The sequence below is a fragment of the Nicotiana tomentosiformis genome, chromosome 2 (genome assembly GCF_000390325.3).
Source record: "Nicotiana tomentosiformis chromosome 2, ASM39032v3, whole genome shotgun sequence".
Lineage (NCBI taxonomy): Eukaryota > Viridiplantae > Streptophyta > Magnoliopsida > Solanales > Solanaceae > Nicotiana > Nicotiana tomentosiformis.
Genome location: NC_090813.1, coordinates 126619980 through 126691157, shown reverse-complemented (window position 1 = coordinate 126691157; position 71178 = coordinate 126619980). Strand labels below are relative to the sequence as shown.

The window sequence follows — 71178 nt, the reverse complement described above, 5'->3', positions numbered from 1 at the left end:
TCCAAATTGCGGATTGAAATGTTGTGGGAGGCTAATTAAGCATCGGAGCCTGCATTTTTCTCCATCATTTGTTTGAACATATTTTTAATCCGTCCCATCTCATTGTTAGAAGAGCTCGGGCCTTGAGAAGGATAAGGAGGTGGATTGCTCGGTTTTTGGAACATCGGGGGTCTTTGAAAACCCGACCCCCGGTTGTTGTTGTTATTCCGCCCTCATTGATTACCTCCCCAATTACTTTGATTGTTGCCACCCCAATTGCCTTGGTTTCTTTGATTATTCCAATTGCCTTGATTATTGTTATTTCTCTAATTGCCTTGATTGTTGTTGCCACCACTCCAATTGCCTTGGTGGCCTTGGTTGTTCCAATTTCCTTGTGATCTCCATTGTTGTTGATTTTGAGCATTGTTTCTTTGACCTTAATAATTGTTGACGTATTGCACTTCTTCTTCTTGATTATTATACGAATCACCTTGGTCATACCCACTATCATCTTGCATGAATTGTTCCGGACGGCTTTGCCCTTGTTGACCTTTTTGTCGTCTATCGTTCATCATCATATTTACGCTTTCCATCGCATTCACTTATTTTGGCCTTTGAACTTGTTGCAGCTGAGCTTTTGCCAATAGGTTCGTTGTGGTTGTTAACTCTGCGATAGCTTACCCATGATCATGGAGTTCTTTGTGTAGGTGAATGACATTGGGGTTACCTTGCGGAACATTGGCCTTACTTTGCCATGCCGATGAGGTATCCGCCATCTCATCCATAATTTTACAAGCTTCGGCATAAGGTGTGTTCATGAAGTTCCCGCCGGTGAGTTGATTTACCACACATTGATTTGTTGTGTTGATCCCCCTGTAGAAGGTTTGTTGGATCATGGCCTCGGTCATATCATTATTCGGGTACTCTTTAACCATGGTACGATATCTTTCCCAAATCTCGTGCAATGGCTCATTGAGCTCTTGCTTGAACGCTAGAATTTCATCCCGTAGTGTAGCCATGTGCCCCGGAGAGAAGAATTTGGCAATGAATATTTCGGCCAACTCATCCCATGTATGGATGGAATGATTGGGCAATCTCTCTAGCCAGTCCAAACCCTTGAGATGCATGTAAGTATTTTGATTTGGAGCCCCGGTGAAGAATCCCCGTTTCTCAAGTAGTGTAAGCATCACGTTGGTGATTTGGAAATTGCCCTCCCTAATGTGGGGTGAGACTATAGCACTTGCATAACTCTCGTTCGGCAACACCCGGTGCGCTGCCGCTCTTGGTGGGGGTCAGAGAGGGACGGGAACATTATCTTGAGGCGGTCGGCCTCGCCTATTTGCTTGAGGCTCGGGAAGAACCTCATCTCCTTGATCATCGTCCACTTCCTTCCCCAATGGCAAATTACCAATGGGCTCATTGTTGAGAGCCATTCTCGTACCTATAAGTAATTCAAAAGAAAAATTAATGACTCGGAAGGAAAAGAAGACAAATCACACAAAAACCTAGATATATAGCTAAATCCGTTTAACTCCCCGACAATGGTGCCAAAAATTGGTGTTGCCCAAACTCACACCACAAATATAGGTAGTGAGGCGGTCGAAGCAATAATAAAACCCAACGCAAGTCGGGGTCGAATCCTCAGGAAGTTAGAATTGGGATTAGGTATATATTTAGTATAATTGGACTATATGCCTTAGATTACGCTTCCATATTCTTGTTTGTTATTTCTACTTCTAATTTAAACTATTGATTGTAATTAAAAAACTAGAAGACAATATTTTTGGTTTTGGTTGTTTTCCAAATGATAAAAGATCTAGGGTTGTGACCTCCACCTAGGTGGTTACCTAATGGGTTGTAAACTCTAGGGCAAGTTTGATTGGTCGGGGTTGTAATATAGCAATCACACGCAATTATCCACTCTATACCTCTCGGTAGTTTGAGTGATTTTGCCCAATTTAGCTTTCTCAAGTCCAAATGGGTATTGTACAAATCACGTGATAAATGCTCAAGTCGGGTCTTACTATCTCTAGATTCAGCCCCTTTAATTGGGGCTATCAATTTATTGAGTTCACCCTAATTTCTTGTTAGCCAAGTTTTTCTAGACTTAGTCTCTCTTTATCAAGTAGAGACTAAGTCAATTAGGCATGAATCAATGATTGCAACCATTAATTCTTGTATTCAAGCATGAACTCGGCTAAATATCACTAACCCAATCACAAACTAATCCTAAATCAAACACCTATTAAGTACCCACACTAGGGTTGGGCCACAACCCTAGCTAGAAATTTAACTACGCATGAAAAATGAAGAAATACAAGAAGAAATTAAGATAGAATGCATAATAATTGATTAGGGAAAGAAAATATAATCTTTAGAAGCTAATCTAGTACAATATTACTCAAAACATTAAAGAAAAATAGTTTAGGTGCTCTCCCAAAACAAAACTTACCCTAAAAATAACAAAACGTTCTATTTATACTAAGCTAAAAATATCTGACAAAAATGCCCATGCGGAGGTTGTGTGGCCGCATAATTCTGGTCAACTGGGCCTTCTACGGTCGAATAAAAATGGGATGCGGCCGCACTTCGTCTAATTGTGTGGACCGCACATTTCTGAGTGCGGACCACACATTTCTAAGTGCGGTCGCACACTTGACTTGGGCTGGGACTTGGACCTTCTTCTGCGGACTGCATACTTTTGAATCCGGTCGCACCTTTGAATCCCACAACCGCACAATAATAGTGTCATCCGCATAGCTTCAATCAAGGCTCTCTGATTCTGGTCATTTGCGGGCCGCATAATAGTGAGTGCGACCGCACTTGGCATCCTGCGGCCGCATAATAATGGTGCAGTCCACATTTCTTCAGCTTTCCAAAAATTCCAACTCTCTGAATCTCTCTTCTGCGACCGCACCAAAATTATGCGGTCTGCATACTATGAAGCTAATCTGACAGGGCTTCTTTATTATTTGCAGCCGCACACAGTATTGTGCGGTCCGCACTGTAAGCAGTTTTGCCTTGTTTTGGTCTTTGTCCAATTTTGACTCCTTTTTGAGTTGATTTTCACTTCCTCGGCTCGTTTCCCTTTATTCCTGCAAGAAAGCTCATTTCACTAGTTCTTGGGAATATCTTTAAGCATTTTGAGCTAAAACGCAAGTAAAAGAGAGAAAATAAGCGGTCAAAATCCCTACTTTTTAGCGTGCGGCTTTGGCGCACAATGCTCTCGATGTTTTGGAGTCTTCGGTCAACTTTCCATGCTCGAGGTAATTAATTATCTCGGTCAACTTTCCATGCTCGAGGTAATTAATTATCTCATTTCTCTAGTCCTAGACCAGACTAGTCGAATTTACCTCGTAATAGCCATCCGTGTCCAAAGCTCAGTTCATCAGTTGTACAATTGTGCCCGATTCCGGTCCTTGGATTTCTGTTGATGAGCCCAAATTTGCTAATGCATCCGCTTTCACGTTTTCTTCCCTCGGGATGTGGGTTATTGACTACTCCTGGAATCTTGTCAATAAAGCCTGAACCCTTACTACGTATTGTTGCATACGCTCTTCTTTGGTGTCAAAAATTTCGTAGACCTGATTTACCACTAACTGTGAATCACATTTCACTTTGATGGCTTCGGAGTCAAGTCCCTGGGTTAATTCGAGTCCTGTAATCAAAGCTTCATACTCTGCCTCATTGTTAGTTAGAGGGATAGTTCTGATGGCTTGCCTTAAGGTTTCCCCCGAAAGCATGACCAAGACTATTCCAAGTCCAGACCCTTTCACGTTTGAAGCTTCATCCGTGAATAAGGTCCAGACTCCCGGTGCCGGCTCTGACACCATTGTTTCCTCTTTGGCAGCTAGAGGCAATAGTCCAGGGCTAAAATCAGCCACGAAGTCAGCCAGGACTTGTGATTTAATCGCTATCCTCGGTTTATACTCTATGTAAAACTCGCTCATTTGAATGACCCATTTGGCCAATCTGCCAGAGAGTTCGGGTCTATGGAGTATATTCCTCAAAGGAAAAGCAGTCACCACGGTTATCAGGTGGCATTGGAAGTAGGGCCTTAGCTTCCGGGCAGCTACCACGAGAGCTAAGGCTAGCTTTTCCAGATGTGGGTAGCGTGTTTCTGCTCCCGTTAAAATTTTGCTAATGTAATATATGGGGAATTGTGTACTTTTTTCCTCCTGAACTAAAACTACGCTTACCGCAACTTCTGAGACCGCCAGGTAGACCAGCAATGATTCTCCTTCTTTAGGTTTCAAGAGCAAAAGAGGGCTTGACAAGTATTTCTTCAATTCCTTCAAGGCTTGCCGACACTGGCGTCCACTCGAAGTTGCTTTTCTTTTTGAGTAGTGCGAAGAAGCGATGACACTTCTCCGATGATCGGGAGATGAACCTGCTCAAAGTCGCTATTTTGCCTGTGAGTCTCTGTACTTCCTTTACGTTGAATAGTTGATCCGGGATATCCTCTATCGCCTTGATTTTGTCGGGATTCACCTCAATTCCTCTTTGTGAGACTAGGAACCCTAAGAATTTATATGATCCGACCCCGAACGCACACTTCTCGGGGTTAAGCTTGATATTGTGCACCCTTAGTGTGTAAAATATTTCTTGCAGATGTCTCAGGTGGCTACCTGTATGTAGAGACTTAACGAGCATATCGTCTATATATACTTTCATAGTTTTTCCTATTTGTTTTTCGAACATCTATTTACGAGCCATTGGTAAGTGGCTCCGGCGTTTTTTTAGTCCGAAGGGCATTACGTTGTAATAATATGTGCCAAAACTTGTTATAAACGAAGTTTTTTCCCGATCTTCTGGGTTCATATTGATCTGATTGTACACAAAATAGGCATCGAGGAAACTCATTAACTCGTGCCCGGCCATGGCGTCGATCATTTGATCGATATTTGGCAATGGAAACGAGTCATTCGGGCATGCCTTATTAAGATCTTTATAATCTATGCACATGCGAAATTTATTGTTCTTCTTGGGAACTACTACCTCATTAGCTAACCAGTCCGGATATCTTACCTCTCGGATTGAACCAATCTTAAGTAGATGGGTTACCTCTTCTCTAATGAATGTATTCCTTGCTTCGGCAATATGGCACTTCTTTTGCCTTACTGGAGGTATGCTCGGGCCCAAACTTAACTTGTGCACAGCTATTTCTGTTGGTATTCCTATCATATCCTTGGGCGACCATGCAAAACAATCAACGTTAATTTTAAGGAATTCAATAAAATCTTACCTGAGCGCTGGGTGTAGTCCTGTTCCCAAATGGAATTTCCTTTCTGGGAATTTTTCAAATAGTGCAACCTGCTCTAGTTCTTCTGCCGTGTATTTCGTTGCATCTATTTCTTCTGGTACTTGAAAATACCTTGGTATATGGTATTTATCTAACTTTCCTACCCCCGGGGAAACTTCCTCTGGTTCGGGGTAGGAAGCTGGTTCCGATAACTACTATGTCGTATGTTCCTTTCCCTTGCTATGAGAGACTGAGATCGCATTCATATCTATCGCTACCGGTTGATCACCTCTTATCCGCTTGATCCCCTCGGGTGTCGGGAATTTCAGCAATTGGTGGTACGTTGAAGGCACATCTTTCATCTCGTACAGCCATGGCCTTCCCAGGATGATATTATAACCATGTCCCCATCTACTACTTCGAAAAGAGCTATCTTTGTTATGCCCTCGGCATCCGTCAGCAGTAAAATTTCCCCTCGAGTTGTCACGCTTGCGAGGTTGACTACGGCAAGGAGCTATGTTGTTGGGACGATGTTCCTGGTGAGTTTAGCTTGATCCAGAACTCTCCATTGTATGATATTGGTGGAACTTCATGGATCCACTAAAACACATTTAATTTTAAAATTTAACACATTTAAATAAATTACTAGTGCATCATTTTGCAGTAGTAGCAATCCGTCAGTGTCTTCATCCATGAACGTGATATCATCCTCTCGGAATCTCTTACTATAGGTTGTCGATACTTTATTCTTCTTTGCGGCCGAGCAAGTGACCCCATTAATCTCGTCCCCTCCGAATATCATGTAGATCATTTGACGTGGAAGTTCTTCCCCTACCTTCGAGGTTTGCGTGGCACCCCTGTCCCGGCCATAATTATTTTTGGCTTGGTCACCTAATAGTTCTCTGAGGTGACCATTCATCAATAGCATTGCCACTTCTTCCCGGAGGTGCCGGAAGTCCCCAGTCCGATGGCCATTAGTGTCGTGGTATTCACACTATAGATTTGGGTAACTCTGGCTGGGATCAGACCTCATAGGTCTCGGGAATCGTGCCACTTTGATATTTCTCATGGCCGACACTAACTCCACCACGCTAACATTGAAATTATATTCTGATAACTTTGGATAAGAAGAACCTCGTGGTCCCGAGATTTCTCTATACTGCAGCGATCTGTTGTTCTGCTCACGATCGGTCCTCGTGTCAATAGTGAACTTGTACAATGTTCGGAAACTCCTGCCACGACCTTCCATCCGCTCGTAGGGCAGAAACTGGCCCTTGAAACTTGTCTTTGTGAGTTGACATCGTCCTTTATTTTTTCTTTGTTATTCTCTCGTCCCTTTGCTGATGATGGGAAGTTAACTTGATCATCTTCGATCCTTATCTTTGACTCATACCGGTTGTGGCATCCGCCCAAGTTGTTGCTTGAAACTCAAGCAGACGTTCCTTCAACTTCCGGGAAGCATTTGAACTCCTAGGGTTCGAACCCTTAGTGAACGCTTCAACTTCCCATTCGTCCGAGATGGCCTATAACAACATCCTTTCCTTCTCGAACTGGCTAACGAACCTACGTAATAGCTTAGATTCTCCCTATGCAATCCTAAATATATCGGCCTTTCGGTCTTTTACCTTTCTGGCGCCGGCATGGCCCTTGATAAATGAATCCATGAGCATTTCGAAAGAATCTATGGAGTGCTTAGGCAATAATGCGTACCATGTCAAGGCTCCTCTCATGAGAGTCTCACCAAATTTCTTCAATAACACAGACTCGATTTCGTGAGGAACCAGATCATTTCCTTTCACCGTCATTGTGTAGGTGGTGATGTGTTCCTGTGGATCTTAGGTCCCATCGTATTTTGGCACTTCAGGCATTCTGAATTGCTTTGGGATTAATTCCGGGGCCGCACTCGGTTTCTATAGTAATTGGATGTACTTCTTCGAGCTCGGGCCTTTTAATACCAGGGGTTCTCCCGTGATTTTGATCCATGCGGGCGTTTACTTCCTTCATAAACTGAGAGAGTTCCTCTTTGAACGGATCGTTATCGCTGTTGAGTCTAGATCTGCTCCCCCCAGCCCCGTCGGAGCCAACTTCACCCCTTGGAGTGTTGTTGTCAACTCTCTGCGTTGTTTGGTTCGTAGGAACAATGGAAGGAACTAGATCTCGCCTATTTGCATTATTTGAAGCGCCCGATAATGCTTGTTTTAACTCTGTCATGACCTGATCCTGCCGCGTGAGGTGGCCTAAGATGATTGCCTATTGCTCTTGCAGGATCCTTACCACCTCTGCTATGTGCCCCTGGTCAGCATCATCTGGAGTCGCTTCCCGTACTCGTCTGGGGTACCGCCCGTCATACACCGGCGTGGCATCTTCCCCCTCATTGCGAGTGTCGCTATTTGAGTCCTCAAAATGGGGGTGTTCCCCTTGAACCTCAGGATTGTGAGTGTTGTTAATGGTATTGATTCCCATTCTTTGTGATTTTGCTAGACAAGAACGATCAAAGCTTGTTAGTAAAGGAGGTAAGGATCAACTGAACAACACGACTGCATAGGCCCCACGGTGGGCGCCAAACTGCTTGCCCGTAAAACGGTATAGTTCAATTTGTTCGTGGTTTCTAGAAAGATGAATCAATTTGATCCCAAACAATAATGAATTAATCAATTCTCGTACAAGATACTTAGCTCAAATATAAATAAAACGATAGATTTGGAGAGCCTTAAAACAGGGTTTCCGGGCACGGTAATGATAAGAACAACAAGCTAGGGAAAGAAATAGTATTGAGATGATGTATTAGAATATGTTCTTTGATGCCCAGAAAAGATGTCTTACAATGATAGTCAAGCCTATTATTTATAGCTCAGTGGGTGTAATGGTCGGGCCCACCACTAATGACAATTATTAAAGTGTGATAATGGAAACCTAATGGTAAACATAAATGCTCAGATTTCTTTAATGAGTCGTTACTCTTTAATGTTGTGAAATATTCTTCATTAAATGTCATCGGGCGCAGCATGCTTAATGCCCTTACGAACTTGCCTTTCTCGGTGACACACGAGATAGTTGTTCCCGGTTTTCCATCCTTCCGGTTTTGATTCCACGTGTCCCCTTCTTAGGTGGCCATGTAGCATAACGTATTTTACCCAGTATAATAATGCCAGAATGAATCAACAATGCATAAGACTCCTGTTTGCTCATTTGAAAATTACTCGACTACCATAACATGTCCTAGAGAAAATTCATGCGATAATATTAATATTGTAAATTAAAAATAAAGTATGGAATAATTTAGGTTTGAGGCACGTTAAAAATTATTTACCCGAAAAACGGATATAGTTAAATTTGTACGTAGTTCTAAGGATATATGATATAGCTTGATACAAATTGTAAGGACAAATAGAAATATCGAATATGGATTACAAAGAATGCAAAATAAGCAAGGTTGGAAAGAAGATGATTGTTTAGACTAAGCGAAATGAATCAATTAATAAAGTCTCAAAGAATAGTCCTTGAATATAGGAGAATATGGTGCTTGAATTACAACGTAAGAAAATGACTGCCCTCAATAGGAATGTAACCATCCCCTTTATAGTGGAGGATCTTTCTTTAGATATAATTAAAAATATGTAGTGGAGAACCCATGATAAATCAGCTTTTCCCTAATTTCCGCCGAGATTCTCTCCCTTAGTATGTTTACAACGGCTCTTGTCTGTGAGCTCGAGCTCGATCGTCCACGGTGTTGGTCGGTAGTGCTTCTAGTGCTAGATGCGGACTCGGGATTAGGTGGTGATTCGGGCTCGGTCCCAGTTGGCCTCTGCCCCTTAAGCTAGAAATCATCTCATTATAGTTCGATTTGAACCCGAGCTCGATGATGACTTCGAACTCGATGTTTGACCTATACCTGGAATCCGAAGCTTGTTTGTACCCTCTTTGGAACCCATCTTGATATTACGAAGTCTTTATTCGATCCATTATGTTACAACCTCGATCAATCGTACGAATGCCGAAATCTATTTCGACTGTATACAGATAGTCGCCTTGTTTCTCGGGAAGGATGTGGTGAGAAACGATATGATTTCTCAATGGCTCGATTGGATTATAAGCTGACGTTTACATTAGGCTCGATCACGACGCACATGATAGCTGTCCCATCAATTTAGTTTTTCAAGGCATTTAATGCAAGTCAGACGGTGGTCGGCCACCACTGATACTGAACCGCCATTGCTTTAATCTATAAATAGCCCTTCTTTTTACCATTTACCACTTTTACATCTTCAATCTTCCAAATTTCCTAATGCAAATATGTGATTGCTCCTTGCAAAAGCCCTTCTTCAAAATTACCAAATCTTTTTTATTACTTCTATGTTCAACCTTTAAATTCAAAAATGGCAAAAACATCACAAACTATTGCTCAGAAAGAGAAAGTTTCATCTTCACAGTGTGCCACCGATGAAACAGCGGTAGAGCCACGGCCTGAGGAGTGCGTTCCTGGGGTGTGTATTCTTACCTCTGATTTTAAGGTCAATAAGGGCTCATCGGTTCCCAGCCGATGCGAGCCAGTATCGAGGTACATGTGTTCGATAACCGAGAGGCACCTCAAATAGTTACAAAAAGATTACAATTGGGAGACTAAAGAAATAATAATCCCTTCTTCTAACGAAGATATCAGCACTTACGTGAAAGGGTTTTTAAGTGTGTCTATTTACCCTTTCACATTGGGCCCCCTCGACTCTGTTATTATCGACTTCTGCCGTCAATATCAAATACCCTAGGCCAGGTCCATCCGTCGTTTTGGCGGATCGTTATTTTGATTCGATACTTTGTGAACAAAATCGAGGGGATGCCTTTCACCCTACCATATCATCTGATTGTACCGTACTCGCCTTTTTCGAGGAGGGTTAATAAAACTTTAGCGTCGGGCTACCAAGGCTATGTTCTCGAGCATTGACGAGGACAGGGATCGAGGCTGGATGGGAAGGTTCGTTCGAGTAAGGACTTAGGATCTGATTCCACTTGAAAAGATGCCTTTTTCTGAGGAGTGGAATATGAATCGTAAGTGTAGTTCTGCTGTTACTTCTTTCTATTTTGCCCTTTCATTTCTTTTCTCACCGATATTCTTTTTTCTGTGATGCAGCGGTCCTCTGGATGCCCGGAGCAGTACCCGATCTCAAGAACTGGGTACGAGCTCTGGCTTCAACCTCCACATACGCCGAGCTCTCATGGCGTGATTTGTCAAAGGGTCGATGGGAGGCCAAAAATCACGGTAAGCCCCTTTCTCGTACCTTTTGGTAGTTCGAACGAGACGCTTTCCATATACTTTAATAAAATTTCTCATATGTAGGAGTGGAAAAAGATGCAGTTTTGAGGCCCTCATAGGTCGCGGAAGAGGCTTCGGGCTCTATCCCAAAGCCGGTAAAAGATAATAAGAGGAAAAGAGCCCACATCCTTGAAGACCAAAAATTGAAGAAGAGGACGGCTCGTAAGCCGAACAAGAATATCATTCCTTTGACCGCAGAATCAGTTCTGCGTCTGAGGGAAGAAGAAGAAGAAGAAGAAGAAGAAGAAGAAGAAGAAGAAGAAGAGAACGATGGGTCCGCGCTGGAGGCCGGAACGAAGAAGACCACCGATGTTCCACAGGCAGCTGGATCGATGGTGGTTCATAAGGCTCTACCTCAAACTGAAGATATATCGGAGAAAGATTCGGGCAGAGTCCCCGAGTTGTTGGAGATCGGAGATGCTCCCTATCGAAGCCAACTGATGCAGGATATGTCTGAAGGGGCTCTCCCCGAATCTCTTTGAACCGAAGAGAATGCTCTAGGTGATCCACTTGGGGAAATAGCAATCGAAAACTCGCCCACCTTCCCTGCATTTTCTGCAGGGGCGATTCGGGAAGCCCAAGCTTTGGGGGCCCTCGAATTAGACAGGCCTTATGATGGAGAGGATCATTTTCATGACATGTTTATCGGTGTCGAGGACACTACCGGTACAAGTGACGCATCAGATCTTTTTCACGGAGTTCAGCAGGATTTGAATCGGGTAAGCCTTAAATTATATGGCATTACCTTTATGTTTGCTTTTCTTTTCTAACTTCGTTTATTCTTTCTTTACAGTCCGCGGTAGTTCATTGAGAATCATGTTCTCGGTCCCGAACCGAGCTGTGTCGATATGAGGCTGATCTCTAACGGGTTACGGAGGAGAGGAACTCCCTTAAGCTCCTCTTAGGGCAAATGGGAGAGGAAATAAAAGATCTCCGAGCTGAGTTGGCCAAGGCTTACCAAGATCATACCGATCTGTCCGAGCAGGTAATGATACTTTTAAAAACCTATGGGCTTGATACCGGAACGATGGCTAATTTTTCGGTCACACAGCTGCAGCAAAAAATTGAGATGATCGGGAAACTTAGTGAGGAGGTTGATGAGATGAAAGTGGAGTCTTTGAAGTGGAAAGAAGGAATGGACCGCTTTACTGCAGAGAAAGAAGCTGCTCGAGCCCAATTATCATCGGCCAAAAACCAGCTTCAAAAAATGAAGGAGAAAGGCTCGGTCCAAGCAAGAAGAATAAAGGAGCTCGAGGCTCGGTTGGCCTCTGAACTTGCCAAGGCCGAATCTGACGCCGAAAAGGTAAAGGACGATGCGGATGCACTCGTGGCCATCTATCGGGCCGATGCTGAAGCTACCCAAGTCCAAGTAAGAGAGGCAGCCGAGACCGCCAATAATCGAGCATATTGGGTCGCTGAACTTGCTAAGTGCCGATCTCGGAGGGAGACCCTCGAGGAGATCCATGCTCGAGATTTCGATCTCATTGAAGAGATAAAATGAGCTAAAGAACTCGAAGGCGATGCTGAAGCCTTAGTTTTCGATGATGACGATGATGATAATGATGACGATGATGATAATGATGACGATGATGAGAGTACGTGCGGGTCCGAGAACGGGGGGAACCCGATAGAGAAGAGACCGCTTCCGGGGATAACCAAAAGGCTTAGCCCTTATTTTCTATGTTGTAATCAGTCATGTAAACAATCTTGTATAAAAACTATCCTTTTCTTTGCCGACTTGCTTCTATTTTGTTTTCTGTCTTGTGAAGATTTTATTCATGCCTTATGAATATTTTCACAAGGATTTAGGCAATTTGATCAAATTTGGACTTCGTAGCCTTCATAACCGAGTGAGCTCTTACTCAAACTTGAAATAAGGTAGCTCATAGGCATAATGATTGAGTGAGTGCTTGCTCGAACTCGAAATAAATATAGCCTGTAGGCTTAGTAGTCGAGTGAATGATTCGAACTCAAAGTAATGTAGCCTGTTTGCATAATTGTCGAGTGAGTACTTGCTCGAACTCGAAATAAAAGTAGCCCGTAGGTTTAGTAGTCAAGTGAATGATTCGAACTCGAAGCAATGTATCCAGTAGGCATAATGGTTGAGTGAGTGCTTGCTCGAACTCAAAATAAAAGTAGCCTGTAGGCTTAGTAGTCGAGTGAATGATTCGAACTCGAAGTAATGTAGCCCGTAGGCGTAATGGTCGAGTGAGTTCTTGCTCGAACTCGAAATAAAAGTAGCCCGTAGGCTTAATAGTCGAGTGAATGATTGGAACTCGAAGTAGTGTAGCCCGTATGCATAATGGTTGAGTGAGTGCTTGCTCGAACTCGAAATAAAAGTAGCATGTAGGCTTAGTAGTCGAGTGAATGATTCGAACTCGAGGTAATGTAGCCCGTAGGCGTAATGGTTGAGTGAGTGCTTGCTCAAACTCGAAATAAAAGTAGCCCGTAGGCTTAGTAGTCGAGTGAATGATTCGAACTCGAAGTAATGTAGCCTGTTTGCATAATAAGTCTCGAAATAGAGGAATATTTCTTGGATATAAGATATCGGTAAAGAAGAGAACTTTCTTTGCAAGTCATTATACATGTGTTCATGTTTTGCGTCAGGGCTCGGGCCAACTAAATGAGCATGGTTTGTTTTGACCATTTGGCTCTTATAACTTTTCCTATTGGAACCCTGTTGTTACGAAATAACTTTCTTGCATCAGAATCTTGATATATTTGAGGGCTAATGCCCCCCAGTATTCGAGGTCGATTGTAAAGAGACCTCGGATACTGTCAAATTATTTCTAAGTGTAGCATGATCATTGGTTGCCTCATTAAAAACCTTGCCGAAAAACCCATTTGGGATAAAACCGGTCTAAGGGAAAAAGAGTGCAACGCGTGCTTTCATACCTAGGGCTTCGTATTGAAGGATCCATCCTAGCTCCTGATCAGACTCCTACAGGGGTTAGTTTCGAAATGTAAACGAATATGGGAGGGTCGTACCTTAGCAGAAGTATCATTTTATGTGCGATACGTTCCAATTGCTTTATAGTTGTTTGCCATTTATAATACCGAGCTTTTTTCAACGTTCTCGAGAACCTAATATGGTCTTTCCCAATTCGGTCCTAGTTTTCCTTCGTTTGGATTTTGGGTATTGAGGGTGACTTTCATTAGCACTAAGTCCCCGGGTTTAAAATGGCGAAGCTTGGTTCTTCGATTATAGTATCTTTCGATTCGCTGCTTTTGGGCGGCCAATTGGATGAGAGCAGCTTCTCGTTTCTCATCCGATAATTCGAGGCTAGTGTTCATAGCCTCGTTATTTAAATCTTCTGTTGTATATCGAAACCTGGTACTGGGTTCCTCGACTTCTACTGGAATCAAGGCATCAGAGCTATATACTAAGGAGAACAGGGTTGCTCCCGTACCGGATTTTGATGTTGTTCGATATGCCCAAAGGACTTCGGGTAGGATTTCTCTCCATTTTCCTTTAGCATCGTTCAACCTCTTCTTTAGGTTTTGAATGATAGTTTTATTCGTTGATTCGGCCTGTCCGTTCCCACTGGGGTGATACGGTGTTGATAATATCCTCTTTACTTTGTGGTTTTCGAGGAATTTCGTCACTTTGCTGCCGACAAACTGTTTCCCGTTATCACACACTATCTCGGTGGGTATCCCGAATCGACATACGATATGATCCCAGATAAAGTCTATAATCTCTTTCTCTCTTACTTTCACGAATGCCTGTGCTTCAACCCATTTAGAGAAATAGTCAGTCATAAATAAAATGAACTTAGCTTTACCTGGGGCCGATGGCAGAGGGCCGACGATATCCATTCCCCATTTCATGAATGGCCATGGGGATAGGACTGAGTGGAGTTGCTCTCCGGGCTGATGGATCATTGGTGCAAACCTTTGACATTTGTCACATTTTCGAACAAACACCTTTGCGTCTTTGCCCATATCAATCCAATAATACCTTGTCCTGATTATTTTTCGGACTAATGAATCGGCACCGGAATGATTCCCATAAGTGCCCTCGTGCACCTCACGTATGATGTAATTGGTGTCTCCTGGACCTAAGCCTACCGCCAATGGTCCATTGAATGTCCTTCGATATAGCGTTCCATCTACAGTCAATGTGAATCGAGCAGCTTTGGTTCGTAGGGCCCTCGAATTTTTAGGGTCCGATGGGAGCTTTCCACTCTTTAAGTATTCAATATATTTATTCCTCCAATCCCAAGTTAAGCTCGTAGAATTTATCTCGGCATGACCTTCTTTGATCACGGATCTCGAGAGTTGAACGATAATCCCCGAGCTTATCTTGCCTTCCTCGACCGATGATCCCAAATTTGCAAGTGCATCAGCCTCACTGTTTTGCTCTAGTGGAACATGCTGTAAAGTCCATTCTTTGAAATGGTGCAAAGTGACCTGCAGTTTGTCCAAATACCATTGCATTCTATCTTCGATGACTTCTGCTCTCAAGCTTTTAGCTAGCTCGATACCTGCAATCATGGCCTCATACTCGGCCTCGTTGTTAGTCAACCTAGTAGTTTTGATAGATTGCCTAATAGTGTTACCCGTGGGTGACTTTAAAATGATGCCTAGCCCAGACCCTTTCACGTTCGAAGCCCCATCCGTAAAAAGGGTCCATAGTCCCGATGACATACCCAATTTCAATAAGAGTTCTTTTTCGACTTCGGGTACGAGGGTAGACGTGAAATCGGCCACGAAGTCTGCTAAAATTTGAGACTTGATGGTCGTATGGGGTTGATATTCGATATCGTACCCACTGAGTTTGACGGCCCATTTGGCCAGTCGGCCTGATAGTTCGGGCTTATGCAAAATATTATGAAGCGGGTAAGTGGTTAATACGCATATGGGGTGACATTGAAAGTACGGTCTTAACTTTCTAGAGGCGCTTATCAGTGCAAGTGCCAATTTTTCTAGGTGCGGGTACCTAGTTTCTGCTTCTCCTAAGGTTCGACTTATATAATAAACTGGAAATTTCGTACCTTGATCCTCTCGAACTAGGACACCGCTTACCGCTATTTCCGATACTGCCAAGTACAAGTAAAGTTTTTTCATCTGTTTTTGGAGTATGAAGCAGTGGTGGGCTCGATATATATCGTTTTAATTCCTCTAATGATTGTTGGCATTCCGGGGTCCAAGCAAAATTGTTCTTCTTTTTGAGTAGATAGAAAAATTTGTAACTTCGATCTGACGACCTAGAAATGAATCGGCCTAAGGCTGCAATCCGCCTCGTTAACCTTTGTACGTCTTTCATATTTTCCACGATGGTGATGTCTTCGATGGTCTTGATTTTATCGGGGTTAATCTCGATCCCCCGATTTGACACCATAAAGCCGAGGAACTTGCCCGAACCGAACCCGAAAGCACATTTCTCAGGGTTGAGATTCATGTTGTATTTCCTTAAAATCTCGAACGTTTCCTGAAAATGGGTCAAATGGTCTTCTGCGCGCAGGGAGTTAACTAGCATGTCATCAATATAAACTTCCATTGATTTACTTATTTGTTCCTCGAATATTTTATTCACTAGGCGTTGGTAAGTAGCTCCTGCATTTTTTAGCCCGAAGGGCATCACATTATAACAATATGTTCCATACTTGGTGGCAAATGAAGTCTTTTCCTGGTCTTACGGGTTTATTTGGATTTGATTATACCCGAAATAAGCATCGAGAAAAGTAAGGATCTCGTGGCCGGCCGTGGCATCGATTATGCGATCGATGTTGGGCAGCGAAAAGGAATCTTTGGGGCATGCTTTGTTCAAATCCTTATAATCTACACACATTCTAAGTTTGTTCCCTTTTTTAGGTACTACAACTACATTGGCTAACTATTCAGGATATTTCACCTCCCGAATGGATCCTATTTTGAGAAGTTTGGTTACCTCGTCCTTTATGAATGTATGCTTTACCTCGGACTGTTGTCTTCTCTTTTGCTTCACCGATCTGAACCTAGGGTCCAAACTTAGCCGATGCATTGTTATATCCGGTGGGATCCCTGTTATATCTAAATGGGACCAAGCAAAACAATCTGCGTTATCGATAAGAAATTGAATAAGCTTTTTCCTGAGTTTGGGGGTTAACCACGTTCCCAGGTATACCTTTCATTCGGGCCAGTGCTCGATTAGTATGACTTGCTCCAATTCCTCGATCATTGATTGGGTAGCGTCGAAATCATTGGGAACCATGAAGGATCGAGGGATCCTTTAATCATCATCTTCATTGATCTTTTGATTTTCTAGTTTGGTTAAAGCCGATGTATGTGACTGCTATTTGTCATCTCGTTCCCCCTTTGAGCCCGAACCCTTTGTCGATGAAGGCGAGGATATCAGAATTGTTACTTCAACGCAAACATTTCCCTTGCGGCCGGTTGTTCCCCGTGTGCCATCTTGATTCCCTCCAATGTTGAGAATTTAAGAACCTGATGGAAGGTCGAAGGCACAGCTTTCATTTTGTGGATCCACGACCTTCCAAAAATGGCGTTGTATCTCATATCGCCTTCTATTATGTGGAACTTTGTTTCCTGGATAGTCCCGGCCACGTTTATCGGTAGAATTATTTCGCCTTTGGTAGTTTCACATGCCATATTGAATCCGTTTAGAACCAAGGTTGTGGGTACGATCTGGTCCTATAGACCGAGTTGTTCTACAACCTTCGATCTAATAATGTTGGCCGGGCTACCTGGATCAATTAACACACGCTTAACTTTAGTTTTATTCATGAGTACGGATATTACCAGTGCATCGTTGTGAGTTTGCATGATCCATTCTGCATATTCGTCATTAAAGGACAAGGTTCCTATGGGTGCGTAATCCCAAGTTCGAGATCGCTTTTCTCTCATAATCGATGTCTTAGTGTGTTTAAGTATCGGCCCCTGAGGAGTATCGATGCCACCGATGATCATGTGGATGACGTGTTGTGGTTCTTCATGTTCGTGTTGTTTACCGAAATCCCTATTTTTGAAATGATTTTTGGCTCTGTCTCTTAGAAATTCTCGAAGGTGCCCTTTATTGAATAACCGAGCTACTTCCTCTCTTAGTTGCCTGCAATCTTCCGTTCTATGCCCATGGGTGCCATAATATTCTCACATTTGATTAGGGTTCCTCTGGGTAGGATCGGTCTGCATGGGTCGAGGCCATTTAGTGTGCTTGATGCGTTCGATAACCGGCACGATGGCAGATGCGTCGATGTTGAAGTTATACTCCGATAGTAGTGGTGATTCCTTAGGTCTGGTATGCCTATCGAACCCATTTCTGTTCATCAGTCCCAAAGATCCTTGGCTTCGAGCATTTCTCGTTTCCCTTCGTACGAGGTTACGTGGAATTTCGTTACCCCGACGATCTCCGTTGTTTGGCTGGTATCGATCCTTGCTTGACCTTGATTCTTGATCAGCATCCCCTTTAAAACCGGACCTGGAACTCAACTGGTCATCTTCGACCCTTATTTTAGATTGGTATCGATTGTGTACATCGACCCAAGTAATAGCTGGATATTTGATCAGGTTATGTTTCAGCTGCTGTGGAGCCGTCGAACTTCATTCGTTCAAACCTTGAGTGAAAGCCTGAACGGCCCAATCGTCTGTGACCGGTGGCAGATCCATTCGTTCCATTTGAAAAGGAGATACGAACTCCCTCAGCATCTCGTTATCCTTTTATCTTACCTTGAAAAGTTTCGATTTCCTTGTTGCGAATTTTATGGCACCGGCGTGTGCTTTTACAAAAGAATCTGCTAACATGGCAAACGACTCGATGGAATTCGGTGGTAGGTTGTGATACCAAATAATTGCTCCCTTTGAGAGTGTCTCTCCGATTTTTTTTAACAACACAGATTCGATTTCATCGTTTTCTAAATCATTACCCTTGATGGCACACGTGTAAGAGGTGACGTGTAAGTTGGGGTCGGTCGTTCTGTTATATTTGGAAATTTCGGGCATACAAAATTTTTTGGGGATTGGTTTTGGGGCTGCGCTCGAGGGGAAAGGTTTTTGCATGAATATTTGGGAATCTAACCCTTTTATCATTGGTGGAGCTCCCGGGATCTGATCGACCCTGGAGTTATATGTTTCTATTTCTTTATCGTTGGCTTCGACTCATTTTGTGAGCTCATCGAGCATTTTAGCAATTTTGGGAGTAGTCCCCGATTCTTGCTCATTTGATCTTACTATGGCCGGCTCCGTTCTTTGGGCAATTTCTCGAGGTGGATTGGGCTCCGGCCTGCTCGGTAGTTGGGTTTGACTCTGCAACTGAGATATTGCTGCCTGTAGAGCTTGCAACATTTCAAAAATCATATGCAAGCTGATGTCGTTTTCCTTGATGTTATGGGTATCTCGAGCTGCAGACCGAGTGCCACCATGAATGCTATTTTCATGTTCAGAATGCAGGGTTCGCCTCAATGGCCAAATGCAAATTGATATCTATCAGCACTTCGATTCGAGCTCCAACGGCGTTGACAAGTGGTCTTTCGGTATTGGGTGTCAAGTTGTTGTTCTCATCTTGAAGACCGGCTTCGTTGTCGATAGGTGAGGCCATTTGATTGGTAGTTAGTCGTTGCTAATCCGAAATCCAAGATACTTTCGGAAACAAGCGCAAAACGGCGCGTTTTTGCAGATCTGTATCAAATAACCACTATTATCCTTAGCCCAACGGTGGGCGCCAAACTGTTTATCCGAAAAACGGATATAATTGAATTTGTACGTAGTTTTAAAGATATGTGATATAACTTGATACAAATCGTAAGGACAAATAGAAATATCGAATATGGATTACAAATAATGCAAAATAAGCAAGGTTGGAAAGAAGATGATTGTTTAGACTAAGCGAAATGAATCAATTAATAAAGTCTCAAAGAATAGTCCTTGAATATAGGAGAATATGGTGCTTGAATTACAATGTAAGAAAAAGGCTGCCCTCTACAGGAATATAACCATCCCCTTTACAGTGGAGGATCCTACTTTAGATATAATTAAAAATACGTAGTGGAGAATCCATGATAAATCCAGCTTTTTCCTAATTTTCGCCGAGATTCTCTCCCTTAGTGTGTTTGCAACGGCTCTTGTCTGTGAGCTCGAGCTCGATCGGCCTCGGTGTTGGTCGGTAGTGCTTCTAGAGCTCGATGCGGACTCGGGATTAGGTGGTGATTCGTGCTCGGTCTCGGTTGGCCTCTGCCCCTTAAGCTCGAAATTATCTCATCATAGTTCGATTCGGACTCGAGCTCGATGATGACTTCGAACTCGGTGTTTGACCTATACCTGGAATCCGAAGCTTGTTTGTACCCTATTTGGAACTCATCTCGATATTACGAAATCTTTCTTCGATCCATTATGTTACGACCTCGATCAATCGTATGAAGGTCGAAATCTATTTCGACCGTATACAAAAATACTGTTCAAAAAGTGACAATATTTATTCAATCTCATTCGCAAGATTGTTATTTGTATTTATTCCATACAAATAATATTTGTGAATATGATAAGCCTTCTGAATTTTTACACTAGACAAAAAATGCAAAAAATTATTGTTAGGACAGCAAGATATATCAACTTAATCTTTAAGTGTAGAATCTTGGAGAGTAAAGAATGTTTGGAAATAATTGTAAAAGGAAGATGTTCCTGTAATAGAGTTAAGGTTGAAGTGTGCAAAAAGATAAGATCAATTGTATTTATTTATTAAAAACACAGCTTTACATCTTAGGACGCAATTCTTCATTCAAGAACGATTTATTTTTTATCTATACAACTTCAAACATTTAACTTCTTTACTCTAGAAAATTGTAGTGAAAATATAAACACAAAATATCGTACGTAATGAATCCAAACCTAACACCTACGTCGTTGGACTCCCTTTCCTTTTTGACTCTTTACCATTACTTAGTAGAAAAATTAAAAAGAGGTACAAGTAAAAAAATTGCTCTTGCTGTAATGCTCTGCCGATGACCTTAAACCTTGTTGCATTATTCATATTGGAATGAACATTGACAACGTTTGCTGTTTGCAGGAGTAAAGAGGAAACTGCTTTTCAGATTTTTATTTACTGTCATATTGCTACATGTTACTGGCAAAAATTGCAGCTCCAATTTTGACCCTCTAAATACTATAGACATCCATTGGCTAGATTGACTGAAGAACTTGCATCTCTCTACCAGTAGAATTTGCATCTCCGAGTTCAGGACTGCCTCACTCCATTGCTGCATTCCCGTTCACTGTTGTTGGGTATGTACATATATATCATTCCAAGACATGCAGCACTTGATCTTCTTATGTTCAGGCATATGGAACTTTGGCTCTCTTGGAATGGTGGGATCTTTTGTTGACCTAATGTAAACCAACAAATTTCCTATTTAGAAGTAATGCTTAATCAAAGCTTGTATTCCTATTAGAAGCAGCAAACTTCTGTAAGGTACATAAATTAAGTAAAGTTGGACACTGATTACCTTCTAGGAATGAAAGGTCTGTCAAAGTAGGGCATTGGTTGAGCTTTTGGAACAAGTTCCTTCCTCAGCCTCCTAATTTCTTCTTCCTCGGCCATCTAGAAAAAGTAATAAAAAAAACAATATAACAAGAATGCAAGTGCAAAAAAACATATACGTAATTTCATCCCAGAAAATTTGCTTTGCTTACCTTCTGTAGTCTCTCTCTTTCCATCTTGTATTGTTCAATAAGGCTCAATTTTTCTGCCACCTGATGCAACCATGGAGAAACCACAAACATAAGGTACTGCGCCTCTAAATGAATAATGAAAGAGTCATGCAAAGACAGCCATTTAGGGCCTGAAGTGCCTGCTAAGGTCCTGACTTAGGGGCGGATTTACCTTAGCCCAAGCGGTGTCACGTGACACCGCTTCGTCGAAAATCTCTACTAATTATTTATATATAATTCAAATGAAACAAGAAAATAGTAAAATGGAATAAAGTGACACCACTTGTTGCAAAGAGGTGTGTAGCTTAACCGGTCAGAGTCTGATGATTTCGAACCTCTGTAACCTCATTCTATGTTTTAATATTTTTGTACCTTATCTAAAACATATGCATGCCATAAGGGTTTGTAGCGCTAACCTCTTAGACATTATCGAAGCAGTATACCAGTGGATCGCAATTCACAATACATTTTTTTAAATTAGAGAGGTGCTGCTTTGTAAGTTATGTTATTTGTTTATTTTTGTTATTTTTTAAAATATGATATTATTACAGTAATTTTTTTATTTGTTCACGTCTAAAATAGTGACACGGCTTACAGAAACTCTTGCGTACGCCACTAGGTCCTGTCCTCTATATGAGTAATGAAAGAGTCATGCACATGCTTTCATACTGAAACATAACATCGAACAAGATTTAAAACTAGGACATTCTTGGGTCCTCACTCCTCTTATTGGTGCACTTGCTTTGAGAATCTCTTTACTAGGACATACATAACATTTACATGTTTCATATGAAATATTCTCGATGAGAAAGAAAATTGAGATATTCATAGCAGCAATTTGTACGAAATTAAGGCTGCCCTTTCACTGAGAGAAATTTATTTAGGTTAATGATTGACTGAAGTCAAGAAACAATAAACAAAGTTTACCTGATGATCAAAATCAGCACGTTCAACTGCCCTAATGTCACTGTGCAGCACCAGATCAACTGGCCTTGTGCTCTCTTTTACAGGAGGCTTTGGCAAACACTGAAAAGTTGAAAACAGAGTAATTCAGTTTTCTTTTCGTAACAGGCTCAAGTATAATCCCAAGTGCAAAAGATTTATGCATAGTGCGAGAGGTAATAACATGAACTTTTATAACATTTTGCTTTAATTTCTCTTTGATTTTGGTTCAAAAGAGTCCAGTCTCCAAAATATGAGATCAAAAAGATGCATTTCCTTTTAAGTTTCCGGCTAGTTAAACAAGATAAGTTTTACATCAATCCATTCACATTGAAAGTCCTTAATGGTTGGAAATGACAATAGTGAAAAGCTTAAGCTACCTCTGGCTCATCTGTTGTCCATGGAAGGCCTTGTGCAATTGGTATCCGCTGTTTCTCCTCTTCCTCTGCCATTTGTTGCACCTTCTTTAAAAACTCTTCCTCCTTACATTTTCCCCTTTCCTGCAGCAATAGCCAATCTCAGTAACTCCTTAAGTAAACTGGTAAATGGCTAATTGGATTCGACATGACATCCTAAACTGAAAAAGCCGATGCTGATGCATCTCAATGCTGAAGGGACACAATTAACTAGTGGATCAAACAATAGGTCCCAGTATTAGTGATCACAGGGAACAATAACCATTACAAATATCAACAGAGGAATTTCAACAACAACTACTATGCCTCAACCCCAGGCAAGTGGGTGTCAGCTCTATGAATCCTCGACAGAAGCCCATATACCAATTAGTTTCTCGAACACTAGTAGTTCACTACATTTTCTACTAGCATATAAATCTCTCACAAGACTCAAAAAGTCCTAGCCAAAATTGGAGCTAAAGAAAACGCACTAACATAACTAAAACTTAATCTCAACTTATTGTTATCACCTATATAGATCTTTTTCTTCCGTTGTGCACTATTTAACAACCAATATTCTGATTTTCTTTTAGTCATAGGATTAAATCCATCTTTCAGTGTCCGCTCTGTGTATATCTATCTGTGGTAGCAGCTAGCGCATCTCAACCAAATATATTGCAACTGCATATTTGGTCATAGTTGCACAAGAAGCAATCAATTAACCAAGATTGGATCAAGCAAACACACAACTCACGAACCTCAGTTCTAAGTTTGAAGGGCTTTTGGGAGGTCGCTCTACACTGCGTTCTCTTCCGGTTTCTTCTAGCAAATGTTCCTGATGATTCAGCGCCCTGCAGCATTAACAACGAAAATAAGAGTATAGAGATCAACATGATTTCCTCTTCATCTAACAATGATTGATAATAAGAATATTCTTACATTGTGTCTGCCCCTTCGACCACCACCTGAAGTCCTGCTTGAAATACTGAAGCTATGAAAAGAAAACATGATCTATTTCAGCACTCAAATGAGGAATAAATGCACAACCAACAAGCAAAAGTTACATCTCAATCCTAAACTAATAGGAATCAGTTATATAAATCAACTAAATACAAGCTCAGTTAAAGGAAGAGGGTTGCAATAGGTTGACAACTAACTTAAAGTTTCAAAAACTAACCTTCCGTGGCTGCTATCCAATGAGGAGGCATGACGCGAATCCAAGCCTAAACTCTTAGAGGTGAGGAAAAAATCCAATGGACAGAACGAAGAAGAAGACACTTGTGTCTCTGGAATTTTGGGAGGCTGTAAGCCAGGCAATGCCCAGTTTTGTTCCTTGCAACAATCTTCTGCTACCTTTTCATCTTTTTCCCCTTTCTCCTCCTCACACTCTTTTGTTTTTGGCATCGAAAGAAGCTTCTCAAAAGCCTTAACTAAATGCAACACTTTTCCTGATTCAGGTACACTTTGTCTAGCTTCTTCCAACAATCTTTCCCTTCTCCTTTTTATTGTCCCACTACTCATTTCACCCAACCCCACGTCTTCCTTTGCTCTTTCTGCCAATTCATCTGTTACACAACAATCACCCGATTCAACTAATTCAGCCTCGGAAATTGAAACAGGAATTGTACCCTCCTCGTCTACTTTATTCAGCCTCACGTTCAGTTTTTGAGTCAATGACTCGTTACTCATTCCTTCTCCATTGCCAATTTCAACACTATTTACCTTATCCAACTTCTCGGTTTCACTTTCTTCGTGTTCATTTCCACCGCGATTCTTGAAAAACTCTTCTTGAGAAGCCCTGAGGCTCTCATATGCAACACAAAGACACTTCTTTTTCTCACCACCGCCAGCCTTATTACACTTACAACAAGCCACTGAAGGGTTCAAACTATCACTATTACACTTCTTCTTCTTTGCGATCACAAACTTCCTTTGACGAATTTTGTTTTTGGGAGAAGGCGAAACCAATTGATTTGCGTTAGGGTTTCTGGATACTGAATTTTGGGTTTTTTTCGCTGATTTTGCCATTGATGGAGATTTAGAAGATTTAGACAAATAAGGACTGTGCTGTTCCACATTGGGGTTCATATTTTCAGAATTTTTGGAGCATTTTTTAGGCGTAAGTATAGCGGATTTGCCGTTTGAATCCATCAAAAGAGCAATATGATTGTTGCTGAAGAGTTGATCGGAGTTAGGGTTTTTGTCGTATTGCTGATTGGCTAGGGTTTTTTTCTGCTTGTTGCATTCAGTGATCACAGGGAAGGGAGAAAAAAGATGAACCGGTGAGCTTTAGACGCTTCTGGCTTCGTAACGGCTAGTTTTTTTGTTTTTTTGGTGGGCTTGGTTTTGGAGCGTTGGATTAGCTTTTATTAAATAGTTTTGCAAATTGGACCATTTAATTTAACTGATTGGGAAGGTTAATTAGCCCTGAACATGTTAATCCCGTCACAAAAAATGACCACTTTTTTAAAAAAAGAAGAGGAAGTCCCTCAATTGGGGCAACATCTTCAATTCTTCACTGTATAAATTCCTCAATTATGATAATGAAAAAACTTACTCACATCAGTTGTTTGTTCTGGATAAAGTAATTTAACTATAAGAGATGATAAAAATAAAATGAAGATTGTCATGATTAAAAAATTAAAGTGTGTTTAAAGACACTTATCATGCAATAAATTTTCTCTAGAATGACATTACTTTAATCATCTCTCGCACAAGTTGATGAGCTTTCGGATAATTTGAAGTGTCGTAGTTACATATGACCGGAGCCTGAGGCTATCGTTATGGCTCACTTTCATTTTTGTCGTTTGTTTTCTCCTTATGGCTAATTAACTATTTACAACTCACCGAATACTCTTTTGTTAATCGCTCCTTGCTTTACAACAGTACTCCAAATCGTTTTACCTCTTACTATTTTTTTATTTATTTTTAATCAAACTGCCAGAATTTTATTGATATTAGTAATCAGAAATTGAAAAGGACCAGCTCTATATCACTGTTGTTTGCCCGTAAAACGGTACAGTAGTTTATAGACAAGCGAACTAATTTGATCCTAAAATGATAAATAAATTAAATAAAAAATAAGACTTAACGTTGAAATCGAGAGAAGCAGCAAGCAGCCTGGTTCCGAGAGCAAGGCTTCCGAAGACAGCGATAAGAACAATATTAGACAAAATAAAGTTATATTATTAAGCTTAAGAATAATATGTAGCATAAGTTTTGCGAGAGATTTCATGTGTTACAATGGTTGTTGAAGTCTCTATTTATAGCTATACCCAGGGAATAAGATCCAAGGATCAAGCCCCTCTTAAATGGCAATAAATGGGGCCATTGATGAATATGTAACGGCAGGCCATGAATGCCAAAATTCTCTGCAATAGCTGCATATTTATACCGAGGAATATTCTTCATTAAATGTCATCTGGTGGCAAACATTCATTTGTTTCTGTTGGCCGCGTTCCCTTCGAGATCCTCCCAGTACCAACCGAAGTTGTTGTCCTCGATCTTGGTTTTCAATCGATTTATCTTCGGTCTGCCTCTGGTTTCACGCGTCACGCCATCATTCGAGCATTTAATAAAAATCAATTTTACCTTATACAGATAGTCCCCCTGCTTTTCGGTGGCATATCTTTGTGTCATCGGGAAGTTGCTGAAGATTCCTTTCTTGACGAAAAATTTTCTGAACCCTTCTAAACAGTTTCTGACGCTTTATAAGACGCACGTGTTACCACACGATCTAACACTCCGAACATGTGTTACCCCACGATTTAGCAATATTTTCGGCGGTGCTCGAGATAATCATGACCACGATTTTAGCCGACTATACCTTTACTTATACGCCTCATTCTTCTTCTTTCACTTCTAACAACTTCATAAGCTTTCTTAACCTCTTTGCACTTAGCTTCCTTCTGCTTTCACCTCTCTCCGATCTTTTTCAAAAAGCTCTATCATCACCTTATTATTATGGCTTTCCCTACTAAATTTTCAAGAACTCTAGTTTTCTCTTGAACTTGGGCTGTTTGTAAATATCCTTCTTCCATTCACCCTTTTAGTATTTCTGCTATGAAGGAGGACTGTAACTGTTATGCCCTAAATATTATTGCTCCCGACCTGGTGGAGCAGGTAACCTTCACTAAGAAGGGTTTCACGTACGTTTACACGTATCCCTTCATTTTGGGACCATTTTCGTTGAGCAAGGGACTTGACCCCGTGACCTTAGAATTCAACCACCGGTACCAAGTCTGCTTGGCAGAAGTAGGCCCCTCTGTGTGGCGAATGGTGGCTAGTATGCAACGGATGTGCTTGGAAATGAGGGAGACCGCCATGGATGATAACAATGACCGTGGATGGATGGAGAGATTCATCATCATTGCTACTGGGGATATCATCCCTGCCACAACTCCATCTTTCCCCGAATCCTGAAATCATTCACGTAAGTTCAAAGTCAATCTCTTTCTCCGAATAAAAGTTGTTTCATGTCATTGCTAGCCCTTTTTCTTTGATTATTTGAGCTACTCGGTGGACACCACCAAGGGGTTGAAGGCCTAGACCGATGGGTTCAGAAGATTCTGGACATCACTACGCCAGAGACCCGCCGGTGGAAGAAGTTGGCCTCTAGACTTTCGGTTAGCCTCTGGAATTCTTTCACACTTGACAACTGGTCTGGGATGTCCTCGATGGCTTTGATCTTATCGAGATTTACATCGATCCTTCTTTGTGACACCAAGAAACCCAAGAATTTATCGGAGCTAACTCCGAACGCGCATTATTCGGGGTTGAGCTTCATGTTGTGCTTCCTTAGGATATCGAAGGTTTCCTCGAGGTGTTTTAAATGGTCACCTACATTCAAAGACTTGACAAGCATATCATTTATATATACTTCCATTGTTTTACCTATTTATTTTTCTAACATCTTGTTCATGAGCCTCTGATAAGTGGCTTCGGTGTTTTTAAACCCGAAGGGTATCACATTGTAACAATATGTGCCAAAGTCGTTATGAATGAAATTTTTTCCTGATCCTCCGGTTCATCTTAATTTGATTGTACCCGGAATAGGCATCGAGAAAACTCATTAACTCGTGTCCGGTCGTGGCGTCAATCATTTGATCGATGTTAGGCAGTGGGAAAGAGTCTTTCGGGCATGCCTTATTCAAGTCCTTATAATCTATACACATTCAAAATTTGTTATTCTTTTTCGGAACTACAACTACATTAGTTAGCCAGTCGGGATACTTTACCTCCCGGATTGAACTGATGTCAAGTAACCGAGTTACCTCCTCTTTAACAAATCTGTTTCTGACATCGGCTATTGAGGCGCTTCTTCTTCCTTACAGGTGGGATGCTTGGGTCCAGGCGTGGCTTGTGCACGGCCACTTCTAGTGGGATACCTGTCATATCTGCATGTGACCATGCAAAAAAATCAACGTTAGTTTTAAGGAAATCAAATCCTGACCTGAGCTCGGGGTTGAGTCGTGTCCCCAAGTGAAATTTTCTCTCCAGGAATTTTTCGAACAAAGCCACTTGTTCGAGTTCTTCTGCCGTGGACTTGATCCCGTCTGTTTCTTCCGGTACCTGAAAATATCTTGGTACTTGGTGGGATTTCGACGACTCATCCCCTTTGTCATCTTCGCTCGATTCGGGAGCAGGTGTCGGTTCCTGTAATTGCTATGTGTTGAGTTCCTTCCCTTTACTGTTGGAAACCGATATCGCGTTCATTTCCCTTGTTGCATGTTGATCTCCTCTTATTTGTTTAATTCCCTCTGGAGTTGGGAATTTCAGAAGTTGGTGATTTGTCGATGGTACGGCCTTCATCTCATATAGCCACGGTCTGTCGAGAATTATGTTATAGCCCATGTAGCCATCCACCGCTTCAAATAAGTTGGTCTTCGTAACACCTTCGGCATCCGTGAGCAGCAAGATCTCCCCCTGGGTTATCACACTCGCTAAGTTGAACCCGACGAGGAGCTTTGTTGCCGGAATGATGCTTCCGGTAAGTTTGGCTTGTTCCAGTAACTTCCATTGAATGATGTTGGCTGAACATCCTGGGTCAACCAAAACACGTTTAATCTTGAAATCTAGAACATTAAGAGAAATTACCAGGGCATCGTTGTGCGGCAGAAGAAGTCCATCAGCGTCTTCTTCCGTGAAGGTGATGTCGTCTTCGGTGACTTCCCGGAGTCTCTTGCTATAAGTCACTGATAACTTTGCCTTCTTGGTTGCCGAGAAAGTCATACCGTTGATCTCGTTCCCCCCGAAAATCATGTTGATAGTTAGTCGATGAAGGTCTTCCCCTATCTTCGAGGGTTCTGCGTTATCTCGGTTGCGGCCGTAATTGTTCTTAGTTCGATCGCTTAAGAATTCCCTGAGATGGTTGTTCTTCAGCAGCGTTGCAACCTCATCGCGTAGATGTCGACAGTCCCCAGCTCGGTGGTCATGAGTCCCATGAAATTCGCACCATAAATTAAGATCCCTCTGGCTGGGATCGGATCTCATCGGCCTCCGGAACCGTGCTTCCATGATGTTTTTCATTGTCGATACCAGCCCCACTATGCTAACATTGAAATTATACTCTGACAGCATGGGATAAGTGGAATCCCGGGAACCCAATGCCTTTTTGTCCTACAACGACCTGTTGTTTCGGCCGCAGTCAGTTCTTCTATCGGGGGTGAACATATCCGCTGACCAGAACCCTTTGTTGTCGCGTCTTTCGCCCCTATCATTGGGCAAGAATTGACCCTTAGAAGATCGCTGATCTGCATCAAAATCATCTTTTGATTTATTCATGTTCTTTTCTCGATCCCGACCCTTTGTTGATGCCGGAAACCCGAGTTGATCATCTTCTACCCTTATCTTTGATTCATAACGATTATGGGCATCCGCCCAAGTAGTTGCTTGGAATACGGGCATGCTTTCTTTCGGCTTTGGGGAGGCGTCAGAGCTCCTCGGGTTTAATCCCTAATAAATGCCTCAGCTGTCCATTCATCTAGCACGACCGGTAACATCATCCCTTCTTTTTGGAAACTGATTACGAACTTACGCAGCAATTCGGACTCTTCTTGCAAAATTCTGAATATGTCCGCCTTCCGGGCATGGACCTTCCTGGCCACGGCATGGTCCTTGATGAAAGATTCTGCGAGCATCTCAAAGGAATCTATTGAGTGTTCGGGTAGGAGTGAATACCATGTCAAGGCCCCCTTCATGAGGGTTTCTCCAATTTCTTCAGCATGACCAACTCAATCTCATGTTGGGCCAAGTCGTTTCCTTTCTCCGCCGTTGTATAAGTTGTGATGTGCTCCTGAGGGTTTGAAGTCCCATCATACTTCGGTATGTCAGGCATTTTGAACCGTTTCGGAATTAATTCTGGTGATGCGCTTGGTTTGAACGGCAATTAGATGTACTTCTTAGAGTCTGGGCCCTTCAACATTGGTGGTGCGCCGGGAATTTGGTCTATTCGAGCATGGAACTCTTTCGCATTCTGATCCATCCGCTCGTTTATTTCCCTCATGAATCTCATGAGTTCAATTTTGAAGGGATCGTTGTCGTTGTTGTTACCGGATCCGTTGTCGATCCCCCCAGCTCCGTCGAAGCCAACCTCATCTCTCGGGGTATTGTTATCAACTCTTTGAGTTATTTGTTTTGGGGGAGCGCCGGGAGGAACAGGGCCTCTTCCATTCGCATTGTTGGAAGTACCTGACAATGCCCGCTTTAGTTCCGCCATGGCCTGGTCTTGCCTTGAAAGATGGCCCATGATGGCCTTTTGTTGCTCTCTCAAGATCCTTACTGTTTTCGCAACGTGCTCGTCCTCAGCGTCATCAGGAGTTGTCTCCCGTACATGTCGGGGATATCGCCCGCGAAGGACCAGAATTGCTACGCCCCCCTCGTTGTAGGTGTCACTGATCGAATCCTCATGTTGAGGTAGATTTTCTTGTGCCTCAACGTTGTGTGTGATGTTGACATCGTTAGCTGCCATTTTTTTTCCCCGGTTTTTGCTATGAAACAAAGAATCAAACAAGTTAGTAATAGATGCAAGGATCAACTCAATTACGCAGTTGTCTAAGCCCCACTGTGGGCGCCAAACTGCTTAACCGTAAAACGGTACAGTTGAATTTGTTGCATAGTTTATAGACAAACGAACTGATTTGATCCCAAAATGATAAATAAATTAAATAAAAAATAAAATTTAGCGTTGAAATCGAAAGAAATAGCAAGCAGCGTAATTCCAGGAGCAAGGCTTCCGAAAACAGCAATAAGAATAATATTAGACAGAAAATAAAGCTATATTATTTAGCTTAAGAATAATGTGTAGCATAAGTTTTGCCAGAGATTTTGTGTGTTACAATGGTTGCTGAAGTCTCTAATTATAGCTATACCTAGGGAAAGATCCTAGTATCAAGCCCATCTTAAATGTCAATAATAAAGGGGGCCATTAATGAATATGTAATGTCAGACAATGAATGCCAAAATTCTCTGCAACGGCTGCATATTTAATACTGAGGAATATTCTTCATTAAATGTCATTTGGTGGCAAACATTATTTTGTTTTCGTTGGCCGCGTTCTCTTGGATCCTCCCGGTACCAACCGAAGTTGTTGTCCTCGGTCTTGATTTTCAATCGACTTATCTTTCGTCTGTCTCTGGTTCCACGTATCACGCCATCATTCGAGCATTTAATATAAACCAATTTTACCCTATAATGCTATCCTCACTGTAATTTGGAGATTGGCATACCAATCCCTGTTCAGAGCTGCGAGAATTAACAACGCCATAAAAAGAACAGACAAACTAGCCATAGATTGTACTCATGGTGGCTCGAACTGTATCGCTGCTGCCTTAAGTTGCTTGATCCTGAATGAAGCCAACTCCCATCTGTCTAGCTGAATTAGACCTCTAACCTGATTTGGTAGTCCTTCTAAGTTTGTAAAGAAAATGTGTTGACGATGTCTGTGACTTAGTGTTGCTAACTTGTCTGCTACCTTGTTCGCCTCTCTATAACAGTTTTTAACAACCACTCCTCTATTATCAACAATTTTCTTGATTTCCTCTACTGTTGTGCCATTCTCCGTGGTGTAACTGCCTCACCAACAATGCAGGATGTTAGTAACTTAGAATCGGCCTCCGCTACCTCTTACTAATTCATTTTCATTTTTAAACATTACCTCTCTTTTTTCACTTTAAGGTTATCAACTTGCTCTCCCTTTATTCCTCCACGAAGAGTATATGCTTACGAACTCCTTAGGTAGGTTGGGCATGATTGTTGAAGTCTTTGGGATGAGTGACTAGGTGCAAATTCTTTCCTTATGGCTTTCTTCAATGCATACCAGGTCTCAAATGCTTTTGCAAGGCACATCCCCCCTTTTGATTAGTTTGCTGCCCAACTCTTAGCTATCACATCCCCTTTTCAGTGAGTTGACTCAATGCTAGGAAATAATGCTAAAGCATACACAGGCTAGAATTTCTTTACACCAAAAGCTCAAACCAGTTTTGGGCAGAAACTTGGCAGTACAATACAAGAAAGGTAAACAAGTTTTGGCAAGCTACATATGGAACAATTTTTGATACAAGAAAGGTAAACAAGTTTTGGCAAGCTACATATGGAACAATTTTTGAAATGGATGGACTTGTAGATAACACTAGCAAAATTTACTGGGGAATGCGTTAAGATCACTAACTTGCTGCTACAATAAGCAGCTTCTTTCCCCTTATACCTGCCAAGACGGAGTTCACCCTCTTCAATCAGCTAAAAAATTTCGAGCGTAAAAAACAATATATACAAGTTTTGCTTCATCTCATATTTCCTTTTTAGATCTTTGAAAGGCCCATACTAGGACCAAGACCACTGCCTCTCAAAGTTCTATGTGACCATGAGCTCTTCCCAGAGCTCCCCTTACCCCAGCTACTTTTATTATGTAACTGTCCCAATCTTGGCCTTTATAGTCTCACTGAGTTGTTCCCAGAGGTTTACTCCTCCATTTTCTGCAAATAACATTAAAACATAGTCAACATCTAGTTGTGAAATTCAACACCCAATGAATTTATAATTCAGTATTGACTAATCATCAAAGGAGTGAACAGAAAACATTGTCTCACACCTTTATGAACAGAATGTGTTTGTTTTCCACGGGTCAATTCCACAAACAGTAAAATTATAATGGCTCAAATGGAAAGGGGAAAACTAACTTGGATCTAATGAAATCCCCTCCAACTAACTCCGCTATATAAGCAGTGGAATAACAATGATAATTGCATTGACCTAACGTAGACCACCAAATTTCCTATTTAGAAGTAATGCTTAACGAAAGCTTGTATATTCTTATTAGAAGAAGCAACATTTTGTAAGGTACATACATAAAGTTAAAGTTGGAAACTGATTACCTTGTAGGAATGAAAGGTCTGTCAAAGTAGGGCATTGGTTGAGCTTTTGGAACAAGTTCCTTTCTCAGCCTCCTAATTTCTTCTTCCTCGGCCATCTAGAGAAAGTAATCAAACAAACACAAGATAACAAGAATGTAAGTGCAAAAATACATATACGTAATTTCATCCCAGAATATTTGCTTGGCTTACCCTCTGTTGTCTCTCTCTTTCCATCTTGTATTGTTCAAAAAGGCTCAATTTTTCTGCCACCTGAACCATGGAGAAACCACGAACATAAGGTACTGTGCCTCTAAAAGAGTAATGAAAGAGTCATGCAAGCATTTGAGTTTTTTACCAATATTGTCCCTTATGGCAGGTCCCTTATGGTAGGTCTATTTTGGTCCCTCAAATATAACCCTGAGCATATTTAGTCCCTTAAGTATGCTAAAGTGCCTTTAGTCTCACTGACACAATATGTTCAAAAACTAACGGTGTTACCCACTCTGATTTATGAAGCAAATCTTCTGCTCTGAAGCAAAATGTTTCCTCTCCTTTTATTGGATAACGTAAATTATCACTTTAATTCCTCATTTTTAGATAATGTCTTCTAAAATTTTGACCTTGAAAATATCCCTTTTTGTGCCAATTTTCAATGAGAAAATGACACTGTATAGCCGTTGTAAAAATAATAGCCAAAAAAATTTATAAAATTTGTATATTTTTTTGCATATATATACATTTAAGAATTTAGGTTGATTTTTCCAAAAAGAAAAGTTAAATTTTGAAAAAAAAAAAAGAGCTGCCAGGATCACTTCTAGGCATATTATTAAAGCAAACGAATAACCAGGTTGTATTATCACTTTTAACCCGTGCCAGAAACTATTTACATCTGGTAGCGGAAAAAGTATAAAATTTGTATAATTTTTGTATATTAACATACAAAATGTATATATATATATATATATATATATATATATATATATATATATATATATATATATATACAAAAAATATACAAAAGGGGATATTTATGAGGAATTAAAACGATAATTTGCGTTATCCAATAAAAGGAGAGTAAACGTTTTGCTTCAGAGCAGAAGATTTGCTTCATGAATCAGAGTTGGGTAACACCGTTAGTTTCTGAACACATTGTGTGAGTGAGACTAAAGGTGCTCGACTTTAGCATACTAAAGGGACAAAATATGCTCAGGACTATATTTGAGAGACCAAAATAGACTTATCATGGCTATATTTGAGGAACCAAAATAGACCTACCCTCAAAGATAAGGGACAATATTGGCCAAAAACTCCAAGAATTTCACATGCTTTCCTAGTGAAACACAACTTCGAACAAGATTTTAAAACTAGCACTTTCACTTGAAGAAATTTGCTGGGGTCCTCACTCCTCTTATTGGAGCACTTGCTTTGAGAATCTCTTTACAAGGACATACATAACATTTACATGTTTCATATGAAATATTCTCGATGAGTAAAAAAATTCAGATACTCATGGCAGCATTTTATAAGAAATTAAAGCTGCCCTTTCACTGAGAGAAATTAATTTAAACATGCATGACCAAGTCAATAAAGAATAAACAAAGTTTACCTGATGGTCAAACTCAGCACGTTCAACTGCCCTAATATCACTGTGCAGCACCAGATCAACTGGCCTTGTGCTCTCTTTTACAGGAGGCTTTGGCAAACACTGAAAAGTTGAAAACGGAGTAATTCAGTTTTCTTTTCGTAACAGGCTTAAGTATAATCCCAAGTGCAAAAGATTTGTGCATAGTGAGAGAGGTAATAACATGAACTTCAATAACATTTTGCTTTAATTTCTCTTTGATTTTGGTTCAAACGAGTCCAGTCTCCAAAATATGAGATCAACAAGATGCATTCCCTTTTAAAGTTTCCGGCATAGTTAATTTTGATAAGTTTTACATCAATTCATTCACATTGAAATTCCTTAATGGTTGGAAATGACAATAGTGAAAAGCTTACACTACCTCTGGCTCATCTGTTGTCCATGGAAGGCCTTGTGCAACTGGTATCCGCTGTTTCTCCTCTTCCTCCGCCATTTGTTGCACCTTCTCTAAAAATTCTTCCTCCTTACATTTTCCCCTTTCCTGCAGCAATAGTCAATCTAAGCAACTCCTTAAGTAAACTGGTAAATGATTAATTGGATTCAACATGACATCCTAAACTGAAAAAGCAGATACTGATGCATCTCAGTGCCGAAGGGACACAATAAACTAGTGGATAAAAGAATAGGTCCCACTATTTGTGATAAGGGAACAATGACCATTACAAATATCAACAGAGAGATTTCAACAACAACTACTATGCCTCAACCCCAAGCAAGTGGGTGTCAGCTCTATGAATCCTCGACAGCCATGTCACTCCACTAAGTCATCTCGGTCCAATATTATACTCAATAATTAGTTTCTCTAACACTAAAAGTTCACAACATTTTCTACTAGCATATAAATCTCTAACAAGACCAAAAAAAACCTAGCCAAAATTGGACCTAAAGTAAACGTACTAACATGACTAAAAATTAATCTCAACTTATTGTTATCACTTAAATAGATTTTTTTTTTCCATTGTGCACTATTTAACGACCAACATTCTGATTTTCTTTTAGCAAAATGGGATTCAATCCATCTTTCAGTGTCCAATCTGTGTATATCACTATTTGCGGTAGCAGCCAGCGCATGTCAACCAAATATATTGCAACTGAATATTTGGTCATAGTTGCACAAGAAGCAATCAATTAACCAAGATTGGATCAAGCAAACACACAACTCACGAACCTCAGTTCTAAGTTTGAAGGGCTTTTGTGAGGTCGCTTTGAGCTGCCTTCTCTTCCAGTTTCTTCTAGTAAATGTGCCTGATGATTCAGCGCTCTGCAGCATTAAGAATGAAAATAAGAGTATAGAGATCAACATGATTTCCTCTCCATCTAATAATGATTGATAATAAGAATATCCTTACATTGTGTCTGCTCCTTCGACCACCACCTGAAGTCCTGCTTGAAATACTGAAGCTATGAAAAGAAAAAAAGATGATCTATTTCCAGCACTCAAATGAGGAATAAATGCACAACCAACAAGCAAAAGTTACATCTCAATCCTAAACTAATAGGAATCAGTTATATAAATCCACTAAATACAAGCTCAGTTAAAGGAAGAGGGTTGCAATAGGTTGACAAGTAACTTAATGTTTCAAGAACTAACCTTCCGTGGCTGCTATCCAATGAGGAGGCACGACGTGAATCCAAGCCTAAACTCTCAGAGGTGAGGAAAAAATCTGATGGACAAAACAAAGAAGAAGACATCTGTGTCGCAGGAATCTTCGAAGGTTGTAAGCCAGGCAATGCCCTTTTTTGTCCCTTTCCAGAATCTTCTGTTTCCTTTTCCCCTTCACACTCCTTTGTTTTTGGTATCGAAAGAAGCTTCTCAAAAGCCTTAACTAAATGCATCACTTTTCCCGATTCAGATACACTTTGTCTTGCTTCTTCCAGCAACCTCTCCCTCCTCCTCTTTATAGTTCCACCGCTCCTTTCACCCGAACCCACATCCTCGTTTGCCCTTTCCTCCATTTCGTCAGCCACACAACGATCACCCAGTTCCACAGTCTCAATGCTTTGAGTCAAGGACTCGTTACTCATTCCTTCTTCATTGCCAATTTCAGCCCCATTTACATTATCCAACTTCTCTATTTCACTTTCTTCGTGTTCATTTCCACAGCGATTCTTGAAAAACTCTTCTTGAGAAGCCCTGAGGCTCTCATAAGCAACACAAAGGCACTTCTTTTTCTCACCACCACCAGCCTTATTACACTTACAACAAGCCACTGAAGGGTTCACAATATCACTATTATACTTCTTCTTCTTTGCGATCACAAACTTCCTTTGACGAATTTTGTTTTTGGGAGAAGGCGAAGCCAATTGATTTGCGTTAGGGTTTCTGGATACTGAATTTTGGGGTTTCTTCGCCGATTTTGCCATTGATAGTGATTTAGAAGATTTTGACAAATAAGGACTGTGTTGTTCCACATTGGGGTTCAGATTCTCTGAATTTTTGGAGCATTTTTTAGGCGTAAGTCTAATGGATTTGCCGTTTGAATCCATCAAAAGAGCAATGTAATTGTTGCTGAAAAGTTGATCGGAGTTAGGGTTTTTAGGATTTGCTAGGGTATTTTTTCTGCTTGTAGCATTCAGTGATCACAGGAAAGGGAGAAAAAAGATGAACCGGTGAGCTTTAGACGCATCTGGCTTTTGTAACGGCTAGTTTTTTTTTTTTTTTTTTTTTTTGGTGGGCTTGGTTTTAGGGCGTTGGATTAGTTTTGAAAATTGGATTTAATTTAACTGATTGGGAAGGTAGGATGAACCGGTGAGCTTTAGACGCTTCTGGCTTTTGTAACGGCTATTTTTTTATTTTTAATTTTGGGTGGGCTTGGTTTTAGGGCCGTGGATTAAGAATTGGTACTTTTTCGTATATATACAAGATTTTAAACTTATTTATCAGTTTTTGTCTAAGTTTTCTTATTTACGGACGTAACTAATATTTTTTTACAAAATATATACAAATTCGGTCAAAATTATAATTTATCTACAAATTATCTATAACTTAAAAATAATTTTTTTTTGTATAGAATTCCGGTCAAAAACTACAATTCACATATAATTTATATACAATTATGTTAGTTGGATATATTTTGTATGTTGTTTCTACACCCGACATACAAAATATATATAATTTGCTTATGTCTTCTTTTTCGAGATTCAATCTGAAATTTCAACCAAAATCACCTCGAATCTTCACCAAATTCTCTCAAAATTGAGATATAAACTCCAAAGAATATTCTAAATTATTTGAAATAACACTCAATCCAAATAAATAATAATTTCCTAACGGGTTGAATCTAGGATATGCCTAGTTAATTTAAATGTGATGTTTCTTTTCATCTGCTTCACATTTTGATCTATTCATCTCTATTACTTCGTCAAGCGCACTGAATTGATGAAGTTTTCTGCTGGATGCTATATATATATATATATATATATATATATATATATATATATATATATATATATATATATATCAAGCTTAAAAAGCAATGTTGTTTCGAAATTCTGAACCAAGCAAAGGACTCCATTTATCGAGTTTGAGATTTTTTATGCCCAAAGTTTCGAAATTATAAAAACAGTAATCTTATGAATCTAAAATTGAATTACAAAGCCGAAACTTAAAGAGATTGAAATGGGGTTAAATTGGAGTAGAAAATTAAAGGAAAAAAATGAATTCTAAGCTACTTTGTATATAAATGGTAAATTGTATATGCTAATGTAATCAAGTGATAACCTCTTTAGAAAGGGTAAATAAGTTCATAATATAGTATACGTAGGTAAAAATTCCGAATTGGGATTAACCCAAATAGCCATCCACCAACAACAAACCCAGTATATTTTCACAAGTGAGGTCTGGGGAGAGTAGTGCGTACGCAGACCTTACCCCTACCTACTGAAGGTAGAGAGGTTATTTCCAATAGACCATCGGCTTAGAAAGAGTGAGAAGAGGAAAAAGACGAGGGGGGAAAATAATAATAATAAAAAATAAAAAATAAAAATAAAAATAAAAATAAAAAAATAAAGGGGGGAGGGGAATTAGTAGTACTAAACACTAACACCAGGGAATACGATAGTAGAGGCGAACTAAATCACATGACGAAGTAATGATCTACTTAGGCATATACACGAACCTAAGTGCTACTAAAGAAACTAGTAGGAAAAGGAGAAACTTACAACTACCTACTACCCTTCTACCGTAATCCTCGACCTCCATACCTTCCTATCAAGGGTTATGTCCTCAGTAAGCTGAAGTCGCGCCATATCATGTCTAATCACCTCTCCCTAATACTTTATTGGCCTACCTCGGCCTCTTCTCAAACCCGCCATGGTCAGCCTCTCACACCTCCTGACAGGAGCATCAATGCTTCTCCTCTTTACATGCTCAAACCATCTCAACCTCGACTCCTGCATCTTGTCCTCCACGGAGGCCACTCCCACTTTGTCCCGAATAGCTTCATTCCTAGTCTTATCTCTCCTGGTATACTAACTCACCATCTCAACATCCTCATTTCTACTACTTTCATCTTCTGCACATGTGAGTTCTTAATTGGCCAACACTCCACCAATAAAGCATAGTTGTTCGAACCACCACTATATAGAATTTACTTTTAAGTCTTGGCGGCACATTCTTATCACATAAGCCGCTGGACGCAAGCCTTCATTTCATCCATCCCGCTCCAATACGATGTGCGACATCCTCGTCAATTTCTCCGTTACCCTGGATAATATACCCGAGATACATGAAACTATCTTTCTTGGGGATAACTTGAGTATCAAGCTTCACATCCACGTGTGACTCATGAGCCCCGTCACTAAATTTGCACTCTAAATATTCTGTCTTAGTCCTGCTCAACTTTAAACCTTTAAACTCCAAGGTTTGCCTCAAAACCTAAACCTTTAAACTCCAAGGTCTGCCTCAAAACCTCCAACCTTGTGTTGACCCCGCTTCACGTCTCGTCGATCAACACTATATCATCGACAAATAGCATGCACCATGGCACTTCACCCTGTGTGTGCCGCGTCAGCACGTCCATCGTCAAGGCAAATAAAAACGGGCTAAGAGTCGATCCCTGGTGCAGCACCGTCACAACTGGAAAGTGCTCTGAGTCCCCTCCCACCGTCCCCATCTGAGGCTTAGCACCATTGTACATATCCTTAATCACCCTAGTGTATGCTACAGGAATGCCACTAACCTCCACACACCTCCACAAAACTTCCCTTGGCACTTTATTGTACGTTTTTTCAAGATCGATAAACACCATGTGCAAGTCCTTTTTTCTTTCCCGATACTGCTTCACTAATCTCCTCACTAGATGAATAGCTTCCGTAGTCGAGCGCCTCTGCATGAATCCGAACTAATTTTCGGAAATAGATACGCTCCTCCTCATCCTGACCTTCACCAGCCTCTCCCAAATCTTCATCGTATGGCTCAACAACTTTATACCCTTATAATTGCTGCAATTTTGGATATCACCCTTGTTCTTGTACGACGGAACCATCGCACTCCACCTCCATTCCTCGGGCATAATTTTTGTCTTAAAATGACATTAAACACCCAGTGAGACACTCCAAGCTTGCTCGACCCACGTTCTTCCAAAATTCTACTAGGATTTCGTCTGGCCCCGTCGCTCTATCCCTATTCATCTTGCGCATAGCCCCTTCCACCTCCTCCACCCTAATACACCTACAGTACCCAAAATCCCACCGACTCTCGGAGTGCTCCAACTCACCCAGCACAATACTTCTGTCTCACTCCTCGTTCAACAGTCTATGAAAGTACGTCTGTCATCTGCGTCTAATATGCGCCTCGTCTATCAATACTTTGTCGTCCTCGTCTTTAATACACTTTACCTGATCCAAGTCACAGGCCTTCCTCTTCCTCACCTTGGTCAATCGGTACAACTTCTTGTATCCGCCTTTGCTCCCGAGTTCCTCGTATAGACACCCACCCTACCACTTAAACTAAAAATAGTCGATAAATGTATAATATATGTAAAATTTATGGAGTACATGTGTATAATAATGTATAATCAATGTATAATCTATGTATATGGCTAAAAAAATATAAATAATTAATATGGTCGGTGTCACGACCCGAAATTCCCACCTTCGGACCGTGATGGCACCTAACATTTCACTTGCTAGGCAAGCCAACGTTAGAATATTATTATCTATTTTTAAAATAATTTTTAAATTTATTAATAATCAAAGAACAAATGCGGAAGTAAAGTTTGAAATATAGTGAAATAATTCATAAAAATAACGGTGTCTAAATACCATCCCAGAATTGGTGTCACAAGTGCACGAGCTTCTAGAATAATACAAATAAAGGTCTGAATAAAATAAAGCTGTCTGAAAATAAACACACAGCTAAAGTAAAATAGACGAGGACTTCAGAACTGCGGACGCCATGCAGTTATACCTCAAGTCTCATCCGAGTAGCTGAAATCCGAACAAGTCTATGGCACGCCGCTGGGACCAACTCCGAAATCTGCACAAAAAGTGTAGAGTGTAGTATCAGTACAACCGACTCCATGTACTGGTAAGTGCTGAGCCTAACCTCGACGAAGTAGTGATGAGGCTAAGGCGGGTCACTTACACTACTTGTACACAATATTAGTAATAACAATAATAATATAAACAAATCAGGTAACTCATTTATAATAATTGAAGCCAACTCAGCAGTCATAACCAATTATCATTTTTATCAATTCTGTTGCAACGTGCAACCCGCTCTCACAATATATTCGCATTCAATTCTGTTGCAGCGTGCAACCCGCTCTCACAATATATTCACATTCAGTTCTATTGCGGCGTGCAACCCGCTCCTCCAATATATTCATTTTAATCAAGTCTGTTGCAGCGTGCAACCCGATCCCCCAATATATAAATATGTATGTCGACTTTTAAATAAGTTTGTTGCGACGTGCAACCCGATCCTCCAATATGGACTTTTTAATAAGTCTGTTGCGGCGTGTAACCCGATCCTCCAATATATTCATTATAATTAATTATGTTGCGGCGTGCAACCCGCTCCTCCAATATTTTCATTTATCAATTCTTATAGAAGAAATTTTCCCAATAAATACAACAATTAATATAAAATTATAAGACAACAAACATACAATAATTATGATTTAATTATGAAACAAACAAAGGCAAATAGCAAATTATTATGGAAATCAGAGAGAAAATATGCGGTTTAGTATTTAATATGCTAAATGTCAAATAACAATTAAGGCACATAATTCAAATAGCATGTAACAATTAATGCAGGAATTCAAGAATTAATATTTGACAAAGAATAGGAGAGAAATAATTATTATAATAATTAATTCATGATTTAAACAATTTATGATTTTTCAAGTAAGCAGGCAAACAATTAATTTGACAGCGTATAGACACTCATTACCTCCCATATACGTCGTTCACATGCATTTCACATAACAAATAATTTAAGGGTTCTATTCCCTTAAGTCAAGGTTAACCACGACACTTACCTCGATTTGTAAATTCCAATCAATTACTCGACCACAGCTTTTTCTTTTAAATTTATCTCCAAAATCTTCAAATCTATTCACAAACAACTCGATATACTCAATACGAATCATAGGAATTAATTCCATATGAATTTACAAATTTTTCGGATAAAAATCTGAAATTCATTAAAATATTCGGCAGTGGGACCCACATCTCAAATCCCGGAAAAACTTACGAAATTCGGACACTCATTCCGAGACGAGTCCAACCATACAAAAATTATCCAATTCTGATGTCAAATGGACCTTCAAATCTTAAATTTTTATTTTTGAAAGATTTTATAAAAATATGATTTTTCTTCCATAAATTCACGGATTCATGATATAAATGAGTATGAAATCATGAAATATAATCAATATAGGATAAGGAACACTTACCCCAATGTTTTTCCCGTGAAAATCGCCCAAAAATCGCCTTATCCGAGCTCAAAAATAGAAAAGGGTTGAAAATGGGACGAATCCCATTTTCCAGAACTTAAGTTCTGTTTCTGGGACTTTTACCCTTCGCGAATGCGGTCAGTGCCTCGCGTTCGCGAAGCACAAATTTGTGTTGTCCCATTTTACACTTCGCGAATACGAGGGCTACTTCGCGAACGCGAAGCTTGCCTAGCTTGGCCTTCGCGAACGCGAGATGCCCTTCGCGAACGTGAAGGCAATAATCCTGGACAGCCTATTTCCCTTCGCGAACGCGAGGCTTCGGTTGCGAACGAGAAGCTTTGAACCTCAAGCCTTTGCGAACGCGGTCACTATGTCGCGAACGCAAAGCACAAAACGTGCCAGCCCCAATTTGCTCTTCGCGTTCGCGAGAGTACCTTTGCTAACGCGAAGAAGAACACACCAGAAGTCTGAAGTCTGCAGAAAACCAGATTTCCTAAGTCCGAAAATGATCTGTTAACCACCCGAAACCAACCCGAGCCCTCGGGGCTCCAAACCAAACATGCACCCAAGTCCTAAAACATCATACGAACTTGCTCGCGCGATCAAATCGCCAAAATAATACCAAGAACTACGAATCGGACACCAAATCAAAGGAAATTTCCAAGAAAACTTTAAAACTTATATTTTTACAACCAAACGTCTGACTCACGTCAAATCAACTTCGATTCTCACCAAATTCGGCAGACAAGTCATAAATATTATAGTGGACCTACACCGGGCTCCGGAACCAAAATACGGACTCGAGGTCAATAAATCCAATATCAGTAATTTCTTAAAAATCATTAAACTTTCAAGCTTTTAATTTTTCATCAAAATTCCATATCTCGAGCTAGGGACCTCGGAATTCGATTCCGGGCATACGCCCAAGTCCCAAATCACGATACAAACCTAGCAGAATTGTCAAAATACTGATCCGGGTCCGTTTGCTCAAAAAGTTGACTAAAGTCAACTCAGTTGAGTTTTTAAAGCTCTATTTCACATTTTAATCCATTTTTCACATAAAAACTTTTCGAAAAATTGTACGGACTGCGCACGCAAGTCGAGGAATGATAAATGGTGCTTTTTGAGGTCTTAGAACACAGAATTACTTGTTAAATTTAAAGATGACATTTTGGGTCATCACAGCCGGCTATTTGTGTAACAATCCCGCTATTAACTGATTGGACTATTTAATTTAACTGATTGGGAAGGTTAAATAGTTGTGGTTATGGCTAATTAGCCATGATCATGTTAATCCCGTCACAAAAAATGACCACTTTTTAACCATTGTATGAAAGGGGAAAAAAGAGGAAGTCACTTAATTAGGGCATCATCTTCAATTCTTCACTATATAAATTCCTCAATTATGATAATGGAAAAACTTACTCATATCAGTTGTTTGTCCTGAATATATTTTTTTAAATTTAAGAGATGGAACAAATTAAATTGAAGAATATATCTATGTATGTATATTTGTCTAAAGACACTTATCATGCAGTTAATGACATTACTTTACATCTCTCGCACAAGTTGATGAGCTTTTGGATAATTTGAAGCATCGTAGTTGTATAGCCATAATCACATATATATGACCGGTGAGAGATCATTGGAGCCCAAAGTTATCGTTATGGCTAATTATCTCTTTACAACTCGCTCTCATTTTTGTCATTAGGTTGTCTTTATGGCTAATTAGCTATTTACAACTCACTGAATAATCTTTGGTTTAATCGCTCTTTGCTTTACAACATTACTCCAGCTCGTTTTACCTCTTACTAACTCACTTTATTTTTTAAACAGTGCCTCTCTTTTTTCAATTTATTCAGTATGATTACTCTTTTGAAACATTCTTTAGTCTTTGTACTCCTTAGCTAGGTTGGGCATGATTGTTAAGGTCTAAAATGCTTTTGAATTCAGTCTTTCTTGCGTTCTTTTGCGTCTCTTGGTGAGTTTATAGGATTCCTTTGTTCTTTTCTACTATAATCCTTGTTCCTCGTTCTGGAATTCCTTACTTGATTAGTTTGCTGCTCAACTCTTGGCTATCACATCCCCTTTTCAGTGAGTTGACTCAATGCTAGGAAACAATGCTAAAGCATACACAGGCTAGAATTTCTTTACACCAAAAGCTCAAACCAGTTTTGGAAAGAAACTCAAGTTTTCGGCAAGCTACATATGGAACATTTTTTTGAAATGGATAGACTTACAGATAACACTAACCACGGGGCAATGCGTTAAGACCACTAACTTGCTGCTACTATAAGCAGCAACTTTCCCCAGATACCTGCCAAAACGGAGTTCGCACTCTTCATTCAGCTAAAATTCCGAGAGTAAATAACAATATATACAAGTTTTGCTTCATCTCATATTTCCTTGTTAGATCTTCGAAAGGCCATTCTAGGACCAAGAGCACTGCCTCTCAAGGTTTTATGTGACCATGAGCTCTTCCCAGAGCTCCCCTTATGGAACTGTCCCATATTCGCCTTTATAGTCTCATTCCAGAGGTTTACTCCATTTTCTGCAAATTGCATTAAAACATAGTCAACATCTAGTTAGGAAATTCAACAACCAACGAATTTATAATTCACTAACGGCTAATCATCAAAGGACTTGACAGAAAGCATCGTCTAACACCTTTATGAACAGAATGTTTTTGTTTTCCACGGGTCAATTCCACAAATAGTCAATTTTTTTATTTTTTTTGATACGTAGAAACAGTCAAATTATAATGGCTCATATGGAAAGGATAACTAACTTGGATCTAATGAAATCCCCTCCAACTAACTCCGCTATATAAGCAGTGGAATAACAAAAATATTTACCTATAGCTGGGCCATCAGTTTTCTTATCACTAGCGCTTAGAACTGGATTTGATTCGTTTGTAGCAGGACTTTCGCTGGGCCAACCAGAAAGTCCTGCTACAGAGTCTGAAGTACCATTTTTGACAAGACGAGCTTCAAGAAGTGACGAAATATCTATTTGCGAAAAGACGCAGTTTACTAATCCAATTAGCATTAAGATCAGGGATTGCACTAAACACAATAATACATAGAGATTCACTCACGCAAAGGATGTAAATTCAAGTTCACTCAGCACGAGTACCTCTACAAATAGAGTTATCTCGATGCATCTTACTAGAAACAACTTGAGATAACCAAATATAGTTGATTTCCTTATTTAATACTATTTTTTTTTATTTCATAGGGTGCCATGCGTAAGATGGGCAGGGGCAAAGCGACCGGGCCGGATGAAATCCCGGTGGAGTTTTGGAAGAGTGTGGGCAAGGCGGGCTTGGAGTGGCTCACTAGGTTATTTAATTTTATTTTTAGAACGAAGATGCCCGAAGAGGGGAGGTGGAGCACGATGATTCCTGTATACAAGAACAAAGGTGATATCCAAAATTGCAATAATTATCGGGGTATCAAGCTGCTTAGCCATACTATGAAAGTCTGGGAGAGAGTGGTAGAGCTAAGGGTGAGAAGGAGTGTGACTATTTCCGAGAACCAATTTGGGTTTATGCCGAGGCGTTCGACTACAGAAGCCATCCACCTTGTTAGGAGAATGATGGAGCAGTATAGGGAGAGAAATAAGGACTTGCATATGGTGTTCATCGACTTAGAAAAGGTGTACGATAAAGTTCCGAGGGAGGTTTTGTGGAGATGTTTGGAGGCTAGAGGTGTACCTGTTGCCTACGTTAGGTTGATTAAGGACATGTATGATGGAGTAAAAACTCGAGTGAGGACGGTGAGGGTGACTCGGACCATTTTTCGGTTATGATGGGGTTGCATCAGGGATCAGCACTCAACCCGTTTTTGTTTGCTCTGGTGATGGACATACTGACGCGCCACATCCAAGGGGAAGTGCCGTGGTGCATGCTATTTGCAGATGATATTGTATTGATTGACGAGACGAGAGACGGTGTGAACGCGCAATTAGAGGTATGGAGTCAGACCCTGGAATCTAAAGGTTTCAAGTTGAGCAGGACCAAGACAAAATACTTGGAGTGTAAGTTCAGTGGCGAGACTCTATGAGGGGAAGGGGAGGTAAGGCTGGACTCACAGGTCATCCCTAGGAGAGGGAGTTTTAAGTACCTCGAGTCTATTATTCAGGGGGATGGGGAGATTGATGAAGATGTCGCACATCGTATTGGGGCGGGATGGATGAAATGGAGACTCGCTTCCGGTGTTCTGTGTGACAAGAAGGTGCCACCGAAACTTAAGGGTAAGTTCTACAGAGTGGTGGTCAGACCAACGATGTTGTATGGGGCTGAGTGTTGGCCAGTCAAGATTGCTCATGTCCAGAAGATGAAGGTAGCAGAGATGAGGATGTTGAGATGGATATGTGGGCACACCAGGTTAGATAGGATCAGAAATGAGGTTATTCGCGATAAGGTGGGTGTGGCCTCTATTGAGGACAAGATGCGGGAAGAGCGGCTTAGGTGGTTTAGTCATGTGAGGAGGAGTCATAGACGCCCCGGTGAGGAGGTTGACATTGCAAGGCCTACGGAGAGGTAGAGGTAGGCCAAAGAAGAGGTGGGGAGAGGTGATTAGGCAAGACATGGCGCAGCTTCAGCTAACCGAGGACATAACCCTTGATAGGAAGGTTTGGAGGTCGAGAATTAAGGTAGTAGAGTAGGTAGTGTAGAGTGTTCATAACATTAGTATTGGCACGCAGTCTCGTTTTTTGTTGGTAGTAGGTTTTTATGACTAACCGTTATTTTCTTTCATTGTTGATCACTTTAATGTCTTATTTTATTCTGCTTTTATATGGCTTTTTGATACTGTCCCTTTTTTTCCTATATTTTCATTAATGTGATACTTATAATATCCTGAGTCGAGGGTCTATAGGAAACAGCCTCTCTATCCTCACAAGGTAGGGGTAAGGTCTGCGTACACACTAACCTCCCCAGACCCCACGGTGTAGGATAATACTGGGTATGTTGTTGTAGCTTAAACTCCTGTATAAAGGAGAAATCTTAAATGGTTCATGACCATTTCCAGCGAGGATTCTTCCCCACTCACGGATTCCTTTATGGCGCAACTTAGAGCTAATCATACACTAACCCCTAGATAACGTAAAGCATATTAACCCTTCGGGATTGCCCAATTGGTTTGGAGGGCGGTCATTCATACGGTTGACCACCTGGGATCGATTCCTCCCTCAATACCTTCTGGGTTAAGCCTGTCACACAGGGTCTACCTAGTGCGATTTACATCCCTTATGTGGTTTGCATTTACCTTATCAAAAAAAAAAACGTAAAGCATATTAGCATCTCATTTCTTTCTTTCTTTCTTTCTTTTTTTTTTTTTGTGGATAAAGTAAAATTTCATTAGTGGGATAATACTGGGTATGTTGTTGTTGTTGTAAAGTAAAGTTTCATTAATGGGTACCAAGAGATACAACAAGTGTGCACAAAAGGAGCAACAACTTTGCCTCAATTCTAAACAAGTTGGGGTCGGCATCTACATCAAATTCATAGAATCCAAAATATCAAAAAGTTGATTCAGATCTTCCATCTCCTTATCCTTACACCAAAAGAAAAAACTCTGTAAACGTCTGTCATGCGCTGCTGCTTTTTTTCCTTCAAAACATCTTGTATTTCTTCCAACCAAATAGTCCACATAATGCATAAAGATATTGTGTTACCCAACTGTTTTCTCCTTATATTAGCATCTCTGTTAAGCTTGGATGGTGAATCTCAAAATGACATTCTAGAAAAATTCTATACTTGACAACTCTACTTTTGGGACCCGTTTGGCCATAGATTTTGCCAAAATATTTTGGCAAATACATGTTTGTTCATAAATTTTATCCATATTTTGGCAAATTCCCAAAACCCAAATCCCAAAACCAACTTGTTGGCCCAAAATATTACTATTACATTTTTTAAAATTTGCCCCAAACTTTTGTATTTTATAAAAGAGCCCACCATTTATTATTTTGTAACAATGTTGCTTCGTCTTCTCGGTCATCTGATAGTGTATTATGTAGTTCATGATAAAAATGATAATTTTGTACCAAATTTATTTATGTTCAGGACTATGGTTTGTGATAATGATAATGAATGTTATTGATGAAGGTACTGTTGGGTATTTGTGATAGTTTTAAGAACTTGTGGGTATAAGTCATGTTTCATATTTTTTTTTTTAAAAGTGAAATATGTTTTGAAAACAGATGTCCGAACACATTTTCATCTTCAAACCAAATTTCACCCAAATCAGATTTTTCAAAACAAATTTGGGAATTTATGGCCAAACGCTAGCTTGGTATCTAGAACTCTTGCTTTGAATTATATATAGAAATTCAAGAGAAATCAGTAGGCAGAACATCATAATACAAACTATGGCCGAACCTACCTCTTGCACTTGATCCTGCTGCAAAGCTTGATCTGCATCAACCAGAAGATTTTTAGACTCTAGAGTTCTTCCTTATTAAAGAATGCAAGACTGACACCATAGTGAAAGAAGTGGTTAACCCAAATTAATATTTTAAAAACTGGTAGGAAAGTCTTCCACCTGAAAAGTTGGGAGGGAGAGACAGAGAGTATGACAAAGAAGGGGGAAAAGAGAGAACTGAGTCATAAATAAACGAACAACCTGGAACAACTTCATCCTCCACATCACTGTGTTGACCTGGTTTTTCACACAAAGTGCTATTTTCATTCGTCTGCTCTTGTCTGTTTGTATTTCTACCCTTATCTTCTTCGCGCAATTGCTTCCAGTGTAGCTACATATGAGACAGTGCTTTGTCAACACAAATGAGACTAGGCAGAAGAATTGAAACATTTGTGTGAGTCTGATTACTCACAAGTCCTTTTGGTTGGCCAATCACTTCTTGATTTTTAGCTTTATTTTGCTGCTGCTTCCAATTCCCCTGCAGAGTCTATGATATAAGTTTCCAATACATGAAGCAGAAGCAAAAGTGATAGAAGTACTTCTCGGTATCTCACTACTCACACGTCCCCTTGGTCTGCCATCAGTCTCACCATCAACATGCCACTTTGAATGCAGTTTACCAGCTCTTCTTCCAGCATTAGCCTGCAATTCCTTCCCCTTTTGCTGCAAAATTGCACTGAGCAAATATAATACCCCATGAAAATAATAGCTGGCAAATCTGCATCTTATAATTACTTACAGGTCCCTCTGATTCGGAAGCTGCATGCTGCTTGTAAATTTTGATCATTTCTTGCAACCATTGCCTTTTCGCATATTGTCTCCGAGCACTTCTACTAGGGCCCTGACAGAAAGAAGAATCAATATCTCAGCACTAAAAGATCTTTAAGCAAATCTTCCGAAGGAAAATTGAAAAAAGCGATTCGCGCTAATATTTAAGTGAAACTATTTGTAAGACAGACTATCTGGTAGTATGAGTAGAAGAATATTCAACTATACTAACCAACAAATCTGATACGCACTATAACATCTGATCATGTCAGGTGAGTTTGTGACAAGAACAAATGTCACTTTCAAGTAACACCTAATATAGTGGATACACAGTTTCACACAATTTTCTGAAATAGCTCCACCAACTATAGGACTATTTGCTGCCAATTTCTCGATTAAATGATAAAAGCTGTAATAATGTACCTTTTTAACACGCTCAGGCTTGGGGATTTCCTCCACATTCTCCACGCCTTTCTCTTGAAACTTGTTATTTCTATAGAAACAGAAGAAATGTTCAGTAACCTAACAAGATATTGGACATCTCTGCATGCATAAAAACAGAACAAGATGCACTTGGAAATGCCTAAGTCATCAGAAGAGATATTACAACTTTAAATATAAATTTTCCGGGATCTTGCACTTTTTATCAATAAGATTAAGTTGTCAAGCCACCGCAAGCAAATATCAGATTAGGGGCAAATTACTTGGATTCATTATGGAGAAAATAAATTCAAGATTTTCACCAGCAGAAGATGGACAAAGATAAACTTAACTCTTACAAGATGCCCAACAAGGAAAGATGGGGTATTCAGGCTATCATTCAATGCGGCTCTAATGTTGTATTATTTCCTACTATCTTGTTCCATATGTTCAAACACCAAAATCCATACTCCGTACAAGAGGCGAGCAACACTTAACTGAGACACAAAAACAAGCAAAGAAAATACATGGGCAAAGAAATACACACCGAAATGGAAACAAGACAAGCAACCCCTTCAATGATTGAGGCCAAAATGGTAGCAGTGGAAAGGAATAAATCCTCAACTAAGTGGTGCTGTGGGAAGGAATGTACCGTACGTAATGACCACAGTAAGGCTTCCAAAGCAAATACATCAAGAAATTGGCAGAAACTGACCAAATAAAGCAATAATATCCTAAAATAAACTGTAATCACTCAAAGAATGAGATTACAGATATCAATAGCCGTACCTCTTCATGCCGCAAATGCTGTCATTAACCTTGCTACTTTCAGCACTTCCTTTGTTATTATCCACATCTTTGCTATCCGGATCAGCTACCTTCTTTTGCTTGCAAAGACTCTTCTTGCCTGTGAGATCTTGTTGAGCTTTCTTGGTCTGTTCAACAACCTCCTCTGCAACTTCAGAATAATGCTTCTTCTTCCTGAAGTTCAAGAAATCAATTGTGAGCCTTACAAATTAAAGCCAAAGTATGGGCAAATCAGAATCACCAAACAAGTGATGAAGAAATTACTTCGAGCTAGGAAGTGTTTCCGATGCCTTTCTTTTCTTGGAGATCACGTTACAACCCAAAGCATTTTCCAGATGTGCACTAGTATGTTTTACTGGGTCAGCTCCTTCTTCCTTGTCTTCATACTCATCTTCGGGCTCTTCACTCTCATAACCTCCAGATTCATTGTCAAACTCCTCCTCGTTCGCCAACAGCAATTGTCCAGTGTTTACTGGTTGCTTCTCAACAATTCTGATATTCTCAGCTATATTAGGTGTATCATTTCCTTCAATGGCTAAAACACCTCCTTTCTTCTTCACACTAGTGTACAAGTTTTGAGAACATAATTTTTATGAATAATAGTAATAATAATAACGATGATATTAATAGATGCAAAGCGGCAATTAAGCAAAACCTGACTATAGAATTATCCTTCAAGATACAAGTTGATTCAAAAGGGGGCAAGACAAAGCCATCCATCTGCAAGTATATGACAAGAAAGTGAGCCAGTACTTAAATAATGTGATGTCAGCTGCAAGAGAATAGAAATGTTAATTCGTAGCCAGAGGCTCGATCAACAAATGTAACAAGCCAAGCACCAAACAAGCCAAGCACCAAAGGATGTGGCCTAGTGGTTAATGAAAGACCACGAGACACCAGAATTTCAGCCCCATCAGTAAAACAAAAAAGGTGCTTACTCCCGTTTTAATTTATGTGAACCTATTTGACTGGGTACGAAGTTTAAGAAAAAAAATAAAGACCTTTAAAACTTGTGATCTTAAACATGACATAATATTTGTGTGCATATAAGGCTTTTGAAACTTATGGTCTTAACCATGTCATAACATCTTTATGACTATAAAAGTTTATTATTAAGAGTAAAATGGAAAGTTTAAGTTAAATTGAATCTAAATTTAGAAGGGGTCATTCTTTTTGTAACAGACTAAAAAGAAAATAGGGTCATATAAATGGAATGGAGGAAGTAGGTGATGTCTCCATATGCCTACACCTCAGTGGGCAAAATTAGCAGTGCGTAGGTGCTCAATGAAATAGAGAAAGTAGCTAATAAACAATGCTGAAGAACACTTTTAGGTGTTAGAGCCTTATTTTATAAAATAGGTGTTTGGACCGAAGTGTTGAAGCTGATAAAGCAAGAACACAAAGCCAAAAGTAGACACCGGAACTAAGCAACAAAAAACAGTAATTGAATCAACAACAATAAAAAAAACAAAATTGAAGGAAACACTATCCCAAAATTAAAAAGAAATAAAAAAGTTATGAAACATACAGAGAGGAGAAGGCCATGAGGACAAGAGTGATGGAGCTGAAAAGTGTGTAGAACAGAAGAGGAGAGGTCATAGATGGTTCTGTGCTGTTGGGGTTTGAGAAGGAACCAACTATGCCTCAGACCCTCTGATTTCTCCTGTAATTCGCTGAGAATGTGCCGCTCCTTAAATATCAATCGAACCCTTACGCTCTCCCCCATAAGCTTTCTCCGACTACAACCCTTGCAAGTGATTTGGGGTTTCCGGCATAGTAAACTGTACTAATAGCTGAATATAGTGTTCTTCACTTCCTCGAAAGTAATGACGTTCCAAGCATTTGCTAGTTTGGTTACTAACAGGAACTCACTCGGTTTTGCTTCCTCAATGTCACTTGTATGCTTTAAAACTCCACTAATTAACGAAAATATTATACTGTCTATGTTCATTTATTATTTCGTTAAACAGAACAAGATTATTCATTTACTACTTTGTTGAAGTTTATCAGCAACCAGCTATTGTAGACACTTTACAATCAACTCAATAAAATAATTTGTAACTTCTTACAACAAGGAATTTGTGAACAACTTATGCAAACAACTTACAATCAACTCAAGAAAGTCTCGCAGTTGATTCATGAAAAATCTTGCAGTTGGCTGGATTATTTCTAACTGCATATTTACAATCCTTCGATCAAATAGAGCTTCCTATCCAGCATTTTTCTTTTTTTCCCACGATAGCGATATTCCTTTGCTACTTCTGCTTCCTAAAAAGCGTGGCAACTATTTTCTTTCTTCTATAAATAGAAGAGATCTCAGTTCATTATGTACATCAGTTTGAAATTGAATAATATATCAGTCTCTCTCTATACTTGTCTTTGATTAATTTAATTTATAGTCTTTATTTTATAACACGTTATTAACACGAGACTCTGTCAACCTGAGCAAATACTTTGAAAATATCAAAGGTACGAACTTTTAAAAAAAAAAAAATATCAATCTTTCTAAACTTGAATTTGTAGCCCTGGATATATCGGGCAAAAGCTACATGTCTTGGGTGTTTGATGTTGAAATTCATCTTGATACGATGGGTCTGGCAGACACAATCAGGGATAAAAATAGGCATCAAAGCAAGACCGTGCCAAAGCAATGATATTTCTATGCCATCACATTGATGAAGGCTTGACAATGGAATCTCACAATTAAAGATCCACGTATACTGTGGAGTAATTTGAAAGATAGATATGGCCACCTTAAGATGGTCGTTCTTCCACGGGCACGTTATGATTTGACTCATTTAAGGCTACAAAATTTTAAATTTATCAGTGAGTAAATTCTGCTATGTTTAGAATTATTTTCCAATTGAAATTATGTGGTGATTATCTTTTTCATCATGATATGCTGGAGAAAACTTTCACCACTTTTCATGCCTTGAATATGCTCCTGTAGCAGCAATATCGAGAGATGGGATTCAAAAAGTATTCTGAACTTATTTCACATCTTCTTGTGGTCGAGCAACATAATGGGCTATCAATAAAAAATCATGAAAGTCGACCTACTGGTTCTTGTCCATTCCTTGAAGTGAATGAGACGAACTTCTACCAAGCTAAGCGTGGAAGAGGTCATGGCCTGAGTCGTGGTCATGGCCATGGTCAGGGAAGAAACTTTAATCATGGTAATTATAATGCACCAAAGAATCCTCCTCACCACCAGCAGTGGAAAAGGAAGGAACAAAAGCATGAAACAGTGCAAACAACAAATACAGAAAATGCATGTTATAGATGCGGAGGAAAAGGACACTGGCCACGTATCTGTCGTATGGCAAAGCACCCGGTTGAGCTTTATCAAATCTCCCTAAAGAAGATAGAGAAAAATATTGAGGCAAATTTTATTTATAAAGATAATGTTGACTTCATGCATTTGGATGTAGCTCATTTCTTTGTACTCCCAGAAAGAGAAACAAGTCATGTGATCGGTGATGAATCTGTAAAAATTTAAATATTTTAATTTTTGTTGTTTGTATTAGATAGTATGGTCTTGGAATTTTGTACATAAATAAAAGTCATGCTTTGATAATGATGTTTACTATAATATTTATTTTATTTATATTATTTTATTTTAAAGAATATGGATAATCCTCAATTATGTTTGGATCAAAGACCAATCATGAAGATATGTGTGTTATTGATAGTTGAACAACTCATGCCATATTCAAAGATCAGAAATACTTTTCTATTTGCATAGGGAAAAGGCAATTGTTTCTACAATTTCTGGTAATATAAGTTTGATTGAAGGCTCTGGAAGAGCCACTATATTTCTGTTTTAAGGAATAAAACTTATTATAAATAATGCATTATTCTCTTCCAAGTCCCGACGATGGATGAAATGAATATGGAATATCTTTGTATTACAAAAAAATTTCCTGGCTAGAAGTACATCGTAGAAAAGTCACCAACTTTATCTTCTGTCTTAAACTATTCAAAGATTAGTATAGTTGAAACACACTCTATCGTAAACTAGACGTTTACTTATTCAAATACTTTTGTGTTTTGGCATGATCAATAATGATGAGATGAATTATTGAAAATTTGAGTGGGCATACATTAAAGAACCTGAATATTCTTACAAATGATGAATTTTTTTGTGATGCTTGTTATCAAGGCAAAATAATCACTCGACCATCACCAATGAAGATTGGCATTGAATCCCCTGCCTTCTAAGAGCGTATACATGGGGATATGTGTGGATCTATTCACCCACCCAATGGGTTGTTTTGAATATTTTATAATCCAAATAGATGCATCTTCAAGGTAGTCTCATCTATACCTACTATCATCTCGCAATCTAGCATTTGCAAAGCTATTAGCCCAAAGAATTCGATTAAGGCACAATTCTCAGATTATCCTATAAAGGTTATTCGCCTTGATAATGCTGGAAAATTCTCATCTCAAGCTTTTGATGATTATTGTTTATCAGTTGGAATAAAAGTTAAAAATCATGTAGCTCATGTACATACTCAAATGGTCTTGCATAGTCGTTTATTAAAGGCCTTAAATTGATAGCAAGACCACTACTTATGAAAATAAAATTGTCTGCTAATGTTTGGGTCCATGCTATTTTGCATGCATCATTACTTGTTCGTCTCAGACCGACACATTATAATAAATATTCTCTGTCACAATTAGTTTTTTGTCATGAACCAAATATTGCTCATCTACAAATTTTTGGATGTATTGTATATATGTCAGTAGCACCACCACATCACAGTAAGGTAGGACCCCAGAGAAGGATATGAATATATGTTCGGTTTGGATTACCCTCTATTATTCGCTATCTTGAACCATTGACAAGAGATTTATTTACTGCTCAATTTGCAGATTGTCAATTTGATGAAATAAATATATCCATAATTAAGGGGAGAGAAAATGAATATCAAAAGAGAAACTGTGTGGAAAGTTTCATCATTATCTCATTTTGATTCGCGTACCTTTATATGTAATCAGGAGGTCCAGAAGATCATCCATTTATAGAATATAGCAAATCGAATGCCAAAAGTATTTACTAGTTTGAAAAGGATAACTAAGTCACGTATCCCATGCAGAGAATGTGCCTATCTGAATTGATGTTCCAGTAGGACCATCTACTAGCATGAGAGATAGTGGACCTAAAGAACACCTAAAGTGTGGTAGGCCTTTGGGTTCTAAAGATGACAAATGATCAAAATGATACTATGACGGGATCTCCTGAAGAGACCCAAGATCTAATTAGTTCTGAGATTCCTGAAAAATCAATAGACCCGAGACTCAAGTGAGAAAGGAACTTTAATAAGTTCTGCTGGTATTGGGATTAATTTAAATTGAGATAGTGTTTTTTGCATATAGTATTGTACTTAACATTATGAAAGATAGTGAGGGTCTTGAACCCTGATTTATCGAAGAATGTCGACAAAGATCTGATTGACTAAAATGACAAGAGGCAATTCAATCAGAATTGAACTTACTTACTAAAAGGGAGGTCTTTGGACCAGTAGTTCAAAAACTTGCTGGTATAAAATCAGTTGGTCATAAATAAGTTTTTGTGCGAAAAAAGAATGACAAAAAAGAAATTGAAATATACAAGGATATCGAATGAAATTGAAATATACAAGGCTCTCCTTGTCGCACAAGGATTCTCACAACGACCTGGAGTCACTTATGATGAAATATATTCACCCGTTATGGATGCCATAATATTTTGATATATCATCAGTTTAGCCCTACATGAAAAGCTTGAATACAACTAATGGATGTAATTACAACTTTGACTTGAATACCACTAAGGTGACCAAGTTTGACTTGAGTCAATATTTTGAGTAAATGACCTCGAAATTGGGATTTGATAGTTCCAATAGGTTCATATGATAATTTTGGACCTGGGCGTGTGTTCGGATCGAGTTTCAGGTGATCCGGGAGCGTTTCAACACTTAATGTTGAAAGTTGGCGCCTTGAAGGTTTTAAAGTTTCTTAAATTTGGTTAGAAGTAAACTTTGGTACTATCTATGTCCGTTTGGTATTTCTAGCCTAGGTATAGGTTTGTATGATGATTTATGAATTGTACACAAAATCTAGTATCAATCCGAGTCCGAGTTGTCTAAGTGTGATTCATCGCGTTCGGAGCTAGTTGAAGAAGTTTGAAGTTTATAAGTTGATTAATTTGGTTTTAGGGTGCGATTCTTGATTTCGTTGTTGTTTTATGTGTTCCGAGGCTTCGAACAGGTCGGGATTATATTTTTGAACTTGTTGGTGCCTTTGGACGGGGTTCCAAGTGGCTAGGGTGTGTTTCGGACCACCTGGAGTTAAGTAAAAAATTGCAGAATTTATGCTGTTGATTTCCTTCTTCGCGAACACGGAGGAAGCCTCGCATTCGCGATGAAGGAATTGGGCTGGGAGAATTTTGTTCTACACGTTCTCGTAATAGGGGTCGCGATCGCGATGCTTTGGGGGCATTGGCCTTCGCGTTCGTGATTATTGGTTTGCGTTCCCGTAGTGTATGGCCAGTTGGGGACGAGTCAGGCTGGTAACCTTCGTGTTCGCGAATGGGAGCTCGCGTTCGCAAAGGGTAGGTCAGGTTAGCCTTCGCGATCGCAAGGCTCCTGTCGCGTTTACAAATAGCATTTTCTGGGCCTTGACAGGTTTTGCCTTCACGATCGCGAGGGACTTTTCGCGAACCCGAAGAAGGATCACTAAGTAGAAACATTCTTTAAAATCGGGACTTAGGCTCATTTTCTCTCATTTCACTTTGGGTTGGCCGATTTTGTCTTGGAGAGGGATTGTTTACCTAGCATTTTAAGGTAAGTGATTTCTACCTAATGTGAATTTAATATATAGATTATGGGTAATTGTAGAAATTACAAGATTATGTTGAAAACATAGGGTTTGAAAAAAATGAGATTAGACCACGAAATTGATTATAGAATTGAGTAGAAATTATATATTTGAGTTCATAAGATCATGGGTAACATTTATTTACGAAAATTTCTGGAATCCGGGTACGTGGTCTTGGGGGTGACTTCTAGGAACTTTCCGAATTGGGTTGGGTAATTACTCTAATAGTTAAATTATGAACTTTTGGGCATATATTGATTAGTTTGTACAACCTTTGGCTAGTTTCGTATTGCTCGGCATCAATTTGAGGCTATTAGTGAGGTTGGAGAGCCGAGTAGTAGACTTGAAAGCGAGGTAAGTCTCTTGCCTAATCTTGTAAGAGAAAATTATCCCCGTATATGATTTAATTGTTATTTTCTATTTTTTGTGGGTGCTATGTATGCACGAAGTGACGAGAGTCCGTACGTAGTTAACTTCATGTTATGTCTGGGTAGACTTAGGCCCTTGCCATGCAATATTTGTACTACTTGAACTCTACTTGTTGGTTAAATTACTTAAATTATAATTGAAAATGATAGAGATTATGTTTAGTCGTGCTCCATTACCTTGGGCTTTTGGTGGAATACTTAAGTGTTAGTACAAAACATGCCTCTTTTATGTTCCCATCTATGTGTTATAACTATATGCCATGTATTTCGGAGAGTTTCTCTATTCTTGTGGATCAGACCGTACGCCTCGGTAGGTACTATGAAGTAGCATTATGGATCGGGTCAAACGACCTCGACAAGATAATTGAGATGTATCTATGGTTCGCGTCGATCGACCCTTGGCAGTATAAACGATTATTATGGATCGGACCGTACGACCTCGACATAACTCGTGCGTAATAATGCTAGGAGTCTGAATATACTTTATATTTCCTTCATGACTTGAGAATTGATATTTACTTAATGGTTCTTATTTGTTTAAATGACATGTAATATTTGGGGACTTTAATTTGATATTTTGTTAAAGAATCATGTTATTTATTGTTTCTTGTTCCATTGTTACTGTTGTATCTATTTATAATTCTTACATTTTTTTTATTGACCACTAGTAAGTATCGATGTTGACCCCTCATCACTACTTATTCGAGGTTAGACTAGATACTTACTGGTATGCATTGACTTACGTACTCATGCTACACTTCTGCACTAATTGTGCAGGTTCTGAGGCAGGTACATCAGGTGGCCATTCGGGCCCGTATCCTCGTTATCCGGAGATCTAGTGGTGAGCTGCAGCACCCGGAGTCTTCTCTTTGTTGTATCTGCTATTTCTCTCTATTTTATTTCAGACAGTAGATATAGGGTTTTTGTATATTCTACTAGATTGCTCGTGCATTTGTGACACCGGTATTGAGAATTACTAGTAGATGCTTATGGTTTTGCCTAAAATTGTTACCATTTCATTTTTATGTTTTATTTATGCATTATTATATCACCGTGATCTTTTATACTTAGTTTCTTTATTAATTAAAAATTCATAATTTCAAAAGCAATAAAATGAGTATTTAATTTGATAGTTCACTATTGGCTTGCCTAACAGCAACGTTGGGCGCCATCACGACCTATAGTGGATTTCGGTTCGTGACAGCTTGGTATCAGAGCACTAGGTTTAATAGGTCTTACGAGTCATGAACAGACTTAGTAGAGTCTTTTGGATAGGGACGAGAGGTTATATGGTGTTAGGAAACTTCCTTTTCTTCATCTTCCATCGTGCAGTTGATGTTGTGCTATGTATCTTTCTCTTATTCTCTCACAGATGGTGAGAATACGCACTATGGCTGTTCCTGGTGGCAGAGAGGCTACTCTCCCGGTTGTTTGAGGCCGAGGCAGAGTCTGAGAGAGGGCCACAACTCCTGCTAGAGGACGAGAGTGTCCTAGAGTTGCTCCTGTTATACCATAAGTGCATCCAGTGGAAGATCCTGTCATTGAGGAGTAGGATGAGGCGCCTGTAGATGAGCCGGCCCTGGCAAATTTTATGACTGCATCGGGATTTCAGGAGGTCATGGGCCGTATGCTATTGTTCATGGATTTTATGACTCATCTCGAGCTATTTTCGGCAGATCCAGCCACATCTCAGGCATGAGGGGGAGCACAGACCATTACTGCTCAAGATCCTGAGCACGTTGTTGTCGTTTATTAGACCCCAGATGCATTACCTATGGGCGGAGCTCAGCCAGTTGCAGCGGTTATACCAGAGCCCGGACCAGCTGTGATTGTTGAGCAGTAGAAGCGGTTGGACAGATGGACTAGGCTACATCCTCCTGTCTTTGGCGGTGAGCGGCATGAGGACCCACAAGATTTCATTTGCAGGGGCATACTTCATAATATGGGGGGTATTGGAGTCCAATGGGGTGAAATTCACCACGTTTCAGTTGGAGGGCAAGGCTCGTAGATGGTGGCAGTCTTATCTCTATAGTAGGACAACGGGTTCATCTCCCTTGACTTGGGACCAGTTCACACGTCTCTTTTTGGAGAGATACATTCAACCCTCTCAGAGGGAAGAGTTACGAGGTCAATTCGAGTGGCTCCAGCAGGGTCAGATGTCTGTGACCGATTATGAGGCAATATTCTCTGAGTTGTCTCGCCACGCACTTATGATACTCCTCACAGATACAGAGAGATTGCGGAGGTTTATTGCAAGCTTGCATTATGGTATCCAGGTTACTATGGCCCGAGAAGTTGAGATAGGGACTTCTTACAAGTAGGTTGTGGAGATAGCTCGGAGGATCGAGGGTTCCTCCACTAGGGCCGAGAGCATGAACCGAGGGACAAACGGTCTCGATATTCTGGTAGATTCAGTGGTACCCCATCTGGGGTTAGAAGTCAGTTCATGAGGGGCCAGTCTAGCAGGCCCCCGTATTCAGCACCACCACATGTTCAAGGTGCTCCAGTGCAGTCCTGCTTTAACGCCATTCCAAAGAGCACTTACCATCCACCGGTTATTCTGCGTTCTTCCAGTGGGTATTCAAGTCAATAGGGTTAAACCCAGGGTTAATAGTCTTCCTCATCGAGAGGTTGCTACGAGTGCGGGGAGCTTGGTCATGTGAGGAGGTGTTTCCCCAGGCTTCAGGGCAAAGTAGTACAACTAGTCCATCGGCCCATGGTCACTGCACCTATTGTTACATAACTCATTCGGCCAGCCAGAGGCAGATGGAAGGTGGGTAGGGGTCACCCTAAAGGTGGAGGCTAGACAGGTGGCACTCCGGATAGGTTCTATGCCTTTCCAGCCAGACCAGATTGAGTAGCCTCAGATGCTGTGATCACATATATTATTTGTGTCTGCAGTAGGGAAACTTCGGTATAATTTTATCTGGGTTCTACATATTCATATGTGTCTTCTCTATTTGCTTAGTATCTGGATGTCTCTTAGAGTCCTTGGGTGTTCATTTGTATGTGTCCATGCCAGTGGGTGATTCTATTATTGTGGATCGGGTTTATCGATCCTGTGTAGTGACTTTTTGTGGTTATGACACCGGAGTGGATCTTCTATTGCTTGATATGATCGACTTTGAGGTCATCCTCGGCATGGACTGGTTGTCTCTGTACTATGCCGTTCTTGATTGCCATGCCAAGATCGTTACCTAGGAGATGCTAGAGTTGCCTATATTGGAGTGAAGGGTTTCATTTATCAGTACATCTAGTCGGGTTATCTCTTTCTTGAAGGCTCGGCATATGTTCGAGATGGGTTATTTGGCCTACCTGGATTGTGCTTGGGATACTACTGTAGAGACTCCCACGATTGATTCAGTGCTCGTGGTGTGGGAGTTCTTTGACATATTTCATTCTCATCTACCAGGCATGCCACCAGATTGTGATATTGATTTCAGTATTTATTTGGCACCAGGAACCCAGCCTATCTCTATTCCATCGTACCGTATGGCTCTGAAGAAGGTGAAGGAATAATATGAGGAGTTGCTCGAGAAGGGGTTCATCAGGTCGAGTGTGTCACCTTGGGGTGCACCGATATTGTTTGTGAAGAAGAAGGATGGGAGTATGTGGATGTGCATTGATTACCACCAGTTGAACAAAGCCATTATCAAGAATAAATACCCGTTTCCGCGCATTGATGATTTGTTTGATCAGTTACAGGGTGCTAGAGTGTTCTCTAAGATCAACATGAGGTCTGGGTATCATAAATTGAGGATTCGTGCTTCAGATGTTCCGATGATGGCTTTCCGGACTAGATATGGGCACTATGAGCTTCTAGTGATATCATTCAGCTTGACTAACGCCCTAATGAAGTTTATGGATTTTATGAACCGGGTGTACATGCGTATCTTGAATCATTTTTCATTGTCTTTATTGATGACATATTGATCTACTCGCGTAGTATGTAGGAGCACGAGCAGTATTTGAGGATTGTGCTTCAGACCTTGCGGGAACAAAAGTTATATGCTAAGTTCTCCAAATGTGAGTTGTGGTTAGATTTTGTAACTTTCTTGGGGCATGTTGTATCAAGTGAGTGTATTAAGGTAGATCCCAGGAAGATCGAGGCACTTCAGAGTTGGCCTCACCCTACCACAACGACCGAGATCAGGAGTTTCTTGGGGTTACCAAGTTATTATCACCAGTTTGTGGAGGGATTCTCGTCTATGGTAGCGCCTTTGACTAGATTGACCCAGAAGGGTTTCTCCGTTCAGATGGTCTGATGATTGCGAGGCGAGCTTCCAGAAGCTCAAGACCACATTGACTACAACACCAATGTTAGTGTTGACCTTCGGTTCATGGATGTATACTGTGTATTGCGACATCTCACGTGTTAGCTTGGGTTGTGTATTGATGCAGGAGGGACGAGTTATTACATATGCTTCACGTCAGCTAAAGCCCCACAAGAAGAATTACCCCGTACATGATTTGGAGTTGGCAACGATAGTTTATGCTCTCATGATCTGGAGGCATTATCTTTATGGGGTGTCATGTGAGGTCTATACCGATCACTGTAGTTTGCAGCATTTATTTAAGCAGAGGGACCTTAATCTGAGGCAGTGGAGGTGGCTTGAGTTACTGAAAGATTATGATATTACTATCCTCTATCATCCGGGCAAGGCGAATGTGGTTGCGGATGCCTTGAGCAGAAAGGTTGAGAGTATGGGTAGTTTGGCATTCATTTCAGCAGAGGAGAGGCCATTGGATTTGGACATTCAGTCCTTAGCTAACGGATATTTCAGAGCCCAGTCAAGTTCTTGCATGTGTTGTGGCTCAGTCTTCTTTATTTGAGTGGATCAAGGCTCGTTAGTACGATGATCCGCACTTGTTGGTTCTTTGAGAGAGGGTGCTACGGGGTGGTGCCAAAGAGGTTACTATCGGTGATGATGGTGTGTTGCGATGCTAGGGTCGCCTATGTGTTCCTAATGTTGATGGCGTGAGGGGGCGATTCTAGAGGAGGCACACAGTTTACGGTATTGTATTCATCTACGTGCTACGGAGATGTATTATGACCTGAGGCAACATTACTGGTGGCAGCGGATGAAGAAGGACATAGTTGAGTATGTGGCAAAAATGTCTAAATTACAAACAGTTTACGTATGAGCACCAGAGTCCAAGTGGCTTACTTTAGCAGATGGTTATACCAGAATGGAAGTGGGAGCGCATCACTATGGATATAGTCGGGTTACCGCGGACGTTGGGGAAATTTGATTTCATTTGGGTCATTGTCGACATGCTGACCAAGTCAGCACACCTTATTCTGGTAGTGACTACGTACTCTTTAGAGAGGTTAGCCCAGATTTATATTTAGGAGATTGTCTGGTTGCATGGTGTGCCTATTTCCATCATTTCAGATAGAGGCCCTCAGTTCACTTCACATTTCTGGAGAGTAGTACAGAGAAAGTTGGGTACCGAAGTAGATCTCAGCACGACCTTTCATCCGCTTACCGACGGGCAGTCGGAGCGGACAGTTCAAATCCTGGAGGATATGCTCAGAGCATGTGTGATTGATTTCGGAGGGCAGTGGGATCGACTCTTACCTTTGGTCGAGTTTGCTTATAACAACAATTATTAGTCCAATATCGAGATGGCTCTATTTGAGGCTTTATATGGTCGGCGATATCATTCCCCTATCGGTTGGTTTGAGCCCCGCGAGGCTAGGTTATATGTTATTAATTTGGTAAATGATGCCTTGGATAAGGTAAATTTAATTCAGGAGCGACTTCAAACATCTCAGTCCAGACAAAAGAGTTAAGCGGATCAGAAAGCGCATGATTTGTCATTTACGGTGGGCAAAAAGGTTCTCTTGAAAGTCTCGCCGATGAAGGGTATCATGAGGTTCAGAAAGAAGGGCAAGATGAGTCTGAGGTTCATCGGTCCATTTGAGGTGTTGGAGCGAATTTGAGAGGTTGCTTACAGGCTTGCTTTGCATCCTAGCCCATCGGGAGTTCATCCAGTTTTCCATGTGTCTATGCTCTCATAAGTACCAAGGGCTGTGTATAATTTGGTAAATACCGAATTACCATACCGAAACCAAAAAATTTGGTATTTGGTATTCGATAATTTGGTATTCGGTATGGTATTTGGTTTAAGTTTTAAAAAATATTGGTATTAGGTATGGTATTTGATATTTTAAAATGAAATACTGAAATACTGATACCGTACCGAAATATATATTATATTACACAATACGCATATTATTAATTATAACATAAATATAAAAATCTAAAATTTTAACTTTCCTTTATTCTCTAAGTTCATCAATTAACTCTAAGCAAGTAACAAAACATTTCTAATGATCAAATTTATTCTTTTATGTACAGTTTTCTCTCTCTGGGTTGATATTTGATAGTTTTGGACAAAACTTTTGTTAACAAATATTTTTAGTTTTGTACTTTTGAGTACTTTAATTTAGAATATTACAAGCTATGACTTTATGCACTAGTTAGTATTCAAACCGAATAAACCGAAGTTACCAAACCGAATAAACCGAAACTGAAAGGAGAAAAATCGAACCATACCGAATTTAATTAGGTACGGTATTGGTATTGCATTTTAAGAAACCGAATACCGAACCGAAATGTCTAAATACCGTATCGTACTGACCGATGAACACCCCTAGAAGTATCGTGCCAAGAGGTCACATGTGTTAGATTATAGCACAGTTCAGCTAAATGAGAGCTTGAGTTATGAGAAGGAGCCAATTGCCATTGTTTCCAGGCAGGTCCGCCAGTTGGGAGACCAAGGAGGACATGCAGAGCAGATATCCGCACTTATTCAACACTCAGAGTATGATTCTAGACCCGTTCAAAGACGAACGTTTTTTTAAGAGGTGGAGAATGTAACGGCTCGACCCATCTTTTTTCTTTTTAGATCCATGTTACCCTATTTAACACTCGTGTATGTGCATTTAATGATTTATGATTTGAGGGGATGGTTGGTTTTGTTTTGGAAGGGTTTAGGTTGAATTTGGAATACGTAGTTCCTTAATAGTGGCCTAAGATTCCCAAGTTTGACTTGAATCAATATTTTGAGTAAACAACCTCGGAACCGGGATTTGATATTTCTAATAGGTTTGTATGATGATTTTGGAATTGGACATGTGTTTGCATCGAGTTTCAAGTGATCCGGGAGCATTTCGGCGCTTAATGTTGAAAGTTTGTGTCTTGAAGGTTTTAGAGTTTCTTAAATCTGGTTTGAAGTAGACTTTGGTGCTATGAATGTCTGTTTGGGTATCCGAGCCCGTGAATAGGTTTGTATTCTTATTTGTGAGTTGTGCGCAAAATTTGGCGTTATTCCGAGTGATCTAAGTATGATTCGTCGCTTTTGGAGGTAGTTGAAGAAGTTTGAAGTTCATAAGTTGATTAATTTGGTTTTAGGGTGTGATTATTGGTTTCGATGTTGTTTTATGTGTTTCAAGGCTTCGAGCAAGTCCGGGTGTCACGACCCCCAAAACCAACTGTTGTGATGGCGCTTATCGTGGAACTAGGCAAGCCACTACTCAACTATCTCAACACAGTTAAAACTTTAAACATATAGGCAGAAGCAATTAATATTTAAGAAAAAACCATTTTGGAACTGAAATAACCCGCAACACAATACAATCTACCCCAAGACCGGGGTGTCACCGAGTACATAAGCATCTATGTCAGAATACAGTCTACTACAATGTCTAGGGAGTAAAAACTGAAGTACAAATAAAGATAATGAAGGAGAGTCAAGGCCTCAGAACGCCATGCAGCTACCTCGATAGTCTCCGAGATCCTGTCTCCTTACTCAGCAGCCGCCGTAACCAGAAGTACCTGGATCTGCACACGAGGAGAAGGGTGTAGTATGAGTACAACTAACTCAATAAGTAACAAGCCCAAACTATGGGCTGAAAGTAGTGACGAACTCAACCGGCACAATTCAATACAGAAAATAACAGTGCAGGAATGTTGACATGCTTTCAAGTTCGATAAATATCTTAAAATAGTAAAACGAATCAATTTGAATGATATGAAAAATATAACTGCTCTACCTATACCATGACAATGCACATGTTGTATGTGATGCACCATGCCGACAGCCTCATGTGCTCACACTCTCAAATGCTCAATCACCCGGTATTGTATATGGCCCAAACGGGCCAGGGAAGATCCATCCCGGAATATATACATCACCGACCATCAGTCACCCAGTACCGAGTAGGGCAAATCCAGCCCGTAGAGAATATCCATCTCCAGGTATAAAAATGCTTCGGACAAGATCCATGTCCAGGGAAGATCCATCCCTCAAAAATATCAACCGCGCTTACTTGGTGTGTGTGCAGACTCCGGAGGGGCTCCTTCAGCCCAAGCGCTATCATAAATCAGTATAACCATTGCGACGTGCAGCCTGATCTCATAAATATCACTCATAATCAGGCACTCAACCTCAATCAGTCATCAATATCTCTGATCTCTCTCACACGGGCTCACAATGACAAGATACTAGCCTAGAAATAATGATATGATGCATCAATAAATAACAACAGAGACTGAGATGAGATATGAAATGAATGAATATGACTGAGTATGAAATATCAATGAAATCAGTAATACAACAATAAGAAACGACCACTATGGTTCCCAACAGTACTGGCATAAAGCCTAAACATGATATCTAACATGAGTGACAACTCAATTACTTTATCACATGATGAAAACAAGAATATCAACAGGATATAACTACTATACGGTGCCATGGAGTCAACCATGTCACAATTCTCACGGTGCACACCCGCACGCCCGTCACTTGGCATGTGCGTCACCTCAATACCAATCACATAACACATAATTCAGGGTTTCGAACCCTTAGAACCAAGTTTGAAAGTGTTACTTACCTTAATCCGGGCTAAATTCTACTTCAAAATGCCCTTGCCTCTCAAATACGTTTCCAAATGTCCCGAATCTAGCCACAAGCATCACAATACAATCAATATAGGCTAAAGGAATTAATTCCACAAGAAAAATATAAAATTATAGCCAAAATCCAAAATTGGCCCAAACCCGGCCCCATGGACCATGTCTCAAAATCTGACAAGAGTCACAAAATCCGAAAGTCCATTCACTCACGAGTCTAACCATACCAAATTTATCAAAATCCGACACCAATTGGTCATTCAAATCCTCAAAACCAACTCTCCAAATCCCTAGCCTCAAACCCCCAAATTACACATCAAAAACACACCATCTAGGTGAAATATCAGTGGGGAAACATAATTATTGAAGAAAAATGAACACAAGGAACTTACCTCAAGAATTCCACTTGAAAAGCCCTGTCAAAATTGCCTAAGTCCGAGTCCAAAATATTGAAATGAGACTAATATCGCGAATCCTTGTTTTTAAACATTCTGCCTAGGCTTTTCGCACCTGCAGCCTCTTATCCGCACCTACGGAACCACTTCTGCGGTTGTTCCTCCGCTTCTGCGGAAACCACTAAAGTCACTGGGCTCGCACCTGCGCTTCAGGTCTCGCACCTGCGGAGGCGCTTCTGCGGCCCTTTGTCCGCTTCTACGGAAGCAGCCAAGCTTTCAACCCTCGCATCTGTGGAGCCCTTCTCACATCTGCGGGCTCGTAGATGCGCATCTCCTTCGCACCTGCGTTCGCCCTAGGCCAGCCCCCAGTTCCGCATCTGCTCCAACCCCGCCGCACCTGCGGTATCGCACCTGCGGCTAATACCCTCGCAGGTGCTATTACACCAGCAACAGACCAATTTCAGCAATTTCCCCAACTCAAAACCAAGTCCGTTAACCACCCGAATTCAACCCGAGGCCCCCGGGACCTCAGCCAAACATGCCAACAAGTCTTATATCCCAATACGAACTTAGCCAAATCCTTAAACCACTTCAAACAACATAAAAATACGAATTACACACGGATTCAAGCCTAATGAACTTCAAAAATTTTAAATTCTACAAACGACGCTGAACCTATCAAATCACGTCCGATTGACCTCAAATTTTGCACATAAGTCATAAACCGCACGAACCTACTGCAACTTCCGGAATCAGAATCCGACCCTGATATCAAAAAGTCAACCCCATGCTAAACTTCCCAAAAATTAGACTTTCGCCATTTCAAGCCTAATCCCACTACAGACCTTCTAATAATTTTTCAAACACGATCTTAAGTCCAAAATCACCATACGGAGATACTGAAATTATCAGAATTCGAATCCGGGGTCGTTTACACATAGATCAACATCCATTCGACTTTTCCAACTTAAGCTTTCCATTTAAGAGACTAAGTGTCTCATTTCACACTGAATGCACTCCGGAATCGAACCAACTAACCTGATAAGTCATATAACATCTATAAAGCACAAATGGAGCAGTAAATGGGAAAACAGGGCTACAAATCCCGAAACAACCGGCCGTGTCGTTACATCTTCCCTTTCTTAAACAAACGTTCATCCTCGAACGGATCTAGAAACATACCTGGAGTCTCAAATTGGTGTGGATAACTGCTCTGCATCTCCCGCTCGGTCTCCTAAGTAGCCTCCTCAATTGGCTGACCTTTCCACTGCACCTTCACCGAAACTATATCCTTTGACCTCAACTTTCGAACCTGCCAATCCAAAATGGCCACCGGCTCCACATCATAAGTCAAATCACCATCCAACTGAACCGTACTGAAATCCAAAACATGAGACGGATCGCCGATATACTTTCGAAGCATAGAAACATGAAATACTGGATGCATACTCGACAAGCTAGGTGTCAAGGCAAGCTTGTAAGCCGCCTCCCCAATCCTCTGAAGTACCTCAAAAGGCTCAATGAACCGAGGGCTCAACTTGCCCTTCTTCCCGAACCTCATAACACCCTTCCTAGGTGAAACCTTCAGCATAACCTTCTCCCCAACCATGTAAGACACATCACGGACCTTCCTATCGACATAGCTCTTCTGTCTGGACTGCGCCGTGCGAAGCCGCTCTTGAATCAATTTAACCTTGTCCAATACATCCTGAACCAAGTTTGTACCCAAAATCCTAGCCTCACCGGGCTCTAACCAACCCACCAGAGATCCACACCGCCTCCCATACAAAGCCTCATACGGGGCCATCTGGATGCTCGACTGATAACTGTTGTTGTAAGCAAACTCCGTGAGTGGCATAAACTGATCCCAAGAACCCCCAAAATCAATGACACAAGCGCGTAGCATGTCCTCCAATATCTAAATAGTGCATTCGGACTGTCCGTTCTTCTGAGGGTGAAATGCTATGCTCAATTCAACCTGGGTGCCTAACTCTCGTTGCACGGCTCTCTAAAACTGCAATGTAAATTGCGTGCCTCTATCTGAAATGATGGAAATTGGTACACCGTGAAGGCGAACAATCTCTCGGATGTAAATCTCAGCCAACTGCTCCGATGAATAGGTAGTACCAACTAGAATGAAGTGTGAGGACTTGGTCAACCGATCCACAATTACTCTATAGCATCGAACTTCCTCGAAGTCCATGGGAGTCCAACTACAAAATCCATGGTGATCCGTTCCCACTTCCACTCTAGAATCTCTAACCTCTGAAGCAATCCACCCGATCTCTGATGCTCATACTTCACCTGCTGACAGTTAAGGCACCGAGCTACAAATCCCACTACATCCTTCTTCATTCTCCTCCACCAACAGTGTAGTCTCAAGTCGTGATACATCTTCGCGCCACCCGGATGAATAGAATAACGCGAAATGTGGGCCTCCTCAAGAATCAACTCACGTAGCCCATCCACATTGGGCACACAAATCCGAACCTGCATCCTCAATACCCCATCATCCCCAATAGTCACATCTCTGGCATCACCGTGCTGAACCGTGTCCTTAAGGACAAGCAAATAGGGATCACCATACTGGCGCTCTCTGATGCGATCATATAAGGAAGACCGAGAAACCATACAAGTTAGAACCCGACTGGGATCCAAAATATCCAATCTCATGAACTAGTTGGCCAAAGCCTGAACATCCACTGTAAGAGGTCTCTCCCCAACGGGAATGAATACAAGACTATCCATACTCATCGCCTTTCTACTCAAGGCATCAACCACCACATTGGCCTTCCCTGGATGATACAGAATAGTGATATCATAGTCCTTTAGCAGCTCCAACCATCTCCACTGTCTCAGATTGAGATCCTTTTGTTTGAACAAGTGTTGGAGTCTATGATGATCAGTAAATACCTCACAAGACACACCATAAAGATAGTGCCTCCAAATATTCATCGCATGAACAATGGCAGCCAACTCCAAATTATGAACATGGTAGTTTTTCTCACGAGGCTTCAACTGGCGCAAAGCATAAGTAATCACTCTACCCTTCTACATCAACACACACCCAATACCCATCCGAGAAGCATCATAATACACTATATAAGAGTCTGAAGCTGACAGCAAAACTAGAACTAGAGTTGTGGTCAAGGTAGTCTTGAGCTTTAGAAAGCTCTCCTCACACTCATCCGACCACCTGAAAGGAGCACCCTTTTGGGTCAATTTGGTCAAGGGCGATGCAATAGACAAGAAACCCTCCACAAAGTGACGTTAATAACCAGTCAAACCGAGAAAGCTATGAATCTCCATAGCTGAGGATGGTCTAGGCCAACTCTGAACCGCCTCTATCTTCTTCGGATCCACCTGAATACCCTCACTAGACACCACGTGTCCCAAGAATGCCACTGAACTAAGCCAAAATTCACACTTGGAGAACTTGGCATAAAGCTTCTCATCCCTCAGCCACTGTAACACAATCCGCAGATGTTGGGCATGCTCCTCCTATCTACAAGAGTACTCGAGGATGTCATCAATGAACACTATGACAAATGAGTCAAAATAAGGCTGAAAGACATTGATCATCAAATGCATGAACGTTGTTGGGGCGTTGGTCAGCCCGAAAGACATCACAAAGAACTCATAATGACCATAACGGGTCCTGAATGTTGTCTTTAGAATATCCGAGTCTCGAATCTTCAACTGGTGATACCCCAGACCTCAAATCAATCTTGGAGAACACCCT

At 40.5% G+C, this 71178-nt stretch overlaps 6 protein-coding genes across 9 annotated transcripts; 1 reads left to right on the top strand and 5 right to left on the bottom strand.

Moving 5' to 3' along the window:
- Nucleotides 1-3476: 3476 nt before the first annotated feature.
- Nucleotides 3477-3929, bottom strand: LOC138905578 (uncharacterized). Its single transcript, XM_070194100.1, has one exon. It carries the CDS (start codon nt 3927-3929, stop codon nt 3477-3479), a length of 453 nt encoding a protein of 150 aa, XP_070050201.1.
- Nucleotides 3930-11556: 7627 nt separating this feature from the next.
- On the top strand, nt 11557-12030 carry LOC138905577 (eukaryotic translation initiation factor 3 subunit A-like). The gene has a single exon (XM_070194099.1). It carries the CDS (start codon nt 11557-11559, stop codon nt 12028-12030), a length of 474 nt encoding a protein of 157 aa, XP_070050200.1.
- Nucleotides 12031-20465: 8435 nt separating this feature from the next.
- On the bottom strand, nt 20466-24883 carry LOC104085345 (microtubule-destabilizing protein 60-like). The gene is made up of 8 exons (XM_009589352.4): nt 23685-24883; nt 23447-23498; nt 23266-23358; nt 22493-22612; nt 22098-22196; nt 21153-21212; nt 20966-21060; nt 20466-20846 (listed from the first exon to the last, which is right to left on the bottom strand). The coding sequence occupies exons 1-8, from the start codon at nt 24656-24658 to the stop codon at nt 20732-20734; spliced, it is 1608 nt and encodes a 535-aa protein (XP_009587647.1). The 5' UTR covers nt 24659-24883; the 3' UTR covers nt 20466-20731.
- A 3288-nt stretch (nt 24884-28171) lies between these two features.
- Nucleotides 28172-28738, bottom strand: LOC138905576 (uncharacterized). The gene has a single exon (XM_070194098.1). It carries the CDS (start codon nt 28736-28738, stop codon nt 28172-28174), a length of 567 nt encoding a protein of 188 aa, XP_070050199.1.
- Nucleotides 28739-32022: 3284 nt separating this feature from the next.
- LOC117272960 (microtubule-destabilizing protein 60-like) lies at nt 32023-36985 on the bottom strand. 2 transcript variants are annotated; one of them, XM_070196087.1, is made up of 8 exons: nt 36090-36985; nt 35848-35899; nt 35667-35759; nt 34860-34979; nt 34463-34561; nt 33067-33126; nt 32878-32972; nt 32023-32478 (listed from the first exon to the last, which is right to left on the bottom strand). In XM_070196087.1, the coding sequence occupies exons 1-8, from the start codon at nt 36983-36985 to the stop codon at nt 32442-32444; spliced, it is 1452 nt and encodes a 483-aa protein (XP_070052188.1). In that variant the 3' UTR covers nt 32023-32441. The 2 variants fall into 2 exon arrangements, with proteins under 2 accessions (XP_070052188.1, XP_033509088.1); XM_033653197.2 differs by lacking the exon at nt 32023-32478 and having other exon boundaries at nt 32874-32972.
- Nucleotides 36986-44513: 7528 nt separating this feature from the next.
- Nucleotides 44514-52727, bottom strand: LOC104085343 (coilin-like). 3 transcript variants are annotated; one of them, XM_009589350.4, is made up of 11 exons: nt 52354-52727; nt 51481-51545; nt 51090-51386; nt 50808-50999; nt 50022-50091; nt 49570-49671; nt 49392-49493; nt 49243-49308; nt 49032-49161; nt 48792-48823; nt 44514-44953 (listed from the first exon to the last, which is right to left on the bottom strand). In XM_009589350.4, the coding sequence occupies exons 1-11, from the start codon at nt 52549-52551 to the stop codon at nt 44942-44944; spliced, it is 1266 nt and encodes a 421-aa protein (XP_009587645.1). In that variant the 5' UTR covers nt 52552-52727; the 3' UTR covers nt 44514-44941. The 3 variants fall into 3 exon arrangements, with proteins under 3 accessions (XP_009587645.1, XP_070052186.1, XP_070052187.1); XM_070196085.1 differs by lacking the exon at nt 44514-44953 and adding an exon at nt 48143-48172 and having other exon boundaries at nt 48693-48823; XM_070196086.1 differs by lacking the exon at nt 44514-44953 and adding an exon at nt 48143-48172 and having other exon boundaries at nt 48693-48823; nt 49392-49472.
- Nucleotides 52728-71178: the final 18451 nt, after the last annotated feature.

Bases quoted from the DNA above. Each gene is read 5' to 3' on its own strand.
- LOC117272960 (XM_070196087.1), bottom strand. From the start codon at position 36,985: ATGGATTCAAACGGCAAATCCATTAGACTTACGCCTAAAAAATGCTCC. The intron at 34,980-35,666 runs GTTCGTGAGTTG...CTATTGCTGCAG, and splicing joins CCTTCAAACTTAGAACTGAG to GAAAGGGGAAAATGTAAGGA. The intron at 32,479-32,877 runs GTAATCAGTTTC...TGTTATTTGCAG, and splicing joins AGACCTTTCATTCCTACAAG to AAAATGGAGGAGTAAACCTC.
- LOC138905577 (XM_070194099.1), top strand. From the start codon at position 11,557: ATGGCTAATTTTTCGGTCACACAGCTGCAGCAAAAAATTGAGATGATC.
- LOC138905578 (XM_070194100.1), bottom strand. From the start codon at position 3,929: ATGAGCGAGTTTTACATAGAGTATAAACCGAGGATAGCGATTAAATCA.
- LOC104085345 (XM_009589352.4), bottom strand. From the start codon at position 24,658: ATGGATTCAAACGGCAAATCCGCTATACTTACGCCTAAAAAATGCTCC. The intron at 23,499-23,684 runs GTTAGTTTTTGA...TTCTTTTCATAG, and splicing joins TTGGATAGCAGCCACGGAAG to CTTCAGTATTTCAAGCAGGA. The intron at 21,213-22,097 runs GTAAACTTTGTT...TGGTTGCATCAG, and splicing joins GTGCTGATTTTGATCATCAG to GTGGCAGAAAAATTGAGCCT.
- LOC138905576 (XM_070194098.1), bottom strand. From the start codon at position 28,738: ATGACTTTCTCGGCAACCAAGAAGGCAAAGTTATCAGTGACTTATAGC.
- LOC104085343 (XM_070196085.1), bottom strand. From the start codon at position 52,551: ATGGGGGAGAGCGTAAGGGTTCGATTGATATTTAAGGAGCGGCACATT. The intron at 49,162-49,242 runs GTGAGTAATCAG...TCTCATATGTAG, and splicing joins TTGGCCAACCAAAAGGACTT to CTACACTGGAAGCAATTGCG. The intron at 48,824-49,031 runs GTTGTTCGTTTA...TGGTTGATGCAG, and splicing joins GGAGGATGAAGTTGTTCCAG to ATCAAGCTTTGCAGCAGGAT.